Here is a 68,503-nt window from a genome sequence, read left to right on the forward strand (position 1 = left end):
ATACAGGTTTTGGCCACAAAACAATCAGTGCAAAAAATACTGGATCCAGATTAAATCATTATATTCTGCATAAAAAACAACGTCTGTTCAAATAAAACACGACGTTATGGTTAACCATTTATTCAGCATATTTACCGACGTCTTAAAGCAACGTAACAATGAAGAACCACGACGCTATTGTGAAGCAATTATCCAGGATATCACGTCGGGGAAGGATTAAGAACAGCCATGTAATCCAAAATAACACGACTCCAATCCCATAATACCGACGTCTAAAAATGAGATTAAATATCTGAACATTAATTTAGAACCGGCGTGGTTTATTAAATGCGTCGTAAATATTGACGTTGTTTAGAAGTTCAACGTCGTCTACATTAATAAGTACGTCGTGAGTACTGAATACATATAAATACAACGTCGACTATATAAATGCCACCGACGTTGTTTCGCATTTCAACGTCAACAACATAAATACATACGTCGTAAATAATGACACAGACAGCTATATCTACGTCATCTTTTTTAGACCAATCGAAGTGGAAAACTTATTTCACGACGGTCGTTTGTAAATAAGAGACGTAGTAGTTTTCAATAACGTCGTCTTCTCATGTATTTAAAGACGTAGTAGTTTTCAATAAGAGACAGAGTAGTTTTCAATAACGTCGTGAAAATTATATTTAACGGCGTAATGTTTTAAATATCGTCGTTGTATGCCTATCTTGCGGCCTTTTTCTTCTAATATGTCATATTTTTCCTTTTTAACGACGGTGATTTGTTTGTGTTGGTCGTCTATTCTCATCCTCGACTATTTTTTAAAACTTATGCAGACTAAACACGTCTGTTTTTATTTTTTTTCGACGTTGTTTTATTTAACAACGTCTAATTTATCGTCGTTGTTGTTTCTGAAAATAGGACGTATAAATTTTGTAATACGACTCTCATATATTCGTAACCGACGTTGTTTGTTTTTTTCAACGTCTAATATATAAATACATACGTCGTAAACAATGACACTGACAACTATTTCCACGTCATGTTTTATAGAAAAATCGAAGTGGAAAATGTATTATACGACGGCTGTTTTTATATATTCGACGTAGTAGGAATCAATAACGTCGTCTTCTAATTTTCTTAAAGACGTCATATTTTTTGTTGTCGTGAAAATTATATTTAACGGCGTATTATTTTAATTTTCGTCGTTGTATGTCTATTTTGCGGCCTTGTTCTGTTAATATGTGTCATATTTTTCCTTTCTAACGACGGTTTTTTTCGAGAGTTTGTCGTCTATTCTCATCCCCGACTGCTTTTTTCGTTCTTTTTGTAGAATAAAGACGTCGTTTTTTATTTGTTGATGACGTTTTATATTTTAACAACGACGGTGATTTAGCGTCGTGGTTTATGAGGGAAAAGATGACGGTGGATTCCACGACCATTGAAAAACTCAATACACGACGGTGATTTACCGTCGTCTTTTTGCTTATTTGTAGTAGTGTTCCTTTAAGTGCATTTGTTATTTTTATTTTGTTTTAGAAAGCACGTCCAGCCTTCTTCCTCTAATTCAATGAGTTAGGGTACGTATATTATGCTATTAGGGATTTTAAATTAGGAGAAATCTTTGGTTAAAATCAAAATTGTGAGGTATAAGGAAAATCGAAAAACCAAACAAAATTAAAATGAAAAAGCAACTCACTAATATATCTCAAAATTTTAAAAAAAAATTTTAAAAAAAAAAACCTACCAAAATATTTTGGTGCTTTATATAACCTTAATTACATCTCTTTGCCATCCGAAGTCACAATGCGGTTCTCACTCAATCGATTCAAGCTTCAATATAGCATCAAATATGTGACCTTGTAACTCACAATTTCTATTTCAACCCAATATTTCCCCCAATTTGTTAAACGCTAATAGCACAATATACCATAACTTGTTGAGTTAGAGGAAGATGACTGAATGTGTTTCCTAAACAAAATAAATAAAAATTGCACTAAATCGAAGTTAACGGAAGATAATGGAATGTTTATAATTTTTAAACTTGGGGAAACACAATGACCAATTTGGCTATAATAATAAAAAATTCTGAGTTACCAAATTGAATTTTTTTTGTAAAATCCAGTGACCGAAAAGGCATTTAACCCAAAATAATAATAATAATATATCTACATCAGAAAATACAAAAAAGGAATGTGTAATCGTATTTGACAGAAAAGTCAAAGGACTTATATCAACGGCAACAAAATGCAAGGATTAAACCCAATTTATGTTCTCAATTTTGGACTTATCCCAAATTTTCTATATATTTTTTCATAATTACTATATCAAATGATAAATTAATTTTTAATAAATGTTGCAATTTAATTGTTTAACATTAACAACGGGGAAAGAAGAACAAAACTCAAAACCCAATTTTCTGAAAGATCCAATTTTATTTCCATGTACAAAGTAGCGACATTCTATAATGAAGTTGTCATATATAGACCACTCATCATGTGAACCTTCATATTAGCCATAGGATCATTTCATTAAACTTAAGTGAAGTTACTATTCAGATAAATCATGTGGCTAATATGGAGGTTCACATCTATAGTCCATATGTACACCCTCACCATAGAACGACTCGTACAAAGTAACCTTACGGCCTATGAGCCTGGGACCCAAAGGCTTCGAAGTAGGCTGGTTAAGTTGGACAGCAAGCTGAGCACGGGACTGTTTAACAGAGTAAGAGACGAATAAGCACATGTCGCTTTTGAATGGGCTTGAAGAAAGAGCTTTTATGAATGTCCTTTGTTTTCTTAACCTTTTTTTGCTTTTAATACATGGGATAATCTATTTTAATCTAATCTAAATTACGGGGAGCGGCTTCTTTGGGATCTTAGTTGGGATGCCTAGGCTAGAGTGTCTTCGATTGTGAGCGATAATTTTCTTTAATCTAATTTAAACTACGGAGAGAGGCTTTTTTGGAATCTTAGTTGGGATGCCTATGCCATAGTTTCTTTGATCGTGTGTGAGACTGCTCTATTATTGTAATGGCGTAATAAATAGACGGGATTCGAACTCGATCGTAAAGTGGGGAGTACATCTGCTCTAACCAACTTAATTAAGCCCATATCAGCTTGTTTTCTTAACTTTAAATCTCTTGAATTGTGGTGATAAATAGACGAAATTCAATTGAGGATCGTTGGTGTTTGATGTCAAATAAAATAGTATTTATTTTCCTTATTTATTCCAAATATTAAGCAAGATTCTCGTTATGGGTGGTCTTCAATTTTGAAAGCAAAAGAACCGACAGTGCTTGATGATTCTCTACGAGGTTACGAATAATGTTGAAAATATTCAAAGTCTTCAATAATTTGCCTGATCAAAGTCCTTTCATTGAAGGAAGGTTGGATATTAAATTTTTTGGTGAACAACCTACATCTTTGTGAGTGGCTGAAAATAAGTAAAATACGTTGCCCAAACCACTAAGCATAATATTTAAATGGTTCCCAGATAAAATGATCATATATCATGCTTATCTTGGACTATTGCCTCGTATTATATAATGTATTTGCTTCGAAAAAGTTTGTCAATTGTAGAGTTGTTAAGCATGATATATGTGATTAGAGAAGGAATCAACAAGCCTAGGGAAAAGAGAAAAAAAAGAAGAGGGGGGAGGGGAGGGAGAGGGGGGAGAGAGAGAAAGAGGCGAGAGGGACAAAAGTAATAGGGAGTCACGTGATTAAATATAAATGGTATTGGACTCTATAATTATTTATATAATATATTTGTTTCGTAAAAGTTTGTCAGTTGTATTGTTAAGCATATAATATGGGGTCCTATACTATAATATGTATCAAACCAAAATCTAGAATTAGGGTTGTATGTTAGGTAGGAGCACGATTTGATATACTTAATTTGGAATAAACTCTGAATGACAAGAACAGAATGATTCGTATATCCAATCCAAAGGTTCACATCCAATCATCCAAATGAGTCTTTGGTTTAAGTCATTTTAGGTTGAGTGTGCTTCCGTAAAGTTCCAACATGCATTTGATAATGTCTTTTTTTTTTTTTTTTTGGAAATCTGAGTTTGATAATGTCAAGTAGTCAATTACATGCGTATTGATATTGTTTTTGTTTTTGTCTTTTTATATACAAAGAAAGGGAAATAATTAAAATACAAAAAGATAAAAATCTTAGAAAACTTGACACACCAAGAGATATTTTCCAGGCTATTGACACCCCACACACAACACTCCAAGAGCAGGTGGGGACTTTCGACAGATAGCATGGAAGTGTTACCGTCAATCTTTTTGAGGGAAAACAATAAACATTTTAATCACTTTTCGTTGTCCTGTTTTTATTTTTATTTTTCGGTTCTTTGATGGATAGCACACTATTGGCTAGCTAGCACCACCAATCGTGATTCTTCCAAGAAATATATATCTACTTCATTTTTTGTAAGAAAATGGTTGCAAATAATTTGTTAGACTTTACAATTGGATATCAGTTTCTTTTTTTCCTTTTCTATGGAAAATCAAATGGAATTGTTGATGATATGAGATGAATTGAGGTTATTTAGCACACTAGCTAGTAAACAGCATCATGTCCTCTTCTTCAACACTAGTTATTTTTATATTCTTGTAAAACATAATTCAGGTTTTTTTTTCTTTTTCTTTTTTTTAAGACATTTTGTATTGAGAGGGGCAATAATAATGTACTACACACACTACATAGATGTCAGAATTCAAACCCAAAATCTTACCTAAAGAAACAATTACTTCAAACCACTTCATTAGTAGGTGCTCTAAACCACTTCATTAGTCTCAGATTTTTACTTTAAATGCAAGTTTATGGTAGTGGAGACAGATATGGCCAAAAATATTTGGTCACTGCTTGCCTGTTTGGCATTCACTTGCACGCAAACAAATTTTCAAATGGTAGAAATAATGTTCTTGCATGCATGCCCACTTGCCTCTTCATATAATATTATAACAAGAAAAAATTATCACTGATGTCAATAGCTCCTGGATTGTGGATGAGTATTAAGACTGAAACAATTATGTCAATAGCAATAATAACTGCAAATTTCCAGCTTGCAATGTTGGAGTTTAGAGTGTGTTGATATGATACCGTTATTGGCCCGTAGATGATAATGATAAAGAGCGGCATTTGAGATCAACTTTAAATATCAACTTGTGTACCATCTATCTAATAGAGTGTGGGACTCATTGTATTGGTGGGTTCCACCTCTATTATAGAGATGATACACAAGTTGGTATCTAAAGTTGATCTCCTTAGCATGACCCATAAAACAATAGGGCAATAGTTAATAGTTGAAACAAAGTGATTTTATTAAAAATGAAGGGAAATAGTACATGGATTTGTGTACATAGATTTATAGGATTCTAGGCTATTGGCGGCGCTTCGCTCATGAATCTACGCTATTAGCCCTTGGCGCAGCTGTGTAACTTTGCTGCTTGGCACTTTAGTTGATGAACTAGAACTAGGCTATTGGCCTTAGCTTTAGCTCTTGGCTCCAAGCTTGTTGCTTAGAGCGGGTAGCTCTCTTTGTAGCTGCACCTTTCATTATCTTTTGTACAGTTCTAGCTAGATTGCTCTTGTAATCTTCATTCATTTGTGTGGCTATTGTTGGCCCGTAGAAGATAATGATAAGGGGCGTCGTGTCTGGTTCGTAGGTGAAGGGGTTTAGTATAGAACAATAGGACAATAGTTAATAGTTGAAACAAAGTGATTTTATTAAAATGAAGGAAAATATTACATGGATTTGTGTACATAGATTTATAGGATTCTAGGCTATTGCGCTTCACTCATGACTTTACGCTATTGGCCGTTGGCTGCGTATCTATTGGTGGCTTGACAGTGACACTTTAATTGATGAACTAGAACTAGGCTTTGGCCTTAACTTGAGCTCTTGGCGCCATATCTTTGTAGCTCCACCTTTCATTATTGTTACTTGCATGCCTATTTATAGTGGAGATTGCCGACTCTCTCTGTTCCTCCGCCATGGAACATCACTAAGCCACATGTCCTTGTTCTAGAATATTCATCATTCTTCACTTTGATTTGCCGACATAGTCCATTGTTTCCAGCCATTATCTTTTGTACAGTCTTCTAGCTAGATTGCTCTTGTAATCTTCATTCATTTGTGTGGCTATGCATGCGCCTTCTTCCAAGTTGCTTACAGATATTTGAACAATGGAGATTTTAATATACAAGGAACTCATAATATATGACAGTAAAATCAGTTCGGTACAAACCCAATTAATCAAAGGAAGAACCATGAATTCAATGACATGGTTCCCCCTCTGATAAATCAAATTCCCCAAAACCAATGATCCTATATGACAAAAATATTATAGTAAGATTATAAGATATCAGCAGGAAGAGCAAAGCTTTAGAAGGCTTTCTGATATGACCCATGAATCTTTTTCCATGACTCTTCCCTCTGCATCTTCAACTGCTTGTAGAAGTTCCCAATTAAGGTCTCAGCTTTGGCAAAAAGCTCTGGTCCACTAAGCTCCACTATTTCTTCTTCTTCCTCCACTTCATGGTTATAATCAGTTACCTCATCAAGATCTCCTTGATCAGCCTCACCATCCCCTATGAAGAAAAGGCTAGGCATGGAAGGACACTTTTTCCCACTCTCCATTTTCACACTGCCAACAATCTTCTCAGACAGGGACTTCTCAAGCTCAACCACCTTAGGTTTCTTTTGAGCACATTTTGAAGCAACCCTTTGATCTTCATCATTATGCTCAAGAAACCATTTATCTGAGGAGTAGGCTAATTCTGGGGCAATCACAGGTTTGTGAGCAGCAGAAATCGTGCTTTCCTTTTTGTCATGATCTGAAGGCTTGGAAGAGGCTGAGAGAAGGCCAGCTTGTGCTCCGAGGGCAACAATGACGAGGTTAGTGATGATATAGAGATAAGGAGTCCTTAGTGATGAGGACAATAAAGGTGCAATGGTGAGAAGAATTGCTAGCAGAGAAAACAACAGAATCTGAGATTTTTCAAATGTGTTCATGGCTGTGGGGCAGTGAGGAATAAGAAGGAATAAGAGGAATGGGATTTTTTGTTGTAAAAACCAAGTAGCCTGTGGACATATTTATAGGCAGAGAGAGAGAGAGAGAGAGAGCTATTGGTGTATTAATTGAGGATGGTGGCTGCAAAATACTATATATAATAGTCAATAGAAGTACAGAAGAAATTCATATAGGAAATGAAAGCCTTCATAATAACAGCATAATTCTTAATCATCTTTTTCTGAGAAAATCGATTTCATTAACACATCAAGAATACATTAAAAGATGTGACGGCTTCTCGCGTGTCATTTTCATGATCAATTAATTTAAGAATTTGTTACATTAGTAATAATATTGTCTTATTCATTTTCGAAGTTGAATCCATTGCTTATATGTTTTTTGTTTTTTTGCCAAAAGAAAGCTTATATATATGTTTATACGAATAAATTTTGTTGTTTAATCAACAGGTCTTCAGCTGATGTGGTTTTAACCATAATTAATTCAGGAGTGGCGGCTCTTAGCAAGTCCAAGGTGTGCACTTGCACAAGGCCCTACCTTTAAGAAGGCCCCATCAGCCACATGATATATTAATATAATAACATTGGTTTTTTCTTATGTAATATGGAGTGGGGCAAAAAATTCAACACCGATCCTTTAAAGTTAACTATCGATTTACTCTCTAAATTTATAAGTTACTTTTAATTTGCATCCTCAACTTTTATTTTTAGAAAATTAAGTATACAAACTAATTTTTATTGTCAATTACCCATAACCGTCTAAATCTCAACAATTCATCTAATGTATTGTGAAATATGAGGATAATTTAGTCATTTTATATGTTAAAATAATTAAATATTATAAAATGAAATAATCTAAAACTTAAAATAAATAAATAAAACCCTTTTAATAAACAGAGGGGCCACCCACTCCACCTATGCCTTCCCTTTTGTTGTAATTGAAAAAACAAAAGGGAGAGAGAGAGAGAGAGAGAGAGAGAGAGAGAGAGAGAGAGAGAGATGTCATAAGGGAGAAGAAAATAGAGGAGGGGTAGGGTGAATGATCTGGGGGTGAACAAAAACAGAAGGAGGAGTGGTCTGTGGGGTGGGGGATTGGTTTGGGGTGGAGGGTGGCTTGCGGTGGGTGGTGGTCATGGGGAATGGGAGGAGAAGAAAACACAGTAAAAAGGTAGGGGGCCTGGATTCGATCTGTGCTCTGTGAGTCCCTAGGATTTTTATTTTTTTTTGGTTTTGTTTTTTTCTCTTTTTGTTTTGTTTATTTTATTGATTTAACAGAAAATTAGATGAAATGTTGAGATTTAGACAGTAAGGAGAATTGGTAATAAAAATTAGTTCGTGTACTTAATTTTTCAAAAAATAAAATGAGGGTGCAAATTGAAGTAGCATACAAGTTTATGGGGTAAATCGACAGTTAACCCTATTATTTTTGGATTAACTAGGTTTTACACCTGGCAAGTTAGATTCATTATCGAAATGGGCCTCGAGGTTTCAATGTCATCAATATGAAACCCAAGGTTTTTAAATATGGCCAAATTACGCACTCCGTCAACTTCACCGTTTCATTTTATCTTTAATTGTTGTCAAATTACACACGCCATTGCCAATTTCTTTATTATTTTCTTTTACACATAATCATGAAAAGCAACTATCCTACTTGACACATCACCAATTTAACAGAAAATCAAACGATGAAGTTGATGAAGTGCTGGTCATATTTAAAAATGTTGGATTTTATATTGATGAAATTGAAACCTTGAGGCCTATTTCAATAATGACCCTAAACCTGAAGGGAGTAAAATGTATTATCTATTTTATTTTATTTTTATAGATGTTTCTTATATGTTACTGTCTTTTTTATTGCTTAATGATACTTAGTAATTTAATGATCGCTAAGATTTGGTTTTATGTTCCCATTGAATTATTTGTTTAATAATCCTTTATAGTATTTAAAAAAGATATATGGTGATGAGTTTTACTTATAAATATGCTATCATTATATGGTACAATTCTTTTTACAATATTTTCGTTGAACTGTTTTTTAAGAGGTTCTATCGTTGTTTTGATACGGAACCCCTAAAATCCTAGAGTCGCCCCTAAGCACAATATTAGTATTGAAAAGTAGAAGAGCATCCACCAATTCAAATCTGTTTGTACCATATCTCGACACCACCCCCCCCCCCCCTCCTCCCCCAACTCATATCATGACATGTGGAAAGTGAACGAGCCTAAGACCGATTCATACATGTTCGTCAAATCGACAAGTGCTCCCGATTGACTCCCTTAGATAGATCTTCGGCACCTAATGCTGAACGACCAGTCAGAACACACGGCCGATTCTACAAGATAACCTCGGAACTCCCGTCAAGGCCTGTCAGGGCACGTGTCGACCATCGAAGACTCTCCCACGAGTCCCACATCGAAAATAAGTGCTAAGTGATCACTCAACACCCTCTATAAATAAAGCCCCTTGGCCCAGCCAAAAGGTAGGACTGTTTACTTGACTTGTGCTTTCACATTGTCAATGAAATTGCTCTTAAGTCACTAACTTTGGCATCGGAGGGTCTTCGGCCGACACCACACCGGTGCTTTAGACCTCACCTGCCGTTCCTTTCCTCAGGCCGAATCCAGCATCGTGCCTCGAGAAAGGACGCCATGGACTAAAGGCTCCTCGAGTCCAAACCCTCCACACCACCTGAAAGTTAGCCTTATCTCTATCTGTTTAGTTTTAGCGCGAACAAAATCCATAGCCATTTGGCATGTATATCTTACCTTTACAAGTTTCCTGTACAAAATGAATTACATTTTACAAGTCCTTCAAACTTTGATACCATTTTCAAGAAAATCAATTGGATGCTATCATAATATTTATTGAGGCTAAAAAATTCTCAAGGAAGGTCCAGGTATATTTCAGGCCTAATGCATTATCGTGCTATAAAAGAAGCCTATATAGGATACGCGGAGGCCCATCAAGTACGGCTACGAAGCGAGACTACAATTTGGCACATGAGGAAGTTATGGTACATGTTTACCAATTTGGAATGCAAACCTGTAAGGTTTAACAATTTCACATGCCCGAGCTCACTTAGCCCACTGCATTGTCAAGCATTATCTAACACAGCCCTAATCCCCTGCAATACAACGTAGCCTGAGCATAAACAAGCAATAATATACCACGCCAAGCGACTCCCTTTAGTGCCAAACCACCTGAAAAGTTTAAGTGGGCCCAAGCCACATACATGCCTAAGGCTCGTTGAGCGGGTGATGATGTGGATGGGTACGAGGATCTGTAAGGCCCATTGAGGGTTCAAAATGTGGAGGTTTTGGGCTGCTTAAGAGCACCAAAACCCAAGCCCACTTTCTTGAGCCCAACACATGGGTAAGTAAGAGAGAAATTCCAACACCTTTTCCCTTGAGATCAAACCAGCCTTGCCCAATTCAAACTGAAACTCTTAAAATCCAGTTTACATAAATATCTAGACTGATGAAATAGATAAGCCTCAACCTTTCTGTTTGACCATCACATTTACCCATATTTACCCCTATGAGCTCATGCATGAAAAAAGAAAGGAAAGTCAAGCTGGAGTGTTGCCTAGAAAGGAAGCGTCTGCAAGGTCCAGCTATAGGAAGATCTTGGGGCACCAAAATGTTTTGTCTCAACAACCATGAATTCAACTGATTTTAGGGAGATTTCACTTATTAATGCCATAATGAAGAAAGTTAAGGGAAAGAAAGGAGAAGACTTGGCTAATTGAGAAGAAACCATCTAGTGTTTTTGGGGTAAAGAGGAGTTCCAACACCTATAAAAAGATACCATGGGCTACCGAGCAAGGGGGACTCAACTCAACCAAAGCAATCGAATGAGCTTATTCTCTAACTGCTGGAAACATCAAGCCCAAACACCTTCCCTTCCATCTCCTTCTCTATCCTAAAAACCAACGCAAGCAGGAGCAAGCATATTCTCCCATTGCTGGAAGCACCAGATTCAAGCTCTGGTTCTTCCACCTTCTCATTCCCACTCAAAAAAAGGCCTATTCTAGATCTAAAACACCACAAGCCTCTCAAGACAAGCTTAATCTTGATTCACAAAAGCTCTTATACCAAGCTCACATAGTCATTGCACAACATCACGCATCATCTTCAAATCTCTCAAAGCTGTCGAACTCCGGAACACTTTCCAGTACCTATTCTAACACCCGTCTAAACAAGCCGAAACACTTCCAGCACTTGTTCCACTTTAAGTAAACCCTCCAGACTCCAATACTTGTCGTACATCAAAACTTGCAAAGAACCAAGGAGCCATTGAAGATAACCAAAGCACTCCCTGAGGCTTAAGCTCTTTCGAAGTGATTTAAGACCTGGTTCTTGAACTCAGGCACAGGAGCAACATCATTCACTTGCTCTTTATAGCAGCCCATGTCCATTTGGAGCTGAAGGAATAAAAAGACCCCAACAATAATAATACATACATATTGGGCTTTACTTTGTACATTTTAAGAGGTATAGGAATCGAACTTAGGACTTCAAGTGCATGGTTAAATGCTAATTTTCAATAGACTTTAACATAAGACAAATACATATTAAATGCAACCAAACAACACATACTATGAAAATAAAAAATACGCTCAACAACAAAATTGAAAGTGCACCTATTTTAATGTTTATTCATTGATGCCCATCAACTAAATTTATAAAGAATTGGATTTTTTTTTTTTTTAATAGAGAAGAATTGGACATTTTCAGACTCTTACATGTTGGACTATATTTAAAACCAGTCAAATATATGATTTGCTTTTTCTTTTATCCCCAAAAACCAACTTGGACTACAGTCCATTGTAACCCTTAAAGTGGTTCCGCCCAAAGCATAATATTTTATTGGTTCCCAAAAAAAATGACCATAGATCATATCATGCTTATCTTGGACTATTCCCTGGAATTACAATATGTATCTGCTTCTTTGGCCTTATATTATATATGCTTCATACCAAGTTCGTAACTTGCACAACTTTTAAGCACATATAAGATGTCAAACCAGAACCTAGGATGAGGATATTATCTGTTAGGTAGGAGCATGATGTAATGTTTTGGTAAACTCTCAAGCACAAGAAAAGTATCATCTATGATTCGTGCATGTATCCAATCCGAAGGTTCATATATATGACCAAATCCATACGATACGAGACGAGTCTTGGTTTAGTCATTTTTAGGTTGAGTGTGCATTTACACATTTGATTTTTCCATACCTCCCAAAGTAAAGTTCCAAATATTTTACCTAAATTTCCAAATGCATATTAGAAATGGTTTTGGGCTTGAGTTTGATAATGCCAAATGGTCGCATGTAAAATGGTCCATTACATGCGTAAAAAGAGAGATCTCTTTAGGACCATGTCATTAATCGCATATTCAAAGGACGAATATTGTCACTTACCACCACACAGACATAGATAGAAAGAGAAAAAGGGGTTCAACTTTTTATGTAACCCAGAAAGGGAAATAAGATACAACAAGATAAAATCTTTAGAAAACTTGGGCACCAAGCTCATTCCAATTTCCAGGCTATTTACAACCGACACACAACAGTCCAAGAGCAGGTGGAGACAGTACCTTCTTTTTGAGAGATAGCATGGAAATGATCAATCTTTTTTTAGGAAAACAGTATTATTATACATTTTAATTACTTTTGGTTGCCTCTTTTTAATTCTTCGTTGGCTAGAATGTACTATTGCCTGTCAAAACCCATGATTCTTCCAAGAAATATGCGTTTGATATTTTTTTTTTCCATTTTATACGAGCGATATTGGGGGTTTTCTCACGAGCAATAAAAGTGTCTTGCGGATTCAAACATGAAATTACTAGTCTGCAAGTTAATTTTTCACTGGGCCAGATTGTTGGCATTTTTTTTCTTCTTAAAATTGCCTATGTGCGCCAGGCTAAGTATTATTAAGTAATAGCCACAACAACAAAATGACCTCTGATCACACACTAGTTATGTTTTGATCCCTTCTTCTAAAACGAATTCAGGTTTTCTCTCTTTTGAATGCAAGTTTAAGGTAGAATAGATAGATATGGGCAAATCTTTGCTCATTGGTATTTAGATTTTCAGATGGTGGAATAATGTTCGATTATGGCAAAAGATGCCACTGAGGCAACAGTACCTGCAAACTTCTAGCTTGCAAGAAGAAAAATTACCAGTTTATAATTAATTTTCAGTATAAATGTAGCAAAATAAATAAAAGAAAGTTCATCAACCATAAACTAAAATATTTTTATAGATTTGCTGAATGAGGGAGATTTAGTACAAGGAATTGTTTTTAAGTATCTAATATCTTAATTTGTCTGCAATGCCTGACTAGACTAACCCCCACCCCTGTTGTAAAAACAGGGATACTGTGTATATATGGTTCTGTACAAACCCAAATTAATGGAAGGAAGAACCATGAGTTGAATTACATGGTTTCCCTTTGACCAATCATAATCCCCCAAAACCAATGATCTAGGCGATTAAATATGATATAAACAATTATAAGATATAAAGCAGAGAGAGACACAGAGAGAGAGACAGAGACAGAGAGCAAAGTTTATTAAAAGGCTTTGTGATAAAAGTCATGAATCTTCTTCCATGAGTCTTCCCTTTGCATCTTCAACTGCTTGTAGAAGTTCCCAATAAAGGTCTCAGCTTTGGTAAAAAGCTCTTGCCCACTAATTTCCCCCACTTCTTCTTCTTCCTCCATTTCATGTTTTTCCTCAATTACCTCATGATCTCCTTGATCAGCCTCACTACCCCCTATGAAGAAAAGGCTAGGCATAGAAGGACATTTCTTGACACTGTCTATTTTCACAGTGCCAGCAATCTTCTCTGATCTAGATTTTTCAACAACCTTCGCCTTCTTTTCAGAAGATTTTTCAGAAGATTTTTCGGAAGATTTTTCGGAAGATTTGGAACCTACCCTTTTATCTTCATCACTATCGGCAACAACCCTTTTATCAGAGGAGGCAAATTCTGAAGCCATAACCAGAGGTTTGTCTTTGTCATAATCTGAAGGGTTGGAAAAGGCAGAGAGAAGGCCGGCTTGTGCTCCGAGGGCAATAATGAGGAGGTTAGTGATGATGTAGAGATAAGGAGTTCTGAGTGATGAGGATAATAGAGGTGCAATGATGAGAAGAATGGCAAGAAGAGAAAGAACTAGAATCTGAGGTTTTTCAACTTTGTTCATGGCTTCTGTTGAAGGACTGAAAAGGTGGTGAGGAGGAATAGGAATGAATGAGAGGGAATGCGAGGAATGAGAGGAATGGGTTTGTAGTGGTAGAAACCAAGTAAAGCCTGTGGACATATTTATAGAAGGGAAGAGATAAGTAACTTGTCGTGCTAACAGGATCATGGCTGGAGAATAATATATAATAGTCAAAAAGTACAAAAGAATTTCATAGGAAACCAGTGCCGGAATCACAGTACAATTTTATCTCTTCATGCATGTCGTCATTTCATCATCCTTTAATTTAAGCTGTCACTCAAATTATACAGTTGCATAATTTGAATTCACTGTGCATCAATTAGGAAGAGGTTCGAAAGAGGCTTGTAGTTAGTGTTTAATTTAAAAGCATTCAACTTTGCATTCAACTTTGCACTCTAGGTCATGCGTTTGATTACCCCAGTCCTAATGTTGCTTGTTTTTATTAATAATAATAATAATAATAATAATAAAAACTATCAACATATTTCATAGGAGCATTTTGTGTTATCTTAATAAGATTTGGGTTATCACCAACGAGGTCGAGCCCAGTAAAATAGGGTCCCGACTTACAGACCAATCATCTTGAGTTCGAACCCCATAACATCATAATAGTATGTGTGTAAAGAACCCTCTAGTTTAGACTATTGCTTGATAAATCTATACTAACCACTGCCTGAAAATCAACTCAATATTATCATGAAAATTGAGTTGTGGCAAGCAAACACAACAGAAGATGCAAGAGGGAGAGAAATCTGAACACAATTGGACAATGGTCGATAAGGTCGGTGAAAGCATATTCTTTAATTGCTTTCATTTGCTCTTTTTGTTTCTAAAGGTTTACCAGGCTCTTGCCACCCTTTCTACAGCTTCAGCCTTTTTTGGACACTGATTTTTCTCTCCCCTCCTGATTTTGGACCTATTGAGAATCCACCAGTCCCACTTGTAGTACTAGTGCGCTTGTAGTGAGTGGTCCCCTCCACTTTTAAGGCCCACTAGCCTCTCGCAATCAAAATAAAATGACCTCACTTTTACACCCCATGCACCTAAGGGTGCTCAAACTTTTTCTTTTTTTTATTTTCTTTTTTCTTTTTTCTTTTTTTAATTTGTTATTGTTTATTTCTAGTTGTCAAAGCATATTAGTAATTACTTTCTTTCTAAATATATATCTATCACATTTATTTATTACATTATATTGTTGATAATGTCTTTAATTAAAGTGAAATCTGCTTGTGTAAATGAGTTTCATTTCAGTAAAAAGTGTGACCTGATCACGATAAATAAATATCTAGTAAAGCAATACCTTTCAACTAATACTGAAATTGATTTCAAAATTATGACCGTCTCATCCTAGGATTCACCTCTCTCCCCCACCCACTCTCTAATGTCCTCAAATTCCTAGCTTCCTCTACCTTGAAAGAGAATTCATAAATTAAAGGCTTCAAAAGAAAGTGGATAAGGAAAAGAATGCATGCACATAATTTTACTGTTCAAACTTTTCTGTTTGGCACCCGTCGCCAAGAGCAAAGATATAGCAACCCTTTGTCATATTCAGGCTAAGTTTATCCACAATTTGTCAAAAGTGTTTTGTCACCTTTTGAATTATCTGTAATCTTAATGGTTTAATGGTTCAGAAATGACTTATCCAAATCAATTATACTCTGTAGAGAGACAAGTAGGGGACCCACATCAGATAGCCTACATAATGGAGACAAACATCCCCCAGAAATAACCAAACGAAAAGTCTCCCCGACGTTCCTTCTTTTAGTCTCTTTTGCCTAGTTTAGTTATCTAATCTTGTATCTTTCCTTCTCACTTTCTAGGCTATAAGATTCACTTTCCCTAGGAATAGATCTGAGGCTTGAAATAGAAATCTCAAAAACAACAAACAAAAAAGCAACGCTCAACGTGCGTTGCACCAACAAATTAGATACTCCCTTATCCTTTTGATCCAACTAGGGGCCAGATATTTGACAGTTTCTTTCTTCTATGAATCTTTTTTTCCCAAGAATTATGGTAACTTGTGCTGGGGGGGAAATTGCTTTTGAGCTCAGGGCAGTGAAAAATAGCTACAATGCATATAATTGGTGCCATGAAACTACAATCCCATCTTACCTTGTATACCTTCTCAAATTCAAATAATTGACAAAATGGTTTGCAGTTTGTTAAACTAGAAGCGAATGTACGTCGGGAACTTGTATTTCATATCATAATTCACAAAAGACACAACGAACAACATATAGAGACGCTGAAATAAGCTTAAGGCAATGTTGGGGGCATGCTCAAAATCAACACACCATCATGCGACAAAAGATGAGAATCAAGGCAACTGAAATAGACTTACATTTCTTTGAGCAATGCTTGCCCTAGCGACTTGCATGTGGTGAAGGCATGCTAGCTTGAAATATCCACATATCAAATGTACACTACATCTTTGACTACGATGAAGGCTGTTCCACCCCATCCGAGTTTGAACGAGACGGAAGATGAATGCTCAAGTCGTCTAAACTTGGGCAGTCATGTATGCTTAACCCATACTCATTAGCCAAATGCAAAAGGCAGATGAAACACAAATGGGGCGAAATATCCTCAGGCGCCGCAGCTCGGCAGTTGACGGGAAAGGTGACCAGTATATGCTTGAAGGATATGGTGTCTTTCAATTCCTTTTGTAGGTAAAATGGTATTCAGAATGAATGGAAAACATCTATAGTAGATAAAATATGAAAACATATACTGAGCGCTAGCAAAGAGATACTAAAGTTATCATATTGGTGGAAGGATCAGGCAACCAACTTCCTATGAACTTAGATCTCTTGAATTAGTAGATTGATTGACCATTAGAACAGTTTTTCATAAGAATGTCAAAAACAAAAAATGAATCCCACACATACAAACAGAATATGCTTACTGCTGAAGGAACTTCCGCAGATTCTTGCATATGACCCCACAGAGTTTCCCTCAATGCATGAACATCAACTCGTTTTGAAGTTCTATCGTACTGCACTTCAATTTTGCTTACCTGAAATGTCAAAAGTCACAACTCAAGACGAGCATCACTAGCACAGCTTCATGAAGTAATTTGTCTGGTGACAGTCTTTAACCAACAATTCCTATTACAGATCCACAACTCAAGACGAGCATCGTTAAAAATTCATGTGGACTATGTCTTTTAAAAAACTATGTAATGAAGAAATATACCCCCCTGTTAAAGAATGAGGACATATTATTTTCAGGTAACAAAGCAAATGTATACCCAGGAAAAGCAACAAAGAATGAACAAAACATAACATACGAAGTAGACGTACCCCAAATTTTCCAACCCAATTTCAATGGAAAACTTTCAACCCTGTAACTCCTTTTAAAAGAAAATCTCTTCAGTTTTTCTTATTAATAATTGCAGCTTAGCATCCTAAAGTCTACATTTCACCCAATCAATTCGGACATGTGCCCAAATTAGAACCAGGATAGATTTATTATGTTCACGAAATAAAAAAGAAAAAAGGAAACCTGACGAGGTTGAGAGACAAGTGTGTCCGTGTCTTCCACATTGCTATGAACACATCCATCACCATATTGGCCACTACACACGCTCTCGTTATCCCATGAAGGAAATGCTTCATCAAAATTATTACTTTGTTCCCACGAGTTATCATCTGAAGAATAAAAACAAGAGAGCCATCCTTGCATTCTATTAATATCTTCTTCCCATATTTTCCCTCAAGGTACTTTCCAAGATATCATAGAAGAGGGGAAGAGGGGACAGATATTAAACTTTTTGTCCAAAATTTAAATAAGATTGCTATCATAAGCCAAAAAAAACAAGGACCATAAAAAATAAAAATAAAAGTGCCACATGATGCACGATAAAATAGACTTAAGAAACAGGATGGAAGTTTAGACTGAGACAGAGAAAGACTCAATACATATGTATGGATTTATTTAAGATAGATCGTAAATTTTATTTCGTACGGAAAGCGAGTATACAAAAAAAAAAATGTTTTAAAAGGAAAAGAAAATTATAGCTGATCGATATAAAATTAGGTGAGAACATATGCCAAGGAAGAAGCTGTTACCTGTATGATGCCGTCTTCTCTTCCCAAAGAACTACAATCAAAATTGAAATTTTACCATTAGCCAGAACAAACAACATAAAGGTTCAGAAATTTCTAAAAATGTAGGCAGGAACATGAGAAGACTTGTCCAAAGCCAAATATTAAGTCTGCAACTTGGACAGACTAACCATTTGCATCTTTTCGACTGGACAAGACCATAGTCTGATTTCAGGACAAATAAAAGATCAGGCTAACCTAGGCTCAGCTCATACCAAAGCCAGCCCTTACCACTAAATGAAATTAAGCATGTACACAACCAGAATACAGTAAGTGGAGTTGTGCAAGTACAACAATATTCAATGCAGTAGCATGTTAAGCTACACTCTACCATTCGTTTTTATTTCAACTAATAAACTTCATTTTGCGGATGGTGAAGATGTTTCCATCACAAACTCTGACAATAGCTTATCTTTTTTGTACGTGTGCTGAACTTAAACCCCAAATTGGGATCCTATACTTGAAGCGAGATCATGATCATGCAAGAACCTCATCTTACCATGCAAAACTTTATCACGAGTAAGTATATTTTCTTTTCTAGGACACAGAGAATTCTATATTACCAGAACATCCGGAAGGAGAAACAACTTGGCAAGATCCTCAGGTTGATAATGGCAATCTTCTGGAAGCCTGTTACTACAAGGTACTGTATTTGCAGGTAGGAGTAAAGACTTGAAATTTTTTGGGGGAGCAAAGATGTCTGGAAATTCTTTGTATAGAGATGTTGTGAAATCAAGGTCGACCTCCTTATGGTCCTTTTTCTTTGTTCTCTTAGTAGTTGGTTTGCTTTGAGTCGCAGGAGCTTCCTCTGAACCTACAGAATAGATACCAAAGAAATCAAAATCAAGGTTTAGCCACAACAGAGCAAACTGATAAAGTAATTTCCTTGGTAATACCAACCCTTAGGCCTCCAATATTTCCAGTGATCAGGACCAGCCCATGCATTTTTCTTTGAATTCAATCCCAAACCTTGAAACAAAAACGCAGAAACTCTCTCAAATCTGTCACCTACATCAGCTTCATATGATGTACCAGAGTTATTAACCTGCACAAATTTAGAAAACTTATTCCATATATCTTTTTCATTCAGCATGGATACATAAAGAAAACTAGCGATTGTTGAACGAGACGTGTTATGTGACAAGCAATTTATCAAGGTCTAAATTACTTCAGCATGTAGCCATGACAAGTACCTCATGATGACTTTGAAATGTAGGATCTCCAAAACTTCTATTCTCATGATCAACACCTATATCATCATCATGATCAATGGCCCATGTGTCACAGTTCCCAGATGAAATGTCCCACTCAACTTCTTTATCATCAAAGCCATCCATTTTGAGATCTGAATTTTGGCCTATATTAAAATCTTGTGATGACCGCTGATTATTTTCTTCAAATTGGCAAAGTATCTCCTTGAGAGTAGGAGAAATTTCATTCTTTGCAAGCATGTTCACCACCATCTCCTGAATAGATTCTACATAGAAACCAAAAAACATGGCTAAAAGAGAAGAGCACTGAAAAGCGGGAAGGGGGCTTGAGGGGGGGGCTTGAGGTAAATCCAACAAGAGAGATTCTAATCTCGCACACCTTTGGCAAAAGAGAGATCAATCAAATCTGAGGAATTACTATGCAATGAACATGATCTGCACATCCCTGGAACTTCGTAAGAATCAAAAATCACCTGGCATCCTCCATATACTCCAAGGTTATTTAATAGCAGACCCTTGGCTCCACCTTCATCACACTGTGCAGATGATTGGTGATAAAGAGGATCGACCGTGAATGCAACTAAAAATGACAAAATGGATCAAATTAGAAACTTAAAAAGCTGAAGATGATAATGACCAAAGTGGGTAGCCTATGTTGTAAAGTTACCATCAAGCTTCTTTACGTTCAGAGCTTCAAAGGAGGATTCCAATGTCGATAGTGGCGATATCTGTTCAAACCACATCCAATACTTTGCCCTTGCCGTCAAATTTTCTAATACAGTATAATTAAAAAATAAAAATCCATACCTTCCTCTCCAACTCTTTCTTAGACTGACCCCTACCCTGCTCGTTGTTGACATTGTCATCCCTCCTAGTAGTTTCTGTCAGTCACCAAAGCCCTTGATTAGGAAACTGACCAAAATCAAAGAAGCACTGAACCTCCAAGCTATGAAATCCCAAAACTGCCAGAACTAAAGAGAAATATACCAAACCCATCACTCAAAAACAATTACAGGCCTAAGCCAATGTCTAAAGGCACCAACCTTGTTCATCTTCCAGACTGGCTCGATTCATCCCACTTAGGACCTTATATGCCTCAGCATGCACTGAATCCACCCTCACCGCATAAATTTTCACCCCTGCTTCCAGTGTGCAACTTGCCTAGTCACTCAAAATTAATAATAATAATATCCCCATAAGTACATAAACCCCAACAATATCTCCAACACCAACCATTTCAGAATAAGTGCTCCGCACCTTCTGGAAATTAGTCTCTGTGTCATTTTCGGCTTCAACTTTAATAATCTCGCTAAGATGATCTATAAGCTTAAGCTCCCACGTGTTCTTCTGGTTTATTTTCTAGAATACACAAAGGAAAAAACACAAAACAAATCACAATATACTCACATAAATAAGAAAGAGCAACTCCGCATGGGAGTATAAAATTTTTCAGGAAGCTAAGAAAACTTTGGACAACAAAAGAAAGTGAATGAACCTCATGTGCTGTTCTTTTTTTCTTTAGCAAAGAAAAAACTGAGAAAGATATCCAATTAAGCATAACTTTTAAAGTATACGTTTATTATGCCATGTCCTAAATAAGACACTTCAACATTCAAAAAGGAAAGAAAGAACTAACTCTCGTTCACTTTCCTTTCCAGCATTTTCTCCGCAACCAAACACAGCCTAATAAATTAAGTACTAAATAATAGCAATAATAAATTACAGATAGTGCATTATAGAAAGCACTGTTGAAGAAACTACAAAGCATATTACTCAAAATAAACAGCAACACATATTTATATATATATGCACAGATAAACAGAAAGAGAGTGTGTGTGGTACGGACATTTTCGCTGGCGAGTTTGACGCAGTTCTGGAAGAGGTCGATAATCTGTTCTCTACTGAGACAAGGATCGCTAGGCGGAGAAAAAGGAGCGGAAACTGTAGCCGCTTTGCGACGATTGGCGGCGGCGCGTGCGGCGCGTGCCTGGGCGCGTTCGAGCTGGTCGTCGTTGGAGCCCAGAACGAATAGCGGACTGGTCGGTGACTGGGAACGGTTCGCCATGGAAGCTCTATTCCTTAACGCTGTAGACGGTTTTGTACTCAATGTCTCAGCCATTGATGAGTATCGACATGAGAGAGAGAGAGAGAGAGAGAGAGAGCAGAAGGAGAGAGGAGAATTTGAAAAGAGGGAAAATGGTGGTTACGTTTTGGGTTTGTAATAGAAAACGGTGGCGTTTTGCTCCGTAGTTCTGATCTCAAGAATAATGACGACGTACCGTTTTCTCAGTTCCCGCCACCGTGGACAAGTGAATTGATATACGACATGTCGTTTCATCCTGGAATTCCAACCCCTTCTTCACGCAAATGCCATTCCGCATTTCTCGCTTTTATTATTGTGGGCTTTATAGGCATAAACCCTAAACCCTTTCCCGTACATCTCATTTTATTGACGACTATCTTCATCTTCCTTCCGTATTTTTCTGGTTTTCCAGGTTTCGATCTCTACTCATTCTTCATTTATACATTTTTGTTTTATTTTGTGTTCGTCTGGCAAGAAATTTATTTAAGCAAACAAAAGAAAAAAGAAATTTTGGTGAAAAATCGACAATTTGGATCTTAGTTTTTCTTGCTTACACGTTCTGTGTTTACTGTCTAGGGCACAAAATTTGTGATTTGCAAGTTGGGTTCATATTCTATTCCGATGTTTCTCCAATTTTCTTGTTTATAAATTACTATGTTATGTTTGGCGGCTGTGAAAATTTTAGGAAAAGGAAGAAATAAGAATGCCTTCCTTTTCCTTATTCCTTTTTGTTCATTTTAGTTTAGTTTGGTGAAACCCATATAGGAGATTCACAATGTGGGGCTCATTTTTTGCTGTATTTGGACGTTTTCACTTTTCTGCGTTGTGCCCCTTTCTGGTTGCTCAGAAAGTTTTGGAAAGGGAACCAATTTCTTTATCAAGCTTACTTGAGTGCCAGTTCTCCATCTGTGGAAGTGGAAACAACTCTGATTGCCAATTTCTTTTTTTTTTTTTGTTCTCATTTTTCTCAGAAATCAAGAGGAAATAGAACCGATGAGAATATGCTTGTGTTTCTTTTCTAGTCGTGTTTATGTATTGTTTCTTTCATAATATACCTTGCACCATGCTTTCTCCTTTTGATCTCCGTATTTCTGTTCATCAATGAACATCTAGCTTACTCCTGCAATTTCTGCCTCTCGTTTGTAGCAAGAGGAAGAATTGAATGATTTAATTTGATTTTCTAACATTGGCATTTAACTTGTACACACTCAGCATTCACAAATATGAATATGAAAAATATGAAAGTTCCCAAAGTGCCTGGTCGTGGGATTGCTACTTTGCTTACAGTGGGAGTTGTTGGTGCTCTTGGTATATATGGAATTAACAATAGTCTCTACAATGTCGATGGAGGGCATCGGGCCATTGTGTTCAATCGTCTTGTTGGTATCAAAGACAAGGTTAATACTTTCCTCATACTCTTGTACTTAGGAAATATGTACTTTTGTTGGTAATTCTTTTCCTTAAGAATAGCATATCTGTAGTCAGACATGACTTAGGGTCCTCATATATTTCCCATTTTCTATTGTTGACACATGAAAGAATTAAAGTTTTGTCATCAAGACCATTTGGCATCAGTTGAGCTTAGAAATAGGAAGAACTACTTAATTAGCCTATAACTTGCCTGAGAATGGAGTTATTTGTTTTAAGTTTAGATGATTCGCAACATATAGGTAGTTTTAAAAGTGGTTGATGAACACGTTTGTCATGACCTAAGGAAGCGTATATTTTAAAAGGGCTAGTCAATAATGAGATTCCTTATAACCCCTTATATAGCTCACGTTGAGACAACCTATGTGGGATTCAGCACACCATTGCACAACACATAGAAGCCAAAGTGGAATATCACAATACTATAGATTTAACAATTTTGTTCTATATTTGTGTGCCTTCCATAATTATTCCTGTAGTATGTATTTTCCTTTTTTTTCTTTTCTAAATTCTGTATCTACTGTGTCTATACTATACAATATACTTACCTCTTAAAATTGCAGGTTTATCCTGAAGGGACACACCTGATAATCCCATGGTTTGAGAGGCCAGTCATCTATGATGTCCGTGCACGACCACATCTAGTGGAGAGTACTTCTGGAAGCCGTGACCTCCAGATGGTATGTAGATTTCTTATTTCTTTTCCATAAAAATTGTGGTTAATGCCTGAAATGATGTTTATTTGACTAATCTCTTTGTCAAAACCAATGGGCACTTACCTTGGACTCCTCTTGTGTGTTTTGCATTATATGGTGTTTATTATTCTCCCCATCAGATCTCAACAGTTTCAGAATTCTTATGAAATCTTGATGTTCTTAACTCCCACTCCCACCTATATGTTCGGCACCCATTTTTCCTCTCGCTATAGATAAACCTATAGGTGAACCTGTTCTACCCATGTAGATTTCCAGTGAAGTGTCTATAATGTTGATTACAATGCATAGGTTAAAGGGGGACAGTTATAGTTAATTTTGTGTAAAATGAAATTTTTCTGATTTTTTTTGTACATTAATATGTTTTTTGGTGTTTCTTTTCAGGTGAAAATAGCACTTCGAGTTCTGACCCGCCCTGTGCCAGACCAGTTACCTACAGTGTATCGAACTCTTGGGGAGAATTATAATGAGAGGGTCCTGCCTTCAATTATCCATGAAACTTTGAAAGCTGTTGTTGCACAGTATAATGCCAGTCAACTCATTACTCAGAGAGAGGTAAGCAGAAGGCTTATATTTATCCTTTAGCTATAATTAGAATTGTGTTTTGTTTTGTTTGATTTTTCTTGTCGTTGGTCATTATTTCAATTTGTTTTCTTGCTTCCCTTCTCACCTCTCTCGCCCACAACTCTGTATTGGGTTTTCTTGTTTACATTTTAGGTAATGAAATGCGGTTTGCTTACAATTATGCGTTTTTCAGCAGGTTGTAAATATATGAAATTTTAACTCAAGAAAACAAGCTTAACAGCTCAATTTACCAGGGGAATTAATGAATTATTACTGCTAACATAACGAATTGTTTAAAACCAGAAAGGAAAAAAATGAAATACTTGATTAGTTTGGTAATCAGCAGCAAGCTATTCTTAAAAGTGAAATTTTGCTTCGCAAACCAGTACCCTTTTTTTCCAAATCAACATATTTATAAGTGAAATCCATGTATAGTAATAATTACAAGTGCTTTCGACTTAATGTGCAAGTTTTGAGCTCTTGGTTTCATCCTTCTCAGCTAAAGTTAAAAGTTCAGTAGCTAGAGGGAAGTTTTTCTTGGATTATTGTGCTTTGTAAGTGATTCATTATTTCTGATTTGACTAAAATGGTTGATTTCCACAATTCAAATCCTTTGAAGGGTCTTGTATTATCTGAGGCATAAGTTGAAGATATTACTTCACTCCTTTCTGACAAAGTTTGTACACTTTAGTTGTGTATATTATCTAAGGGATAAGTTGAAGATGGTATTCCAGGTGACACTGACTGACTGAATTCTTTTTATTTTGTAGGCTGTTAGTAGGGAAATAAGGAAAATTTTGACAGAGAGGGCAGCATATTTCAATATCGCGATGGATGATGTGTCGATTACTAGCCTGACTTTTGGAAAGGAGTTTATGATTGCAATTGAAGCCAAGCAGGTGGCTGCACAAGAAGCTGAGAGGGCTAAGTTTGTTGTGGATAAAGCTGAACAAGACAAGAAAAGTGCTGTTATCAGAGCAGAGGTAATTCCTCCAATTTGATCATTATTTTTATTTAGAGCTTTCAGAAAGTCTTTATTTCTCCTTAATTTTGGTTGAGCAGTTCTCCTCCTTTGAATTAAATGTCTGACTCTTTTTGTTGCCCTGCTCTCCAGGGTGAAGCCACAAGTGCCAAGCTCATTGGTGAAGCCATTGCCAACAATCCGGCATTTATCACTCTCAGGAAGATTGAGGCTGCAAGAGAAATTGCGCAAGTTATCTCCAATTCATCAAACAAGGTTTTCTTGAACTCCGAAGATCTTTTGTTAAACCTTCAGGAGATGAATCTGTAGTTAAGTGAGGAAAGGAGATTACAAACTCAGCGGTGAACATGGTAGGCTTGAACTTATAATAATCCCTACTTCGCTTTGTTTATAAAATTGTTTGACTGAGGAGATATATCACAAACTCAGCGGTGAACAAATTAGACGGTTGTTTTGTGATGTAATGGTTTTGTGAAACAAAGGAATTCCAAATATTTCAGCTTTTTCGACCAAAAAATAGAAATATTTCAGCTGTTTATTACTTTTTTCAATTAAGATGCTCGAGTTTCATGTGAATACTGGTTTTTACTTTCTTGACAAAAGCAGCGATCGATGTTGTGCTGTGTATGCTCTCTTTTCTATTTGATGTTCAATGTTTCCATCGGAAGTAAATTGTCCATATCCCTAATGCCAATGTGGGGCATGGTCTTCCTTTGGGACTTCATCACTATGAGTTTGTTCCTGACTGTCGTGCTAGCATTTTGTTGGATGATGAGTTGGGGAGGGCCCATGATAGGGCTGTGCCTGTTTAATCTTTTCTCTTCCTTGGCTTTGGCCTCCCAGTAACCAAAAAACAAAATTGTCCATGGCCCTGTTTGTGGGGTAAAAATACTACGAGGGAGGGAGGGTGAATTAAAGTGACGTCAATGTTGAGGTGGCTACTAAGTAGAGTATTAATCTCTGCATTTGATGCATTTGAGGTCTTAAGTTCCAACTCTACCATCCCCAATATCACTTGTATTCATTTAGAATTTAAAATATTTAAAATTTTGTTAGACGGGTGTTGCTTGGTGGAATTTGGAATGGAAGTAACATAGAAAATCAAATAATTCAAGCCATGATGATCTTTGGAGATTGGAGGTTGCACTGACATTTGACATAAATTAAAAAGTAAAAAAATTTAAAAGAAGAGGATGACTTGACTCAATTGGTAAAGATCATATCCTGACTGCCAAAAATAATTTAAAAAAACACAATCATCTTTATGTACTTGGGATGAACAATCATATAGCCAAGTGTTCAAAGGCATTAGAACACACTTTTTTACGTTTTTACAGTTGAATTCTGATTACAAACTTGCCATACTTTTTTTTCGGTCAATCCTTTTCACTGTTGACGGGGGGAAAATTGTTGAGAAATCTTCTGTGGAAATGCTTGCAATGACCTTTAGAGCCCGTGATTCACTCTTTAAGTCAGAGAATAATCTAATTAACCATCTGCTAGCTAACTGGAACTTCTCATGAGGGAAGCTACTATACATCCCAACATTGCACCTGCAAGAACCTGCAGCCACATCAATGGAAACAAAACAGAGATGCAAGTTATGATCATATATTCTCAAGTTTCTGACCATTAATGTCCTCATCATTTTGTAACCATTGCATGAATGAAAATGAACAAGTAAAATGCGACAAACCTGCAATGGAGTATGACCAAGTGAATCGCGTAGAGGTCTAACACTAGAAACTGGGTGTTCTGGAGGTAGCTCACATACTATTTGATTTAATAACTGCAATAAGCATCATAATGCGTCGCATTATAAATTATAATTATAATAAAACAAGCATAAGCACAAAGCATACAGCTACAATTACACAAGTTACCTAAAAAAAGTAAACAGTTAATAACCACCACAACAAAATTACTATTTAAAAGAAGGAAATAAAACCAAGGTATATGAATAAAAAATGAAGATTCATAACTTCAATGATATGACATACTTATTGAAAACCACTAGTCCTCCCCTGTCTAGAATTTCAGATAAAGTTTACACTTTGGACACATAGCAACACACAACCAAGACATAATGGATGCATCATTATATGGCTGTTTTTCCCCCTCTAACATAAAAGTGCCTATGCAATACATGTGTACATATATGGATAAACAAAATAAGTCAAAAATAACTTCGAAAACTTTAGGGCAAGAAGAAAAAATATCACATTTTCTGCACGTGTTCATGTGTGCAGCATGTTTGCGTTCCCTAGCACTGCCTTGTCCACGTGTCAGTACCATGTCCATCAAGAATTTTGTCACAAGAGTCATATCCAGGAGAAAGCATATTTAAAAATGAGTATGATGGGATGTGAATGGCTGTATCGCTATTTAGGCATATACTGCAATCCTAAATAGATGAAAAAAAAACCTCTCCTTCCTAGTTGCACGTATTTTATCACACATATAAGCACCCTAAAATAAGTCGGTATTCCCTTATAATTGATAGATCATTAGACTGACATAAACTCTAATGGCAACATTGCCTGTAATCTTTGGCCATCATAATAATACATGTCTATATTTCACCCTTAGGTTCAGGCAGCAGTTGTGTATCAGTCTTACAGCTGGGGATGTTTCTTAGGCCCCAAATACACTGTAATATTGATAAAAGTGTTGCCAAAACTCCAACTTGACAAGCCTTAAAAAGATAAGAAAATGTTACAGGAAACAATCCTTGAGTAATAATAAATTCTTGAGAATTTCGCCCTTAGATTCAGGAGGTATGTATGCCCAGTCATACAGCTTGTATTGTAATATTGACAAAGATGTTGTCAACAGTCTAGCTTGACACATTACAAAGAGCAGTAACTTCAGAGAAAATGTTGCAGAAAAACAATACACAATTAGCAATTACTAGCACTCAAATAGAAATGAATATTTTAAAAGATTTATAGAGAACAATTATCACATAGCATCTACGAAAAAGAAAATATAAGCTTCCTGCAAAAAAGGAAGCATATATTCACTCAGTATGATCCCCTTATCCCCAAGCTTATTTGACAAACTTCACAAAACAACCCCCATACATTAGATAGTACAATTGTATGTGCGCTGTCAAGTGTCAACAGGGGATATTGATGACTAGGGAAAAAAAAATTCTTACTTCAGCTTGACGACCAGCATGGAGTCTTACACCAGTAGCATCATACATGACCTGCAAGAAACAGTCATTTTAAATACAGGCAACCCAACTCCATGAGAAATCATGGATGGTTTGTAAAACTATGGACAGTGACGGAAACCAAACTGAGAATGATGTAATACAAATTTAAAAAATGATCATTTCTCATCTTTTTATCAAGTATAAGTAACACAAAAAGTTGAAAGCTGAGGATATAGTCATGATCTTCTTAAATTATAATTAGCTGAGATTGTGGTTTCCATGTTTCATCTTTGTTTGAGGTCACTTACCTTAACAATTTCACCTAGAGTAATTTATGTACCAAGGGTTTCAAGGCTACAAATATAACTGTTCAAACATCATCTTATGAAGGGAAAGACTCATATTTTCTCAGGGGAAAGAAACTACTGAGCGCATTTAGATTTTGAAGTAGACATAGTTAAATTATAAGCGATAAGAAAATACCAGTAAAAGGCTTCATTATATTTTTACATTTATATTATTCATTTGATGGTGCACAAATGTGTCAAAGGTCAACCTTTTTGGGATGTATTTTTTCCTCTCTTCAACTAAATAAGCTTTTTTTGTCCAAGTGCAGTTGATTAAGTTGTACAGAACTAAGATAAATGATTCTAAATAATTGATAGACACTACAATCACAAACAGAAAGTTGATGATGAACGAACAAGGCTTAATCCCCTTACAGAAGTATGATGAATGACTGTGTGCAGTCATAAACGGACAACTGAAGTTTCAGAGTATGACATTACATAGAAGAACTCCGGATATCTAATCAATCGAGAGTGTAACAAGCTTAAAACAAGCAAGTAAAGGGAATTTTGACATTATGTTGAGATTTCACATCCCAACAGAAAGCCTTTAAACATGAGCATGCATGCCTACACAAAAAGAATGAACAAGACCTGGTTAAGAGTTACATACAACACATGCCAAAACCACTGCAATGGCAAAGGCCGATCCTCCAGTTCCTTCCTGGAAACCAATAGCAACTGCCAGAGCTGTCACAGTAGCTGAATGCGACGAGGGCATTCCTCCTGACCCAAGCATCCTTCTAGAGTCCCATCTTTTCTCTTTGTACCTGCACGTCTACGAGTAAATATTTGAAAAACTGAGCAAACAACAAAATTTATAAACATAGCCAAAATAGTGAAAAGAAAATGGCATAACAAAGAGACAAATAAATTAACAAATACCAAATGGTGAATGTAATGTGAAGCAAAAACATTTTTTGGCTACTGCCAAAATGGTGCATGTAAATTAACGTCATCATCCAATTCAGTCAAACCATCACATAATTTCACAAAACGAAAAGGACCCATTATCACCCATCAAGAAATTGCCTAAAAATGCCAAATAACAAATCAATGAACTTTGCCTTACACGTTTAGAAGCCGAAAAAATAGCAGAAAAAAAATAAAGATGTCATAAATCTACAAACTTAAACTTGACCCAGATACAGCCAGACATAGAATTACAAGTTACACAGAGAGAGAGAGAGAGAGAGAGAGAGAGAGAATATTACCAGGTGGTGAAGAGCTTGAGAAACTGAGCGAGAGCGAAGGAGAGGAAGGCAGAGAGGAGAGGGAGATTAGAAGGAATGATGGAGGTCTGTGATGATGTAGATCCATTCGATGAGGCATCAGCGGCCGTGATCACCTCGTCCATGGAAGCACCAATTACCTGAGTCAGGTGGGAAGAAGAGAAGAGGAGATAGATGCAAAAATAAAAATAAAAAAGGAAAAGAAATGAAACCGCGTGGTTGAGTTCCGTAGCCAAACTTTGTTTTTTCTTGTTTTTAATTGTTTCCGGCTCTATCCATAATTCTGCTTTGCACCCTTTCACCTACAAATATTATATAAATTCAGAATTTGTAATCTTTCTCGAAACCCAACCCATAGACGGTACACCCCAACTATTTGATGTGTTTATATTTGATTCAATGTTGGGTGCTACAAGTTTGTTCAGAAATTCTGTGTATGCACAAGTTGCATTTGAAATAAAGGATAAATTGTCGAAATGCCCTTTGAAGTTGTACTTAATTATTAATTTATTTTCTGATTATTTTTATAAAAAATTAAGGATTCGAACTAAATTTTTTTCTCAACTTTCCCTCTATTGACTAAATTCTTAACATTTCATCCAATTTGCCTTTAAATATGAGGACAAATTGGTCATTTCATATGTTAAAAATAATTAAATACTGTAAAATAAAATAGTACGACGTATAAAATAAAAAAAATCATTTTAATAAATAGAGGGGTGGGACCCACCCACCCTTTCTTCTCTCTCTCTACGACCAAACCCCTTCTTCCCTCTCTCTACGACTCCCTCTCTATGCCATTCTACCCATCTCTCTCTCTCTCTCTCTCTCTCTCTCTATGCGACCAAACCCATCAGCCCCCACCCTCCAAACAGCCCCGTTTTATTCATATCTTGAATCCATTGATGAGTTGTGCGATTTGGAGTCGAGATTTTGGGTGAAGGGGCAATGAACTTGTGAGGTGAAGAGGTCTAGACCTTTAAGGCTATGGGGGAAAAATCATAGGGGAAATGGCGCGAATGGGTTTGGGTTTGTGGGTAGGGATAGGGTTTTCTTTTATGTTTTTTGGATGTTGGGTGGGTTGAGGGTGAGGAAGAGGCTGGTTCACTGGCTGCTATGATTTCAATTGAGGATTGGAGTGGCTGAGCTGGGGGATGAGGAGGAGTTGTTCTGGGTTGGTGAGATGAGGGGCTGGCTGTGGTGATGAGGAGAGGTGTGATGGAGATGGTGGGGAAGAAAGGTGATGGCTGTGGGGAGGGTTTTTTTTTCGTTCTCTTTTCTTTAATTATTTTCCAAAAAAATATTTTATTTTTAATTATTTAACTGAAAATTGGATGAAATGTTGAGAATTTGGTTGGCAGGGGGAATTTGAGAATAACATTTAGTTCGAGTCCTTAATTTTGTATTTAAAAAAGGTCATGGGATAAATTGATAATTAGGTACATGTTTTTTGGATGTAGGGTGGGTTGCCGGTGAGGAAAAGGCTGGTTCACTGGCTGCTGTGATTTCAATCGAGGATTGGAGTAGCATTGTGGGGATAGGGAGGAGTTGTTTTGGGTTGGTGAGATGAGGGGCTGGCTGTGGTCATGAGGAAAGGTGTGATGGCGATGCTGGAGAAGAAAGGCAATGGTTGTGGGGAGGGTTTTTTTTTCCTTTCTCTTTGCTTTAATTTTTTCCCAAAAAAAAAAATTTATTTTTAATCATTTAACTGAAAGTTGGATGAAATGTTGAGAATTTGGATGACATGGGGGAAATTGAGAATAAAATTTAGTTCGAGTCCTTAATTTTGTATTTTTAAAAAATGTCATGGGATAAATTAATAATTAGGTACAAGTTCATGAGGCATTTCAGCAGTTTACCCTTAAAATAAAAGGCCACAGTTGAATGCTTTGAAGAGGGTTATGTTGACAATAATATTGGTCCAAATTGGAAAGATAAGATGCAATCAAGAGAAATAAGTGAAGAGACAAATTTTTTTGATATCCTTCAAGCTTAGACAGAGGTGGGGTGGTACATTAATACCAAATGAAAAGTTCGGATGTCAAATTATTAATGAGTGTTGTTAAACGAACCTTAAAATTAATTGAGTACACCTTATTTCATTCAAAATGTAAAATTAACCAAGTACACTCTATTTAACTACCAAAAATATATCTGGTACACTCTAATACACTCTATCACACAACACTAAATTTAAAAGAATCAAAGAACCTGAAGCTTATTTAAACAAAATAAATTTCAAATTATTTCAGAATGCAAAGAAATAAGGAAATGGAATAGAAGTTATGCTTGAAGATGACTTAGGTGGTGATAGTGATCTTCATTCCATTGAATTAGACATGGACAATACCAACATGATCTACAAGTGGAGTTATGCTTGTGGAGATGATATTGAATATGATTAGAAAAGGTCTTTAGTTGATAAACAATTTAAAGGAAGAAGATCTCTCTCTAGAAAAAATAATAATAATAATAATAATAAATTTATTGGGAAAGCATATGCTTAACAAAATTTCCAATGAAGTAGATAGGGAGTTTGGCGTAAAAAGTCAAGGACATTCAAATGGGAATCATATGGAAAAATCCGAGCTTGTCTCTCAAACTCAAGCACAATAATATAAAGATGAAACCAAGAAAAATGGATCAACTAAGGGTAAATTAGTGTTGAATATGGTGAGTAGGGTGTACTAGTTAAAATTACATTTGTTTCACAATTCAATATATCCTTTTTCGTCATTTTATATTAAGGTAAATTAGTAATTTAATAAATAGTTTGGTAATATGGTGTGCTTAGTTAATTTTAGGATTCGTTTAATAGCACCCTGTTGAGGCCCTAAAAATCCAAGGCTTGGCCCAAATATACTTTCGGCCCAGTACAACACTTAACTAGAGAAGAACCCCGACTTGGGTACACAAGAGTTCGTCGTGTGTGCTTACACGAGTTGTGGTCCACATGCCATGCCAAGCAAATATGTAACCCGCCACGCAGAAAGGTTGTGACAAGCCTGTAAAATGTACTAGCTCTATGGACCCGTGCTTATTATCCCATCAAGTGTTATTTGGCCCGACCACAACCCTTTACAATATGGCAAAACTCAAGCACAAGCACGCCAAATAACACGCAACACTAAGTGAAAAACCTTTATTTTGGCACCAAACCATGCTACAAGCTTAATTGGGCCTAAGCCACGTGATTGCCTGGGGTTTGCTGAACGAGTTGTGGTATGGATGGTTATGAGTATTCACGAGGCCCATTGATAGTCTAAGAAGTAGAAGTTTTGGGCTGCTTGGGAGCACCAAAACTTTAGCCCATTTCTTGAGCCCAAACATATGGGTAAGCATGAGAAAGAAAAAGTGGTCCATCACCTTAGGAAGTGGCCCAGCATCTTGAAAATATCCCAAGAAACCTCCAACACATGACTAGAGCCAAATCCAAGACAAACCATCGTTAAAACCGAAGAAAATTCACGTGTGTAGGCTACTGGGAGTAAAACACCCTTTAGACCAGCACATTTACCTATTTCTTTCATCTACCAACTTGGGCCAGAAAATAAGAAATGAAAGGAGGAGAAAGCATTGCCAGAGATGGAAAGTACCATAGAGACCAGTTGCAGGAAGACTCTAGAGCTCCAAAAAAATCTTGTCTCAGTATGTTTGGATTAAGAAAATTTCATAAAAATGGGTTGAATAAAAGGAAGTGAAAGGAAATGGAGGAGAAGACTTGGCAAAATTGGGGAGAATTAGCTAGAGCTTCTTGGGAAGAATGAGCTTCCAATGCTTATAAAAGGGGGCATCTCCTACCCAGCAGAACAACACATCCAGAGCGTGCAAGCATCCTCACTCACTATTGGAACCTTCAATTTCAAGCCCTGTTATCCCATCTTTTCCTTTCCTCTTCTGGCAAACTATCCAAGAGCGCGACGAAGCTTTAGTCAAGAGACTGGAAATTTACTCAAGCCACCCATCCTTTATTTCCATTTCCTCCCTCTCTTCCCTCAACAAATCTTCCCAAATTTCCCCTCTCACCTTGCTTTGAACCTCTGTTTCTCATGAGAAATCCAAGCTTTCAATGCTAAACTCATGAAGGCTCATGTCATGACCCGATTCGAAAATAAGGAATATTTTCGAATCATGATGTGAGTCATACTATAGTCATAAGATAAAATCCTACTACCATGATATGATGAGAAATAATAGCTCGTAGTTAAATACACACTAAGATTTTTATCAAACGGTTGACTACTTACAATTATTAATTACATAAATCAACAACAAAAACCCAGCAGCTTAGTTGAAACCCGCCTCCTCAATCTTGTTCTTGAATCCTGCACAATCTATTAAGGTATGCGCATTCTAATGCCCAATAGAGTACCGTCAAACTCCTCAAGGTCAACTATCACAGTTAATCAAAGTGTCATGCATCAAACAACACAAGATACGAAAATTATGCAACCGTACCAGATAAATAAATTTGCATATGCAGTGATGCCATGAACTCACTCCCTTCTTATCCCTACTAATTCATACCTTAAGGCAACAAGCTTGCATGTCCCATACCATGCGTTTTACCACTGTGGCTCCAAATACCCTAAAATATAAACTAGTGCCCATCCGTCTCTTAACCCATTTTTCTTTTGTTTACGAATTTCTCTTCTTTCACTTTTCATTAGAGGCCCTGCTCCTATCACCTCAATATATTCAAGCCATGCTTCCACCACTTGAATATATTTCACATTGTTTTTACTCAAATATATCTAAAGCCTTCTCCCACCCCTTAGATATACTTTAAACTACACACAGACCCAACACAATTGTATTTATGATGCATATGTAATGAAGTGCAAACATCATTTATCTGTGCGGAATAATAATATAAATGATAACAATAATATTTCAGGCTTAGTCACATGAATAATAATATTCACCCAACGTCAAATACTATCCACGGATAAACATCAATAATAATATTCACATAACATCAAATAATATTCACCAAGCAAAGCAACAATAATGTTCATATTTATAGTATTATATAAGTACCAAGATTAAAAGTGACATAGCCCTATCATCGGGAAATTAGGAAACCCTATCTCATGTCCAGCTAGCTTAACCTTGTGTTGGTTCGTCCTCTAAAGTACGCAGAGTAGAGCACCTAATTAAGATAATTTACAGATTAAAATTCACTGGAAATAAGGAAACATGTTTGAGTGTCCTACTGGCGCATGTAGACCTAAAGCCCCATAATACGCTTGACAAGTTGTTCGACCCAATCATTACTCCCTTAACCTCACGTCCAAGCAAGCATAGAACCAAGTGTCAAGGAAAAACCAATCTATTCCCCTCCTATAATAGTTCTACTCTTTGAGATGTTTAAAATCAGGTGGTTCGGCTCTAGACTCATAAAGAAAATTTAAAACATCAATTTAAAACAAAAACTTCAGTTTTGCTAAACATTTAGGTTGGAATACATTAACTTTGAAAGTTCACTAAATATTGAGTTTAAATAAAAAATAATGTAAAAAAAAATTCATATCACAACTAGACATAGAAAATTAAAAATGTCAAAATTTGATGGAAATTAGGGCTAAGGAAGCATGTCAAAATAGAAACCAAAACAGACTAGGCTGCAGAATGTTCTTTTTTCTTTTTTTTCTTTTTTTTTCTTTTTTTTTTTTCAGGTTTGTACACTTTATTTTGAAAACTCACCAAAATTTCAATTTACATCCAAACTGGATAAACTTTCCATATTTGAAGAAAATACGTGAAAGTAAAACATACTAAAATTTCATGAAAATCCAAGTTCAGGAAGTTTTCAAATATGTATTCAAAACAGGGCATGCGGTAGAATTAGAACAATTTCAACAACATAGTCTCTACTTTGAAATTTCACCCCAAAAAAAATCAATTTAAATTCAAATGGCACAAAACCAAATTTGAAATAACCCTTGAGATATCAATTTTGATGTAACAAGATCCCATAATGAAATTGGTACAAAATCACATCGAAATAATCTAGAACTTCACAGAAACACACTTTGAAAGAGATATATATCATTGATGCATTCTAACCAACACTTGATTTACAACTAGTACTCAAAGAGACAATATGAACATGAGCTTTATACCTTTAAAGAATCATTTACTTGAGATGATAGTGGCTAATTTGACCAATGGAATGACAAGTAACAAGCCATTTGAGAGAAAGTACACATTTATAACAAGAAATTCAATATAAACAATGAACAAGTTTTGTTCATATCAATTTTCAGAGAGTTATAATGGTTGCGTTTTGCTGACCTTGGGATATGTTATAAAGAGGAGAATTTTGAGTAACTATCATGAAGAAACTATAGTGTTTTGAGCTTTCGAAATGAGTGTTCTAGACTGAAACCGAGGGAAGGAACTAGGGTCGAAGACTATAAACAAGTTCCACTCTAAACGTTCCCAAGGTGGCTATAGAAGTCTGATCAACCTAAAATTTTGCTATATTATAGTATACAACATTTTAAATAATTTTGATGCAGGAACCAAAGTCATTTAAGTACAGGAAATCATAGAAACATATTGAAATCGATCATACTACTGTGAAATCAGGAAATGGTAAACTTACTGCGATCATACCAACTTTTTGGAGTCTATACTAGTCGGATTGAGGTGAAATTGGAGCATTTTATAGGAATCACGTAAATGAACAATTTTTATGAAGGAAGTTTTCTCATTTGAGCTTTCGATATTTGAGTTCTTGGCTGCTCCAAGGAAGTGACGCATTTTGGAGTTTGAAGAGGAATAAAAGGAGAATGAGGATGAAAATATTATGAATGAGGAAGAAAGTGATGATATAATGAATGATGAGGAAGAGAATAAATTCATAATTGAAGAGTCTTAGGCTAGGTGAGTTATCAATTTAGAAGAGAGTGATGATACAATGAATAAGGAGGAAGAGAATAAATTCATGATTGAAGAATCTTAGGCTAGGTGAGTCATCAATTTAGAATATGTGACTCATCCGTTCATAAATGGTGGATTTGAAAGCTTTAGCAAGGGGGGAAGAATGGGAGGAGGGTGGGCCAATGCCCTCCACTTTTCAAATTCTTTTTTTATTTTTTTATTTTTTGGGCCTACAAGGATATTTTGGTAATTTTCACACATAGGGGTATTTTGGTCATTTTGGCCCAAAATTCAGAAATGATTTCCTACGTGTTCGTTGAGTCGACTACTATTGTCTCACATCAATGTCTTAAATGTCCTTTTGAAAATAAAATCAGAAAATGTTACGTAAGGGCATTTTTGTCAAACTTGAAATTAAACACACTTAATCCAATAATATTACTCCAAAATCACTTGATAAAATACCCATATATATTCTTCACCATAATATTATTATTTTTTCACTAAAATATGAAAGTCCACTTTTATTTTTTTCCGGGGTATTACAGCTCAGCTCCCATGCCACAAGCTTCTCAGGGCAAGCCATAATATTAATCTGTAAGCAGTTGTCTGTTTTGTTGGTGAAAGATAGGTGCTTCCTAAGGCTCCACAAACCTTTTGAAGCATTCTTGGGGCTTGATTCTTGAACTCAGGCACATGAGCAACTTCATCCATTTGCTCTTTACAGCAGCTCAGGCCCATTTGTAGTTGATGGAACAAAAAAACCCGTACACACCCTTATTAATTTTTTTCATTTGGTGGCAAGTAGACACACATGCTTAATAATTTAGATAGCATTTATGCAATTTTCTCAAAATTAAGAACTATTCTTCTTCTTTTGGAAAAAACCTATTAGTGTAGTGGTTTAGAGCAATTGCTCTCTCAAGAAAAATTCTAGGTTCGAGTCCTAGTATTCGTGTAGTGTATGTGAGTTTAATATATTATCGCATCTCTTAATAGAAAATATCCTTTTAAAAAAAAATTATAATAAAAAAACCTATTCTTCTACTCCCTTTATCACCGAGGCTAGTAGGGGTGGGCATCGGGACCGGAAAACCGGAACACCGAACCGAATCGGTGAAAAAAAAACCGGAAAAAAACCGGTTGACCAAAAAAGTCAACAAACCGGACCGGAACCGGACCGAACCGGTTCCAACCGGTTCCGGTTCCGATTTTACATCTTTCGGCACCGGACCGGACCGAACCGGACCGGTCATATATTTTATATTTTATATTTTATATTTTTACAAATTTTTAAAACCTAATGCCATATTTTAACTTTTATAATCACTAATTTTCCAAGTTCAACTTCAAAAAATTTCTAAATGTATGAATTGGATTATTTGTTCATTTTTAAGCTAAAAAAATAAGTTATTTATTATAATTTTTATAAAAAAAAATTAAAAAAATAATTTTTTTTTTCAAAAAAAATTAAATTAATAAAAAATTAATAATCCGGTTCAAAACCGGAACCGGTCAGAACCAGACCGGAACCGGTCAGAACCGAACCGGCCGGTTTTTGAAATTTTTTTTGCCTAAATCGAACCGAACCGGACCGGTTAAATAGTACCAGTTTCGGTTCCGGTTTGAGGTGTGAACCGGACCGAACCGGACCGCGCCCACCCCTAGAGGCTAGTATCAAAGGTTAGTTAGGAGAGAAAACTACCTCAAATGAGAATGGGTTTTACAAGGTTGTCAAGTCCAAGATAAAATTGGGCCTAAACCTTATGCCTTGGATTGGATATAACCTGTTTCAAACAATAAAAATGCTTGGTTCTCTCAGGAATAAGAAATTATAAAATACTACAGTAGTATGTTTGTACACGTATTATAATATAGATAGATAACATGGTTTATTTTCTCCATTTTTAAAGAATAGTGTCAATAAACATCAACTTATATTAATTACAGTTTGCAGAATGATTTAAAATCAAACCAAACCGATCATTATAGTTAATTTAGTCAATTCAGTGTGATTAATGTCCACCCTAGATACATAGATAAAAAAGAAGAGACTACTAAATTTGTAACAACGCTTTGCGGTATATCACACCTAAAAATTTCAGAGTGAACTAGAACTCGGATGAGAGGCCCCACGCAGTTATATTTTATGGCCCTCGCTCATGTGAGCAGTATAATGGATAAGATAGCGTCCCTTGGAGAGACTGGGCCATGTCCTTCAATTTGGGGGCCTCCGATTTGGTTGTTACTTTCTTTGAAGGAAGACAGCAATGTGGCACGGTACATGTCACATGAGGTGCTGTTTGGTTTACTCTTTAGGCACGTGTGCGAGCAACAAGCAGAGTAGCACATGATCCGAAAAGGTTAAAAACTGCATTTTCCTCATGATAAACAAATAAGATATTTAGTTGAGGATTTTTAATAAATTTTTTTTATCACCACAGTTCATTTTTTACTATCAAAATTAAAGAAGACGAAGAAAATTTTCTCACACACAACGACGATTGTATAAATTTTCTCACACACAATCGCGACCCTATAAGATACTTGGTTAAAATTGTTCTTGGTCCTGCTGTACTTGAAATGCCGACCCTATAACATTGGATAATATTTCACACAGTTGTAAGTCTAGTACCATCCAAATTTGAACCAGTTGGTCCCATATTCCAATTCCAAATTCAATGCATATAATAACATGTTTTCTTCGTTATAAAATTTTTAGAATTTTATTTATAATTCAGTAAAAAAAAAAATCACTATCCACAAAAAACTATTACAATAATAAAACGGTCTAACATCAAAATTAAAACAATTTAGTAAGGTTGATCCTATATCCAATTCTTCTTTTTTTATTATTTCCAAATTCTCTAATTTACCACTTATGTCGTTACAAATAAGTGGACATGTAATAAATTACAAACATATCAAAATCAAATCATGAATCATGAATCTCAAATATGTGATAAAAAAAAGAAGTGACTAATCCATGATGTAGCCACAAAAAGCAAAAACAGCAAAAAGCAAAAAATCTAGTAGCAGGATTTTGAGGTAGGTTGGGATCCTAAATGCCTGAAAGGAACCCTATAAATCCATGATGGACATCAAATTACAAGTCTTTCTCACTAGCGTATAGGTGGACCGTAGACAAAGCCCATGTGCATCATACACTCCAGAATGATTCCCTCCGTAGATTCGGAATCGTTTAACCTTTTTCATTTAAACCTCGTCTTCTTCTTGCTTTCTCGCTTGGTGGACCCCACCCTACTTCTTCTAATGTTCACACTTGATCCAATTTTTTAATGCCTAGTAAAATCACTGTCGTCCAATTATGAACAGACAAGGCTACGTGTCACAAGTTACAGCCCACGTGTTTGTTTGGTTGCAAGACTAGAATATTCATGATTTACTATTTAGCGGATAAGTGGGTCCCTAAGTAGGATTAATTATATTATAATTATTTTTTATGATTCAGATTCACGACAGATGTAGGTGCCCTAGGAAGTTTCGGGGTTGCAGTGCAGTGAGAATTTTCGTTCAAGGGGTGGGGATGGTGAGAGAGTTGGCAAACATTTTCTTGTCCTTGCGGTTTGGGAAATTTCCTAAGCTGGATTTTTGCGTTATGGGTTTGACAAAGGTGGGTTATTTAGGTCCATTTGAAATTTTTTTGCATACAAATTAAGTTACATTCAAAGCTAAAATTAAGGTGCATACAAGCTACAAATTAAAATAGTAAAATGATAAAATAAAATAGTAAACAAAGAGAAAAAATAAAATTTACATGTCAAAATTTTCACTAAACATGCAACTAGTTGAGTATAAATTTGGGATGGAAAAAAAATTACCTTTTATTATATAAAAAAACCCATCAATAGTTCATTTAGGAATAGAAAATGACACATAAATAGCTTTGGCACAAAATTTCTATTTTCTCAAAAGTTATATACGATTGGAACAATTGAAAAACAAAACGACCATTACAGAAAAAATACAACAATGCATAGATTTTTTATTTTTTATTTTTAAAAAGTATAAGTGATAGTCTAAAGTATAGGGGAGGAGAGTTTCTCACCCACACGCACACAATTAAATTGTTATGTGAATTCGAACATGAGACCTCTGGTTTGCCAGTCAACGTCCTTTTTTCATCGCGTTAGCAACACATAGAAATTCTGAGGTAAAAAAGGAAAAAGGAAAATGTATATACAACTGTTATATACAATTTTTCTGGTGTGATACACTTTTGGAAAATCGATTTTAAGCAAGAAAGTTTTATTTAGGAAATGAACTTCCCAATTAATTGGAGGGCGGTTTAAGTATTTTAATCCCCTCTTTATTTTTGCGTATAAAGGCGGGGCTTTTTCGATCCGTCCGTACGCCTACCCCACAATCTCTCTCGTAATATTTTCTTTTCGTTCTCAATTATTGTCCAAATTACGAAACACCAAACAAAACCAGGGCCACGAAACCCACACCCCAGCCCCACGGCACATCCTCAACCACAACCATCTTCTTCTTCCCCAAACCCCTTCTCATCATCTATATAACCAGCCCTCATCTCCTCACCACACCCTCACAACCACAAACCACACCCACTTGTCCCCTCCCAAGAACTTCTTCTTCAAGTTTTCATCTGGGTTTTTCGATTGAACCCAACAACCAGGCCATCTTGTTGCAGAAATAGGAAGGCCAGGAAGGCTAAGAAGGTGTTTGATAAGTTTTTCTCTTCGGGGGTAAAACCCAGGTTCGACGAGTTGTAGACATCACGGCTATACACGGAGTTCCTCCGCCGCTCATTCATGTCCGGGCTGTCCGACGAAAGGGTTGTGTAGTTGAAAGCAACCCTTCGCCGCACGGCGGGCGTGGTGCTTTGCCTTCCGAAGGCGGTAGCCCCTCCGACCTTCTCTTTCTCGCTGGTGGTGGTTCTGCTTCCTCTCTTTTTTCCTTCTGCGTTTATTAGCTCTAGTTTCTGTTTAGATTTTTAGAGATTTTTAGAGATTTTTTCCTCTTCTTCTTCTATAAAGCACGAGTAGATCGTATTGTTGTTGTTGTGGGGGGTTTAAGGTTGGTGGTGTTTGATTTTTACTGAGAAACAAAGAACAAAACGAAAAAGGAAAAAAAAGAGAGAGAGGATGATGTTAAGGATCAAGAGGGTTCCTACTGTAGTTTCGAATTACCAGAAAGATGAGGCGGAAGAGGGTGCTCGCCGCGTTGGGGGTTGTGGCCGCAACTGTCTTAATCAATGTTGCATTCCAGGTATTTGTTGAAACACCCTCTATTTATACTTTGAATTTGAATTTGTTTTGTATGTCTTTGCAACGCTCCTTATATATATTGTCAAGAAAATGGGTCAAATTTTGAATTTTTTTTTTTGGTGGGTTTTTTAATTGGTTTTTGGCATTATTCTTATCTGGGATTTTGTTTATCTATTTGGGGTTGGAGTAGGAAGGAGCAAAGGTCCTGTTATATTATAGGCTTTCGAGAAAATGTTGTTTAAGTTAGATTCTCACGACTTTTTGGTATGGGCTCTAGTTGTGACTGCGTTTTGTACCAATTTGGGTTTGTGTAGGGGCAAAGCTTCCGTTGTATGCTTTCAAGAAGCTGAACAAGATTGATGGTGACAAGGAGTTGCCCGGATGTGAGAAAAGAGAGCCTCCCGTTGACTTTCTTGACTCACTGCTTCTTGGGGAGGTAAAATTATTGTTGGGAGATTAAGAAAGAATGTCCAGCTTTGTCTGTTCCCTCTTGTATCTAACCATTATTATGAATTAAAATTGTTTGCTACGTCTTGGCAGTGGGAAGATCGCATGCAGAGAGGGCTGTTTCGTTATGACGTCACTGCCTGTGAAACAAAGGTATTCTGGGTTCCTCTACCATTTCCTCATATTTGTTGTTTGTAAATTGGGATTCAAGCTGCAGACAATTTGCATATGCTTATTTGAGATATGGATTGATATTCCGGTGTAGGTGATCCCGGGGCAGTTTGGTTTCATAGCCCAGCTGAATGAGGGTCGCCACTTGAAGAAGAGACCAACTGAGTTCCGAGTTGATAAGGTCCTCCAGCCCTTTGATGGCAACAAGTTTAACTTCACCAAAGTTGGGCAAGAGGAGGTCCTCTTCCAGTTCGAAGCAAGCGAAGATGGTGAAGTTCAGTTTATCCCTAGTGCGCCCATTGAGCCTGAAAATTCGCCCAGTGTTGTTGCCATCAATGTACGCTCTTTGTTCTTGTGCATTAGTTGTTCTTAACAGGTTATTTGAACAAAAAAGTTATATCATTTACCATCCACCATTCAACAGGTCAGTCCAATTGAATATGGACATGTGCTGTTGATTCCTCGTATTCTGGAGCACTTGCCACAAAGGATTGACCGTGAAAGCTTCTTGCTTGCACTTCACATGGCCGCAGAAGCAGGGAATCCCTACTTTCGATTGGGTTACAACAGCTTGGGTGCATTTGCTACCATCAATCACCTTCACTTCCAGGTTTCTAGCCGCATGCCTTTCTAGCGAGCTGGCCCTAAATATTAGATTCAGCTTCTGATATGGTTCACTGCTGTTTGTAGTTATCATTCAACAATTAATACCTGTTTGATGATTTTTTCTTTTTTGTATAGGCTTACTACTTGGCTGTAACCTTTCCCATTGAGAAGGCTCCTAGCAAGAAAATCACTGTTTCAGGTGCTGGGGTGAAGGTCTCTGAGCTTCTGAACTATCCCGTCAGAGGTCTTGTCTTCGAGGGTGGAAATACTCTGCAAGATTTGTCAAACACTGTCTCTGATGCATGCATATGCCTTCAAGAGAACAATATACCTTACAATGTCCTTATCTCCGACTGTGGAAAGCGGATCTTTCTCCTGCCACAGGTATATATGGTTACGAAAACTCTAATGTTTTGTTAGCCATTTTTTCGCCTTGTTGTCATTACATAGGCTGGCTCACTCAACCTCATACACATGGTCTTATCAAACGCAGTGTTATGCTGAGAAACAAGCTCTTGGGGAAGTGAGAGCAGAGCTCCTGGATACTCAGGTGAATCCAGCTGTGTGGGAAATTAGTGGGCATATGGTGTTAAAGAGGAAAAAGGACTATGAAGAGGCGTCTGATGAAAATGCCTGGAAGCTCCTTGCAGAGGTCTCCCTTTCAGAAGAGAGGTTCCAAGAAGTGAATGCTCTTATTTTTGAGGCCATTGCTTCTGATGATAATGGGAATGCAAATTTACTCGAGGATCCGGAAGTTAAGCCTCATTCTCGTGAAGAAGTCGACACCATTAACACAAGCTCCCATGCTGCTATGGTGACTGGGACACAACAATGCCTTGTTCTGCAGTAATGAGCAGATTCATGGTGTTTTCCATGTGAATCTAGTATTGCAGTTTGCCATTTGGGTTTATGTCTGTACCTTATTGGATGCTATTCGATGCCTAAATAAGCAAAACTGGTTTTGCATTGTCAGCTTTATTGTTGCAGTTTTGTGTATGCTGCAGAACAACTTTGATCTATTTGTGTAGGGTGCTTTATGGGTGATGTAAAATACTATGTAGTGATTATTGTTGTGGATGAATAAATGTTATGTTTTGTAAAATACCTTGTTGCTTGTATTTTATATTTTTTGTTTTTCCCTTTTGTCATAAGACCAGGCATTTCTTTGGGGTGATACAACTGTTATATACATGAGATGACCATAGCACTTGCAAATCCCATATCATTTTTCATAACACTGTTCCCTGGTTCGTTAAAGAGTAACTATATTTGAGAGGTGTAAATGAGCGGAGCCAAGCTGCGTTACCAAGTGCTCAAGTTTGCTCATTGCCCCAAAAATAAGGTATTCAAGCTAGCCCATCGGACTTTGGGCTATTTTTACAAGCCTAATGTCGGATTTGGGCTATTTTTAAAAGCCTAATCTCGGATATTGGCTATTTTACAAGCCTAATCTTGGAGTCATCTCGTTTTAGAACGAGCTCAAGCTTGTCTCAACTTTGTCTTAAAATAAAACTATTTGAACAATAATAAAATAAAAGGTCATTCCTTCGTTTCCGGGTTTTTAAATACTCAAATGGTCCTCAAACTTATACTCGATTTACATTTTGGTCCATCAATTAAATTATTCATTCAAATAGTCCATCAACTATGTATTAATTGCTCCATTGGTCTTACCGTTACATTCTGTCAATATTTCTATTAAATATGAGGGCAAATTGGTCATTATTTACCCTAAAATTAGGTTAAGCTAACAGAAAATTAGACGGTAGGACCACTGGAGTGAATAATATAGAGTTAATGGACCATTTGAACGAATATTTTAATTGAGGGACCAAAATGTAAATCAGGTATAAATTTGAGGACCATTTGAGTAATTTATCAGCAAAGTTTTAATGAGGCCACACTTGTTGCATCACTGAAGTTCAGTTTTTATTTTTTTGTATTCTGACATTGTTGTTTCAATGAAGTTATCTTTCTTTGATAAAAAAAAAATAAAAAATAAAAGGTCAAATTAGAAGACAGAAATTGTTATTTTCCCTTTTTATTTTTATTTATATGGGACGAGAACTGGTCAAAGACCCAGAAAACGACCATACACAAACAGGCCTCTGACCAGAGATTCTGGCAACATGAACAGATGGGTTAATTGAGGCCCAAACTTAAGTGCAGGCCCATATTTGTAAGGTGGGTCGGGGAAAATTTGCGCTCTGAAGCTGCAAAATCCAAGTTCTGATGCTTGAGACTTTGAGAAGAAGGGTGGCTAGAATCAGACAAGAAGATCCATTTGGAAGCTCTCATTGTTTCATCGGCTTTGCTTCAATCCCTTGTAAGTGTCTCCCCTCCACTCTACCTGCTCTTAGCTTTCTCATTGTTTTTATGTTTACGTTTATGCTCCAACCCTATATATAAATATTCAAAGGGAACCCAAGTAATAAAATTTGGGGCTTGAAGTGAAAATGAATACCAGGTGTTCGATGAAATGCTTACATGAAGTGACGGCTATTACTCTGACAAATGTTTTGTGTTTTCAAGTTTTAGTTGTTAAGGAGAGCGGTTCCTCCACAATTGCATTTGATTTTTGGATACTATTGGGCTGTGAATTTGTAAAAGGTGATCTTTGGATAACTGAGAAGTGATGCTTTCAAATTGCAGATTATCTGAGGAGATGAAGAAAGGGTTGCACCCTCAGATGCAATGGATATCTTATGTGACCCAGAGTGGCAGATTGATGCACGTTATGATGACCAAAATCCACCATGTTGGTAAGGTCTACCACTTGAAGGCGAAACGGCAAATGACAGAGAACCTCGGGCAGGTTGCCAAGTTCAGGCAACGTTACGAGAAGACTGCTGCCCCGAAAGAGGAACCTTGATTGTCACTTTGGTGTGGATTTCAGATTTCAAAGTGTTTGAATTCTTAGGTACCTTTGTTTTAGAATAAATATGAACTTGTTTTGTGAACTTTTAAGCACTTGTTGCTGCTCTAGGTTTTGTTTAACTTTCTGTTCTGATCATGGTTCTTATGCTAACCACAGTTGATATTTTTCTTGGGAGTATTATTGATCTGGTTCTGGAGTTAGATTTCTTGCCACTCTTTGTTACTTTGCTTCTACAATTCCACAAAACTCATTATTGTGATGCCACTTAGAAGTGGTCGAAGCCAACATTAACTAAAGAGAACTAAGAAGCCTACCAAGGATCTCACAAATGCTTCGATTGAGATTCTTTAGTTTTAATCTCTACACCTTTGAAATTTGGATGTAGAATTCCATTTGCGTTTTGTAGAATTCTTGATGTTTGGAGGGATTTTTCCTTACAAAAGAAGTAGCATTTACACTATTATCTAACTAAACACGCTACTTAGTGTAGTTTACATGGCAATTAACGGTGTATTCATGTAAATCAAGAGAACTTGTGTGGGTCTGTCTTACATTCTTTGCGTGGGGGGTCGTACCACGCCAGTATGATTCCGTGGTATGACTGTCCTTCAGAAAAATTTCTCAAAAATTTAATTACAGCCGAAGTGAGACCCAAAATATAACTTCTAGACCCGCCAGGATTGCTTCATCTCTGAAAAATAATCTTCAGATTCTCCTCCTATTGTCCACCCGCGGTTTCTTGGATGCATGTCCATCTTGCAGGTACTCACTACTTGATTGAATCTGGTAGAGAAGAGAAAAAATGTATAAGAGACCCTGGAAGCTCTATGAAAAAAATACGTGCTATTGAGAGGTTATCACCTTATTGAGCTTCTCCCTCACCATCTGGACGGTCTGATTCATTGATTGGGAAGCAAAATACTCCTTGAAGATTCAATTAAGCACAAGAGGATCAAATGTTAGTAGGCAATTAACAAGCAACTTCACAAAAATTAATGTGGACCAATCGACCATACAGCATCCAAAACCCCCCTTAATCTAGAAATGAAAAACCAATTAATAAACACATGCTTTGGACTTAAATTAGCCTTAATTTTGACCAGACCAACCCAGGTCCCCAAATGGCAAATGCCAATAGAAAATACAGGCTACGTTATTATATATTATAATATATAAAAAAGCGACTAGTCACAATTGTGGCAGAAGACAAACCCATTACGAAAATAGCATAAGAGGTATTAACATTTGAAAACAATAACAAACCTTGTCAGAGGAAATCCTTGAAAGAGGAGGATTGTTAACATGCGAAGTAAGTTGTGATTCTCCGGAGTCCCTAAACAGAAAGGAAATGGAATCCAGCATACCAAGTTTCAAATGTTCAAATAAAAAAAAGAAATTTAGAGAATACTAGGAGTTGGTGAATTTAAAGAGCGAAGTACCTCCGACTAGAGTTTACAAGTTGGGGAATGCAGTTAGGATGAGAAGGAATTGCACCAAAAGAAGAGTCAGTCAACGCAGGTGATTTATTAGCTGTAGACCCCTTAGATCTTCCAGCTGATATCATAAATAAGTAAATAAATCATATTTCTGAGAGATTTAGTAAGTTTAAACCAATGGATCGCATCACTATACAAATGAACTTACGGTTCAATCGCCCTAGAACTTCTCTTGTCCTGCCTTCCAGCTTGTCCTTTGTTTCGGCAAGGCTCTCAAATTCAGGAGCATATGAAACCTTAAGTCGATTCCCTAGGAAAACATACTCATCCAATTTCCTCTTTGCAAACCTAAAATGTCAAAACCAATATGGTCTGGTACTTAGCTCTATGCTTTATTATTTATTAACCAGTTAAGCATATGATATAATCACCTGGCATTGCTGACCAGACGAAACTTTATCCAATAAACATCAGTGAATGGCTCACAATCTTCTTCATCCATTGGTTTACAACTGAATATGGTAAACAACCATAGTTACAATGATTTTAGGATAACAGTTTGCAGTTGGATTATTGAAAAATAAAATCTAGACCAACAAAGGAAAGTAAAGTACTCTTCTACTTCTCCGTAGGACGCAAACAATTTTAACAGCTCAGCACTGCATCCCAAAGCTGGAACATTCCTCACAATCAAATACCTGCCACAAAATAAATATAAATAAAGCATAAAATGTTGAAAACAAAACAGAAATAAGCACCGATAAAGAGACCTTGATTCGTCGCAGACTGTGTAAACGCGAATTGCAGTAGGTTCATCCTTGTATCGAGGCATTGTGTTCCAACAAAACCCGAAGAGAGTAACTACCAAATACTCGTGTCTATGAATTGAAGGAACAGAGGCTGCGATTACGGTGCCTCTGTGTATTATTGTTGATTCTGCTCCTCAAACATTTTTCTGGTCCGCAAACAAAACAAAACAAAAATTATTGTATTACTTTCACAAACATAAAGACGCACATACACACAACTCACCCAAACAAGCTGTTGCCAATATGCCAAACGGACAAGTATACTTGTAAACTTGGAGATGGCTAGCCCACTTAAGTTTTAATTCAACCTTTGAAACCTAAGATTTTCAATTAGGTAGTCAAGAAACCATTTGCTTTGCTCTCTCTGAAATCAAAGACTGGTTTTTCTTGCACAGAGCAACAACTCTCCCAGTATAGATGCCTAGTTAAGCAATTTAGAAATGGTCCATTTGATATTCTTTAGGAAGTGATAAGAGAGCACTTGCAGCAGCTCATGTGGATAGAAAACTAAGCATATAAAATTTCTCCCAGTGCCCGCAGTGATATGGTTTGTAACAGATGATATACCATTTATTCGTCCCATGATTCCAACTTGATCAAATATGTTGAGGTAAAATCCTAACGTTTCTGTATTTTTTCAAGAAACCCTAATGCCAATTAAAGCTTAGAACAACTGTTCTCACCTATCAAAATACAGCAAGAATTTCAGAAAAAAAACTCCAATACATCCAGGTCACAAACTCATTGTTCTGCTGGAAAATGCAAGTTTCCTTTTCACACACTGGTTTAACTTCAAAAAATCACTAAAATGCATTTCAAAATGTTTTTGAGTAAAAGCAGTTCCAATTTCCAAAACAATACTGAAGACTCCAGTTCACCATAGTTAGAAAATGACCATGAGGGGTAGATTGACTAAATAATCAAAAGAAACCCCCAGTCATCAAACATTCCAACAGAAATTTCATTTTTTATTTTGCGAACCACAACTTTCAAAGCAAAACACAACATGACTACACTACTATAACCACAAAAAAATTGTAAGGAGAGAATTAATCAACAGATAATTTGTAAAACCAGAAAACAAGTTTCCAGGCACGAAATTTTCATATCTCAAATTGAAGGCGGTGTCTTGTGATTGGAAAAGCAAAGGTGGTGTCCAGTTATCCAAAACTTGATTCTTGATAAATTGTGCTTGCTTGTTTGATCTTAAAAATCAGAACGAGGCATATTCAGCTGTCATGTCAAGTTTAACACACATGTATATGCATACAAAAATACCCCACATTCAGATTTCATGTGTAGCTCACTCCTCTCTTCAGACTTTTTGATATCCTTAGTTTCTAACTCTAAGAGGAATTTTCACAAACATCTAATTGGCAAGCTCCAACTGCTTTTAAAACGCAGGATGTCTATTTAACAGAATAATTCATGATTTTTATCTGGCAATGGAGAAACTCACATGCAAAACTTATAAAACCAAATTAACGTAAATTTAACAAACCATGCGCTTGTAATTATCAATCCGAATTCACTTGAAACCAAATTAAATTCCTTTGTTTCTTGCATATGGACTGGAAATTAAGAAGAGAAACTCACCTATTTAGCTCTCTGTGTTGAATTTGCATAATTGCATAAAGACCAGGCTTAGTGCCCCTTAAGCATTAAGCTTCGTACCCTTCGGTTCGGTTTGCATCTAAAGAACGACAGCGTTTCGTTGCAGAAGTTTTCGGTTTGGTGTGAAGAACAGAGAGCGAGAGATGAAGGCTACGTCAACACTACGGTTTTGACCCAAGGAAATGACAAAACTACCCCTCGTTAGTGAAGCATCGACAAAACACCAGATCCTCGCGCGCTGCCGCGATCGTTTCTTCAGTTAGGGTTTCTCTAAACCTCAAGCTCAATTGACCAAAAAAAAAAAAAAAAAAACCTCAAGCTCAGCTCAGGTCAGCTCACTCTCTGCAAATCCATGGATCCCGACTGTGGAGAAGCTTCTAGGATTCTTCTCCAACTCGAAACCTTGAAGTCCACTAAGACCGAAATAGAGCGCCAAATCTCAGCCCTCGAAGCTCAGCTCCAAGAGATTAACCTGCAGCATCCAAACGCCACCGTTCCAAATGGTTCTTGTCCTCCTGTAATCCCGTCAGTTGATTCGGGTTACGGTCACGATTTGTCACCTCAGATGATTTACCGCTACAGTCGCCACCTCTTGCTCCCTGCCTTCGGAGTCCAAGGTATAATTATAGAAGTCTGTGTTTGTATGTATATTATGTATGCATGCATATGTATGTACGTATGCTTGTATAGTACAAAGTTTAACCCTTTTATATATATATAAAATTGGGGTCTAGAATCGTTGACAATAGCTCACTTCTAATAGAAATTAATGAATGATATCTTTTTAGTCTTTAGTAATAAAAAAAAGACTTATTTTCTTGTGCAGTAAATAAAATTGGAGTTATTGGAATGCAAGAATTATGATTGAGCGTTGTAATTCATATAACATACATTTGAAATATAAACTGGTTTTGTTTCTTTTGTAATTGCTGGTATTTTATGTCATTTATAATTGAAATTTCATGTTTTTGTTGGATTAGGGCAATCAAAGTTGTTAAAGTCGTCGGTTTTGGTGGTCGGAGCCGGAGGGTTGGGCTCGCCTGCTCTGCTATATCTTGCAGCTTGTGGTGTTGGTAATGTTTCCACCTAATTGGGATTTTGATAATGCCTATTATAAGAATATGGTATTTATAATAATTTGATACCATGGAACTGAGATTTTGGGAACTCAATATTTGTATGGGATTGCATCTTTAGGCCGCTTGGGGATTGTTGATCATGATGTGGTTGAGCTCAATAATATGCACAGGCAGGTACAAGTTAGAAAATGTGCTCCTACTATTATTCTCATATTGTTTGACTTTTACTGTTGTTATGTACACAATTCATGGTTTTCATAGCAATGCTGATTGGTAAGACTAAGTTAAAATTACTATTACAATGCACAGATCACAGTGTGTTTTGTTGTGGTGTGCTTGTGTGTGTGAAAGTATGTGGATATCTGTTAACTTTGAATTAACTAACTTTTTCTATTGCCTATTGAATTTAGATTATCCACACTGAAGGTTTTATTGGTCAGCCAAAAGTGAGATCTGCTGCTACTGCTTGTCGTTCGTACGTTTCTCTTTTCGTATTATTTCTCTGTGTTTAAAAATAGGAATTATATTGGAGTTGTATTGCATATGATATACTGACCTTTGATATCTGTGAGAATTTTCTGTTTTAGTGTATTTATTTTGGTTCTTTCTAATATGTGGATTTGTCTCCCAGGATTAACTCCACTATTCAGGTTGTGGAATACCAAGAACCTTTACGTACATCCAATGCTTTAGAAATCTTGAGCAAGTATCCTTGAAATTTTGCAATTATTTAATTATATTTCCCTTTATCGTAATCTGAAGATATAGTTTCAATTTTTTTTTTTTTGGGGTCCAAAATTGTTGAAACATTGTGTCATTCTTAACTGTTGACATCTCTAAGATATGATATAATAGTAGATGCAACAGACAATGCTCCTAGCCGTTACATGATTAGCGATTGTTGTGTGGTGTTAGGGAAGGTAAATTGGCTCCTCGTGATGATCATACAAATGTTCTATGTGTTATCTTTTTCTTTACCTATTTGGTTTGGGTAAATGAATTAATCCATTTTCTACTTTAGATGACATCCATTGCACATGGGAAGGATGCATGTTTAAGATTCCTGAAGTGGAAGAACTCACATTTATGTTCCCCTTGCTCCCATAAAAGTTTAATGAGGGGAAAAAAGACAGGAAAGGAAAAATAGAATTGACTGAGTTGCAGCTGTAATAGCTCTTAGTCATTATGACTATAATGACAAATCCACATTACATTCAAGTGAAATAATAATAAGTGTATTGTATTGTGTTTGAGTTTGTGACTTCAATATGTGGTTCCCAGGGTGGTCTTGGGCATTTAAAATGTTACCATATCATAGTTTTGATATATGTAGTATATATGTTTGTATAAATTTATAGGCTGTTCTTGTATTGTTATAACATGAAAGAAAACATTTCTTGAGTTCGTGACTTCAATATATGATGCCCAAGGGTGCCTTGGGTATTTATGATTGTTACCATATCATAGCTTTGTATAAATGTATTTGCATGTATAAGTATTGTTTTTTTTAATGAATACTGTTATTGTGTTGTTATTACTTGAAACAAAATATTTTCCTTCCATTTTACTCATTTTCTCCACTTAAGTACTAATTGGTCCTATGTGTATTCTTGCAGCCTCTTGTATCTGGTGCTGCCGTGGGATTGGAAGGGCAGGTACATTGTGTAGAAACTTTTTGGGTCCTTAGATCTTGAATCATATGATTTTCCATATATGACGTGGTAGAAATTATCCTTTTCAGCATTTTATCATGTTAAAGATTCCAAGTATTTACTCCAAATATATTTGTGTAGCTCACAGTTTTCAATTACAATGACGGCCCATGCTATCGTTGCCTATTTCCAACTCCACCGCCTGCAACAGCATGTCAAAGATGTTCTGACAGTGGCGTCCTAGGCGTAGGTAAGTCAATACTTGTTTTCATTCAAAGGTTATGGAATATAACTGCTGCAAAACTACCTATTAATATTCCCAGTCTGCTGCAGCCCAAAATGAAAAATTTTACAGAGACATAATAGCTTGATGACTTGCATAGTAGTTTAGGAGGAAAATTATGTAATTAGAAGTTTCACCATTTATTTCTTGTTTGATTTTAGAATATGTCCCTTAGTTTTAATTCCTTGCGTGGGAAATCACTCCATGTTTCTTACTTCTACTTAATTATTTTCAGTTCCCGGTGTTATCGGCTGTCTCCAAGCCCTAGAAGCTATTAAGATTGCAAGTGAAATTGGTGAAGCACTCTCAGAAAGGATGCTTTTATTTGATGCATTGTCAGGACGGATAAGAATTGTATGCTTCATCTTGATACCATTGAAATCCAGTAGCTGACATTACTTCCAGCTGTGATTCTTAGACTGAAGTTTGCTTTGATATTATGAATTCTTAGAATAAGAATTATTGAAACCAGACCGGCTTTGCACAGACATGAAGTTCACTTTCTTCCTCCTCTAAGTGGCCTCAGTATGTTCTTTATTTAGGCTTTTGGTCCAGTGGCCCACCTACACAACCAGGATCCTCCCCTTGCCCTAAACACCACTCCATTCTTTAGAGATTTGATTGCCCTTTCCCTTACAAGTTGAATCTCCCTCAAAATAAGGAGTTAGGCATCATCCCACTACCCTGGACCTCTTATTTCTTTCAGAACTGAGAATGAATAATTAATGTTAGAGCAACATTTCACGTTTATTAGATTCAGCATTGTTCTGTTGGTGTGCAGTTTAAAAAATTTGTTCTTTCATTGCAGGTTAAGATTCGGGGAAGGTCATTGCAATGCGTAGCTTGTGGTGAAAATGCACCATTCTCTAAGCAGCAGTTTCAGGAATTTGATTATGAGAAGTTCACTCAGTCTCCACTGACTCCGGTATATATCTTGTGTCTCATAATTTTTGCTTTAATAGGATTTCATAGTATCTGATTGTTACATGTATAATTGGACACTTTATTAAATTTTTTTTTTTTTTTCAACAAGTAAATAGGACGAGTATTTGCTTTCCTGGTAACAATCTGGCTTTCCAATCAATGCAGTTACCTTTGAAGTTAAAGCTACTTCAGGCAGACTCCAGAATAAATACTAAAGAGTACAAGGAGAAACTTGTGAGCGGGGAAGCACATGTGTTGATCGATGTTCGTCCGGAACATCACTTCAAAATTGTTTCTCTGCCCAATTCCTTAAACATCCCGCTCCCGAGTTTGGAGTCTCGGTTGCCTGAAATCTCTTCAGCCCTAAAGGAAAAGGAAGAGCATCAAGGTACTGACTCTGGTTCAGGTGGGCGATTATATGTAATATGCAGAAGGGGTAATGATTCTCAGAGGGCTGTTCAGTTTCTCCACAAGATGGGTTTCACGTCGGCCAGAGACATCATTGGGGGACTGGAAGGTTGGGCCCATGATGTGGATCCAAACGTCCCTACATATTAGCAGGAGCTAGTTTTGACACTGGTGCGTACTGTATACCTTTCTGTCTGAGTGAACTGTATACGTCGTAAGTTACAATCTATTTATTACGGGCATTAGTATTGCGTTTTCATGTACGTATACAAAAAAGAGGTAATTCTATTGAAGATGTTATTCCTTTTAAGAAAGGCCGTTTTATCATCAGTCGACAGTTTGTGCTGCTCTCGTTCCATACAAACATGCATGCTTTACATTCTGGTAATCAATAATTCCACTGCCTTTGATGGAATCTGTTTAAATTTTTGTGTTTACAATCACGACCTAATGGAAGCTTAAAATGAACTATCGAAAAGTTAATCAAAAGAAACCAAACTTCGTTGTTAAGCCGCTTGTCTTTGAACTCTTGTTCGAAATAACGAAGGAAGAAAAGTGCGTGCCAAAACTTGAAGATATTTTTCCTATTCAGTTGAATCAAAACTTGAAGACTAAAAAGCTAAAGGCATCCCTCACCATCCTACAAGTAGGAGTTTCAAGAGGGCCATCCTAATATAGAGGCCATTCTTTGCTTGTCTGAAATAGGCAGCTCTCGGGTCCCCATCAACATCAACAGTAATCTGCATTACATTCAGAGAAGAGAAGTTAACAAACAATTGAATCAATAAACATGAGATCTGTTAAGGGGAGCAAAATCATTTCATAATCACATGCTTACCTCGTCAAGTCTAGGCAGCGGATGCATGACCACAGCATGCTTCTGCATCACCTCTAACACATGACTATCCACAATGTACTTCCCTCGAGCTTCTTCATAGAGGTCAATTCTCTCTCCAAATCGTTCACGTTGAATGCGAGTTTGATAGACAACATCACACTTAGAAGCAACTTCCATTAAGTCACTACTTTCTTCCCATTCAATTTTCCTTGACGTCAAATAATCTTTTATATCATCCTGGAAAAGGAAATATATGAAAGATGAGACTCCAATCTCCTAGATCCCTCGACACACTTCCACAATTACCATAATTACGTGAAATCAGCAAAACCGAAAAATGTGATCAAAGCATTTTCCCAACTAGTTCTTATAAAGAACACAAGGAAAAGAGGCAAAATAATGTAAAACCTTGTTTGAAATTTACCTTCATTTTCACCACATCAGGAGAGACAAAGTAAATCTTCACATCCTTATACCTGGCGAGCAAGTATGCAAGTGAGCGCACTGTCCTTCCATTAGCAAGATCTCCAACAAGTGCAACTTTAATGCCATCCAATTTTCCTATCTCTCTTTCAATGGTATAGACATCTAAAAGAGCCTGTGGACGCAAGCAAAGCTTAAATTCAACAGGTTAAAGAATTTATTACAACCAAATAAAAATACTGAAAATAACAAGACCCATGCTAGCAGCATGCCTTAGATCTGAGATGTGATGTGATGCGATACGATCATAATGCTACCAACCACATCTGTAATTGACATGGTAATCACTACTACTTACCATATCGTAGAATGGGGATTCCTTTCGTACCAACACATTTTCTTATACCAAAATTGTCCCTCTTATACACCGCAAATCTTTATTTTATTAGGATATTCCACCTTCTAACACAATTTCGATAAATTAAACTACCTATTCCCCTATAGATTATCCCAAGTGGTGAGGGTGGGTGGGGATGTTCCATCCCTTCCATTGTAACCAAAAAAGGAAAATGAAAACAATGCTGCAAGTTCTCTTGTACGGGATAATGCTCATGTGACAAACATCTAGAACTGCACAATTATAAATGAAGGGTTGTAATTTTTGGTTCTTTGCTTTTATTTTTGTAAAAAACTTGATCTTTCTTTTCAATTCTCATCAAGTTCATGGCTTTAAAAAGGGATTTCTACATGACATGCAACATTAAAGTTCACTCTTCCTCAGTTAATTTGTGATGCATTAAAATTTCTCCATACCTGAGTTGGATGTTGTCCAGGACCATCTCCTGCATTGATTACAGGAATGCCAGCAGTTGCTGCCGCCCTTTTGGCTGCACCACTCTCAAAGTGCCGCATCACAATAATATCAGAGTAACCCTCAACAGTTCTTATAGTATCTGGAAATCAAGTGCCCATATTATATTACAACCAAATTGTAGCAGAACCATCTCTAGAAACCTGATAGATAAATAAATAAATGAAAGAGCCTACCTTCAAGTGTTTCTCCTTTAGCTGCTGACGAGAACTCCCTTGCATTTTCAGTTGTTAAGACTTCCCCACCTAACCGTCTCATTGCAGATTCAAAGGAAAGCCTAGTTCTTGTGGAGGGTTCATAGAAGAGAGTAGCCATAAGATAACCCTTAAGAATTTGGCTTCCTGGTGAATTCTTTTCAATCTTCTCCATATCTCGTGCAACCTCAAATATAGCACTGAGAAGATCTCTATCAAATTGTTGAGATTCAATCACATCAGTAAGTTGAAATTTGTTCCCCACTGAAAAGGAAGGTAAATTTTCAATCTTCAATGTCCGGCACAAAAACCCATTCTTTTGTGAGAATTTATCATTTTGTCCAAATTCTGATGATCTCTCATTGGGAAACAACGGTGAATGTGTCAGGTACTTTGAGTTGGAGTGACTGGATTGTTTACGGATAAAGTTTGAATATCTGCAATTGAACTCTTTGTAGCACAAATTTGTATTTTGAAACGACATGACCCCTTGGAATGAAGTTGAAAATAGTGATGATGAAGCTGCCATCTCAGCAATTTCAAGCCTCTGATGAACAGGATAAAAACAAGAAAATTAATTGCATGATAAAATAACATAAAATAAAATCGAAATTAAGAATTCGCAGATAATCTAATGAGCAGAAAAGAAAAAAAGAAATCCAATTATTCACATGAGAAGAAATTTGAATAGGAAAAACACAACCCAAACCCATAAAGATCTTCTTTGTCCATTAAGCTGGTATGTTCTGCTTGTGGCCAGTTACAGGATAAAGGCAAAGATAATAAACAAGCTCAAGTTTTTATTTCAGAATTCCCGTCGAATTCGTAAATGACATTTCAGTTTCACACATAGTTCTATCAGAAACCGAACCCAGAAAATGCATTAGGATTAAAAGGTTAGGCCGTGGAGAATTGCTTCAAAGAATCAACCTAACATCAGCATTTGACATTAAGCAAGAGACATTAAAAAAAACATTTAAACTGTAAAAACAGCAGCCACAAGGATCTTTAAATCTTGGATATCCTTAAATCTTCTACAAAAACAAGGTCAACACAAATCATAAACCACATTCAGTATTTCATTATCCTCAAAAAAAACAGAGAGCATATTGCCTATCTTTTCTAAGAGCACCACCTACCAATACAACAAATTCGCAAAAAAACCAATATAAACTAGCGTTCTGTGTAACCATGCAGCTAGCACAGAGCAGACAAATGGTCTGCCAGAATCAACATTATGCTTTCAAAATCAATGGAAGAACGCCAAAAGGGCAGCAGCATAAACACAAACAAACAACTAGCAAAGATTTAAAACAAAAAAACTTGCTTTCCATGAAAAAGTTGAAGCCTTCACATGCGCACAATAAATCAGAGGATGTACCTGATTTGAAGGGGAGAGAGAGAGAGAGAGAGTTTGTGCTTTGATGGAAAAGAAGAAAGATGGGGATTTTATAAGAGCTTGACTAAAAAACAGCACAACTGAGTGCGTCGTCCAAGGCGGGACTATCCTCTCACTCTCAGCATAGGGAAAGGTGATGCTTTTATGTTTTTAGGGTTATTGATCAGTAAGGTCCCTTGACTATTACTCCAGTATCATTTTAACTATTACTCCAGTATCATTTTAGTCCACGAACCAAATTTTTCATTTGAACAGTATTTCAATTTTTTTTTAAATATCAAAATAATCCTACCATTAAAGTCTATCAAATATTCGTTAAATTCAGTGGCACAAACTCCCACCAAACCCAGCCACAACATCAGCCCCCCATCTCCACCACCTACACAGCCTCCTCCATATCCATGGAATTACTTACTCCGCCTGTAACACCCCACACCCATCTCATCTAATTCTCTCAGCCCACCCATATTCTCATATCCCCAACTCCCACTTTGCATGCGCCTCCTGTTGATGATTTTGCTCAACTTCAAGATCCCAAAAGCCTATCTGGACAAAATCAAAAGAACCCAGATCCCCAATTCAAGATAACTTCACCATTGACAACCCAATGAGGGGAATTTCTCCACACTATCAGTTCAAATTAAGCAAATCCCAATGCCAAATTCACAAAGCTCAATAACCCAGATCTCAAATAAAAAAGATAGGTCAATTCAAATCAACCAAAACATGAAATTTTCCAAAACGCTTATTCAGTGGAAACAAGAATTAACCAAACCTGGACAATTTGAATTCGATATCAGCCAATGCAAAACGGAATCAAATTGCCCAAACGGAACAACATGTGTGTACTGAAACTCTCTCCCTTTCTCTCACTTTAATTCCTAAGGATCTGGTGTTTCTTCCACTTTAAATCTCACCCTTTTCCAATCACATAAAAAGGGATTGAAACAAATATTTATAAAATAAAAAGCTCTTGGAGCTTTGAATTATGAATCTATTGTTCTGTGATCTGTAAATGTGTATAGATGAGTATGGAAATCGCGGTGGATGCGGCGTCGTTTGATGCCGAGTTGTTACAACTTACGGAGGTGTCCCTTTGGCCCTCAAATCGAATCCAAGCGATGTCGAGTCGCTCTTCAAGTAGTGGCTTTCGCTTGCCGGAGGAGGAGAAGAGGCGGGAGCGTGCGGCTGTGTTGCGTACACGGAGAGGGGCTGGATTTTATTTGTTATTTTATCTTTTAATTTGTTATTTTTAAAATTTTAAACTTTTAAATTTGTTATTTGTTATTTTTTCTTTTTAAAATAAAATTACGAATTTACCCATAATTCTAACGGGATTTTGGATGGAAATCCAAAAATTTGACGCCAAGTATCAAATTGGCCATTTTTATATAGTTAAAGTCCTTAATTTATGCAAAGGACCCACTAGTGTAATGATTTGGAGTATTTATTTCCTCAGACAAGGTTCTGGGTTCGAATCCTAGCATCCGTATTGTGTGTGTGAATTTAATATGCTATCGCCCCTTTCAATAGGAAATGTATTAAAAAAAAAAAAAGTCCTTAATTTATCAAAAAAGAGTGAAAGGGTAAACTTACAATTACCAAATATAACAAAACACTTATGAAGTTGGTACTTGGTACCCATGCCAATGCCACAGACACACACCTACCTTTTAAACAGGTAGAGCGGGTGAACTTGACTTGCAATTAGCAAAGACTACATTTCCTCTACAATACTACTCTATAATTTCTCCAAATTGAGCATTCATCATCCACACAAACAAGGTGATTAATTAGTCTAAAAATAATTAATTCTCTCTGCTCTCGAACCCTAGCCCCGTTCTCCCCCCCCCCCCGGTCCCCGGCGCATGGGCTCTGTAGCTTTATGGTCTCTGTTGACCAATTTATGGATCACTTGAGTATGACGCATATTGGTGGCTTGCTTCCGCATATTGGTGGCTTGCTTCCCTACTTCCATTCTCTGCAGATCCCTCTTCATGGTTCCTCTCTCCTTTGGTTTCTTGATGGCAGCAGTGACGGTGGCGATGACTACGAGTTGATCTGGTTAGGGGGTTACCTTGTCCACCCCATCACCACCGGTTGGTTGGGTATTCTTCTACACGTGTTTCCTCTAGTCTTTGTATTTGTTCTTTGTTTTTCTAGTTGCGGTTATCCTTTAGCTTTGGACTCTGGCTTTGTAACTTTGGCTTTTTGCCCTGGTAATGTTATTCCAGTTTGACCTAAAAAAATTAGTCTAAAAATAATACATCGATGGATAGATTAAAGACAAAATTGATGATCAATATAACATGAATAATCAGGGCTACATAAGCAAATAAACTTGCATGGATGACATAGCAGCATCATTACAAAAACATGATCGAGCCCTTTCATTCACTTTTCTGTTTCTTTTTCTTTTCTCTTTTGGTTTTCCATGCATGGAACCTGAAAATATGAACCATATTTCATGGCACACAATACTACCAAACCATATATCATGGCACATAAGACTCTAGAAAGAAAGAGGTAACCATATATAACAGTACAATTACGTACGACAAAAGTTAACAACTCTACTACTCTATAATTGGGGGTGGCTGAGGTCGTGGAGGCCATGGTCGCTTAGGAGGAAAGGGGAATGGAGGGCGAGGCCATGGAGGCAAGGTCGGCTGAGCATAGCCACACAGGCCATACAAGCAAAGCACACCAAATGGGCACCTATTTCCACACCTCCCACAATTAAAATGGCTAATATTGGTGTTCACGCAAAAACCACGACAACATTGCCAACTAAATGGACATCTAATTCGACACAGCCCACAATTGTTAACATCGGAGCTGATGTTGACGCAACGGTCCTTACAGCACCGCCACCTGGTCGGAGGGTTTCCTAGCTGACGACATATCCAAGGCTGGCGCCGGCACCCTCCCGGCCGCGGTGGTCGTGGCCAGTTCGTTGCTACTTTGTTTAGCCATGGAGAAGTGGTATTTGAATGCCCTAGGCCTTCAACTATGATCACAAGAAGGTATAGCAATAGTACAAGTACAAAGAAAAAGTGAAGTTCGGCAAGTAGCATCGTTTTAATTAATTATAGTGCTTAGAAGAAGAGGGAGGAGGGGGCCTTATATATATAGGCGTTTATTGTGCGTTTTAGTTTAGTTAATTTCTTGTTGTAGAATTAATTAGTTAATTAAGGAGGGTCTTGATTCTTCAGGTAAAGTTCATGCTTTTCTTACTTGCATATGGTTTTGTTTTTGAAGTTTTGAGTTGTGGAGGGTGGAAGGTGGTGTGGAGAGAAACAAACAATTACGTGATATATGAACGAGTTTTGCTTTAGTTTTGGGGAAGTCACTTTAAGCCTCCACTTTAGGATCAAATTTCCAAGTGATTTAGAGTAGAGTGGGTCAAATGGCGTGAGCATTGAGCAAACTGGTAGTAACTTCATTTTGCTTTGCCCGCTGGCGTACGTTGTCCTCATGACGGTCTCTCAATACGCCATGGACCCTTCAACGCACACACTTTTGCACAATTTTTGGTCTAAAGAAATAAGAGGGGTAGATAGGTTATAGATCACATACATAGAAATAAAAACAAGGGTTACTGACCGAAATAGTCTCCTAACTTTTGCTCTAGTTTCATTTTGGTCCATCGACTAAAATTTGCAATTCAATAGTCCTTCAACTCTCTATTGAGTATCAAAATAGTCATACCGTCAAAGTCTATCAATTTTGCCATTAAATTTAGGGGAAAAACCATCCACATGTTAGAGGCTCCCCCAAATTAGAACCCTAGCTCCATATGTGGAGAGGTGGGCTTCATGAGTGTCGGGGCTAGGTCTAAGGTTGCGGGAAGAGAGAGAGGCAGTGGGTGTCTTGATAAGCTTTTGATGGGTGAGGAGGTGATGGTCGCAATGTGTGTGTGTGTGTGTGTGTGTGTGTGTGTGTGAGAGAGAGAGAGAGAGAGAGAGAGAGAGAGAGAGAGAGAGAGAATGTGTATTTTCATCTATCCGATCCAAACACCCATGAGAAGAAAAATATATATTCTTCTTCTATCAAAACCACAGACAGAGAGAGAGAGAGAGAGAGAGAGAGAGAGAGAGAGAGAGAGAGAATGTGTATTTTCATCTATCCGATCCAAACACCCTTGAGAAGAAAAATATATATTCTTATTCTATCAAAAGTTCAAAACCAACCCACTCTCGTGAAATATTAATAAGACAAATATTTTTTTATCCCAAATTTTTTTAGAGATATTTAGTGATATACCCATTTCTAGCACTAATATTATAAATAAACCCTACACAATTGAATTCCTATAAACAAATCCAAAAAAAAACCAAAAAATGATAGCTAGCCTTATTGAATTTAATATTGATTATTAAATTACTTTGATGCCCTATTGAGTGCTTTGGGTATTTTTATGAGATTTTGGGTTGGGCTTGTTTTAAGAAATTGATGGCAGTTTTGTAATTTATAAGAAGTTAAAAGCTTTTTTGTTATGTTGTAAATGGGCTTTGGGTGTGTTTCTAAAGTTCATTTTATATAGGGTATTTTTATAATTTGGGCCCCCATATTGGGTATAATAGTGAATCTCCCATTTTTTTACAACACACACACATATATATATATATATATATATATATATATATATATATTTGGCGATGGAAGTGTGGTGGGGTTTTGGGTCTAGGATCAAAGGAGGAGGAGAGGGAGAGAGGTGGTCATACAGCACGGTGGGGTTTAGGATTGGAGAGGGATGATGATGATTTGGGTAGGGGTTGGCCGAGATTATTTTTTTGGGGTGGGGTACAGTATAGCCGTGCGGCTATACTTTTTTAAAAAGGGAAAACAGCGTATAGCCGTACGGCTTTACTATTTTTTAAATATAAAAACAGATGACCCCCAATCGATTAGGCACCAGGTGTCAATACAAGAATTTTAAATAAAACAAATTAAAAAAAGGAGAATGGCCGTGCGGCTGTACTATTTTTTTAAAAAGAAGACCCTCTATCGATTGTCAATAACTAGTATCGCCCCCCAGCTATACTATTTAAATACATTATATTTAAAAGGTATAGAAGCACGATTATGCCATTTAATAAAAAAAGGACCCTCCTAGTTGTATTAGTTTGTACCCTATAAATATTAATTTGCTAGTTTCAACATATCCAAAGTAGATATTAATCTTCCACTATATGATATTTTAATATAATTTTTATAACATATGTTATTCTTATTCAATAATATGTGAGAATTATTTGTATAATACGTTAATTTTGTGTCTTACTAAAAATTTTGTAAAAAATACATGTATAAAACATTAGAAATACGTACGTACATGTACAATATGACTATTGTATATTTGCTTTTTAAAAAAATGTGAGACGTGTATAGAACACGAATGTATATATATGTATATATAAAACTATAGCCGCTCATCCATACTATTTATTAAAGACAATTTATAAATATAAAAAACCAGTACAGCCGCCCGGCTATACTACTTTATACAAAAATTAGGAAACCAGCGAGTATAGCCGCACGGCTATACTACTTACTATTTAAAAAAAAATAGAGCAGCTGCACAGCAAGTAGGCGCCCACGTGTAAAATAGTATAGCCATGCGGCAATACGTTTTTAAAAATGAAAGACTGAGAATAGCCATTCGGCCGTACTATTTTTTAGGCGCAAGTATCAATACAAGTCTATTTTTAAAAAATTAAAAACACGGAGTATAGCCGTGCGGCCGTACTATTTTTTAAAAGAACACCCTCTATTTTTTAACCCAACATACTAGTATTTAACTTTATCAAATGAAAACATTAAAAAATTTATGCATTTGATTTGTGATTGTTATTATATGCTAATTGATGATGAATTTTAATTATAAAAAAAATGGTTTATGACATTAAGCCATAGAATTTTTTATTTTTTTTTATAATAGTATTTTCATATTAGATTATATGAGAGCTCTAGTTTAAATTTTACATAAGGCGCTCAAAATCTCGTAACCGGCCCTATTTGTAACATATTGAACCTTAATGCACCAAAAAGCCTTAAACTACACATTCAGATACCAAAGAGTTGATTCTTCCTTTTAAAAAATTGGGAATGTCGTTTTCCCTCTTGCAATGGTTTAATGTGAAATACTTTATTTTTATTTACACTTCGTTTTACAGATATATATTCCAAACAACTTATTCTAAGAAACTTGTAACGTTTGATTTCTTCAAAAACAAATAGGAAAGCTTTTGCAGCTTGACAGAAAAAATAAAAAATAAAAACAGGAAAGCTTTTGCAGTAACAGAGCATATAAATAGAGAAGCTTTTCCGATCGGTAGGGTACGGAAAGGAAATTCCTAGAAACTTTTCTTCTTCAGCTACATTACTTCGGCTCTGCTTATCAGGACCAAAATTTGTAAGTTCCTAAACTTTCTCTTTCCTTCTTCTGGGAATTTTTTTAGAGCTTTTTTGTCAGCTAAAAATTATGGGTTTGGCTTTAGTATTTTTTTCCCTGATGGGTTTTGATTTTTTTTTTTTTGTGTGGTTTGATATGAATGATATGACGTTTAGGGTTCTTTTTGCTCTGTTTTTTTTTTTTTTTTTTCAGTACTCTGCTTTAAGAACAGCTCCCCTGTTTTTTTGTTTTTGTTTTTCTCAATTATTGTTGGGTTTTGTATCTATTTCTTTTCGCAGGTAGTATAACTATTTGAATTTGCAAGACATGGATAACATACAAGATATCACACAGGCGATACACGAATTGAAATTTGAAGCGATGGCACACTCTTTTCCTGAGGAAATCATACAAAATATCCTAATTAGGCTATCCGTTAAATCTCTGATCAAATGCACTTCAGTCTGCAAGGCATGGAGGTCCATGATCATAAACCAAAGCTTTATTCACGCACACCTCAACCCAACTGTGGACTTCGATAACCAGAATGACATTGACCTCCTCCTACTCCACAGAATTTCTGGTAGCAATAGCCTCAACTACTACCAAAACACGGTCATTAACAAGGTAAAAGACGAGGTTCACTCTGTGCATCATGATAACCGGGCGTTTGATGTGTACTCGAAGATCGAATTTCCAATTTCCGCAAAGAAAAACTATGGCAATTCACATCTTCGTGTGGTTGGCACTTGTGATGGGCTAATTTGCCTTGCGGATGATGTCCCGTCTTATGCTTACAACTTCATTATATGGAACCCAGCCATTAAAAAGTCAGTGACCCTTCCCAGGCCAGGTATTACCTATCAGACTCATGGTGGGTACGATGCTTCTATTGGGTTCGGTTTTGATGCTTCAACCAATGACTATAAGGTTGTGCGAGTTGTGACTTTAATGGATGACGATGATGAGACGCCAACTCTAGCTGAGGTTTATTCCCTAGCCACCGGCACATGGACGAGTCTTGGTTGTGTTTCTCCTGCATGTCTAATAGATAAAGCTGCATCCAGTGCTTTTGTTAATGGGGTTCTTCATTGGCCTGTAGTCTGTCAAACAGATGTTGATTTTTACTATATTATATTGACATTTGATCTGGGCAAGGAGGTGTTCAGTCAGATACCTATGCCGAAGATTATTCAATTGGATGTCAATTTGGGATTGCAATTGTCTGTTTCAGATGACAAAAAATCTATTGCTTTGTTCATGAGGCCCAACAATCGTGAAGATTTCTATGTGGATTATGGGCGTGAAGATTCTGTTCTTGATATATGGGTGATGAAAGAGTATGGCAGAGAGGAATCATGGACCAAATTGATTACTCTCAATCCACAAGGTCCAGAAACAATTTTCCTCAGCGCCTTATGTTTTAGGAAGAGTGGGGAACTACTGTTACTGCTCAAAGAAAAAGAGAGGCAGGAACTAGTATCACTAGACCTTGTGAGCGAACAGTTTAAACTTCTTGGGATTTCTGGATATAAATATTGTACTGGTCATTTTTATAAAGAGAGCCTCCTCTTACTCGACAAGAGCCATGCAGAGTCTTACTAAGAGAAAGAACAGGTAAGGTGATTATTGTGCTGAGAGCAGAACATTTCAATTCTTTCTTTGCCGGGTTTTTATGTTCATTAAAAGCATGATTGGTGACTAAATTGCTGTGGGATATTTCTTATGTCAGACTTGTTGTGGGTTCTTTCTTTTAGCTGATTGTCTTTCTCGCTTCTGTTGCTAGAACACAACTTGTGACTAAAGTCAACACAGCTCTCATGGAGACTCAATTTGGATATCAAAAAATTAAAAACAGTGTAATTATAATTTATAATAATATCGACTCAGCTCTCATGTAAACACGATTAGACTGGTCTTTTATGTACTCTTAGTCTTAGTCAACTTGGTATGACTTTAGACATTGGACTGATTGTTGCTACTGTAGTGAAGTCTGTGTATTCAATTTGCATGGTTTTGTTTGCTGCTTTAATCCCTTTTCCAATGTTTTCATTTGTATATTAGTTTCTTTTCCAATTTAGCTTTCATTTGTGTAAGCATGAAGAGGAAGTTTGATTTGCACTCCTGAAGAAGTACTGGGAAAAGTTTTCATGACAAGTGATGTCAACTCTAATGCTTAACAATTGATTAACGCAGCACTTTTCTTGTTTTCTTTTGTTGCAGATTTGTAGTGCAGTAACGTTGTTTGCCGAAGGTGCCTGACGTGCCTGATGCCTGATGTGCGTCAACGTCCGTTTCTTGTTATCTATCTTGCTGATGTATTTTCGTTTTCTTGTTCATTTTTTTGCCGATTTGTAGGGCAGTAGCGTCCTATGCCTGATGTTTCTGTGTATTTACTTGGCATGGAACTTGTTATCTAGTAGTTCTTGCACTATTTATTCTTCAGCTTTTGGGAAGCTTTAATGGAAGTATCTAGTTACAAATTTCATTTGCCTTTGCAGTTCTCTGCACCAGTTTCCATGAAATATGCTTTTGCAATTTTCTTTTCCATTTTTATTGCATATTTTTCCCTGAGCTGAACAATTTACAGCAGAATTCACTTTTAATTAAGTAATGAAGGTGATTTGAAATTGTACCCAGTTTTAATTAACTGCATGCCTGCAACATATGATGGTTGTCTATTTTTGCAATTGCATTCGTTTGAAGACCATTTTTGCAACATTAAACTCAACCCCCATTCAACATTCGACTCAATAATAATGATTTTTAAATTTCATTAAAATTACATTGAAAGGCAATTTGTAACATTTTTTTTTTCCTTTCTGATGGATTTGGATTGGATTTTAGTACTTTTAATTTTCCGACTAAAAATTGTATATGAATGTTAGTCTGCTGTAAGAACAGCTCCCTTGATATTTTATTAATTTTCTCAATTATAGCTGAGTTTTGTCTCCATTGCTTTTCTCAGTTGGTATAACTATTTGAATGTGCAAGACATTGATAACATAAAAAATGTCAGACAAGGGATCAAATTGAAAATTGAAGCGATCGCAGGCTCTTTTCCTCAGGAAATCATACAAGAGATCCTAATTAGGCTACCCGTTAAATCTCTGATCAAATGTACTTCAGTCTGCAAGACATGGAGGTCCATGATCATAAACCGAAGCTTTATTCACGCCCACCTCAGCCCAACAGTGGACTTTGCTAACCAGAATGACATTCACCTCCTCCTACTCCACAGAATTTCTGGTAGCTGTAGCCTCACCTACTACCAGAATTTCTGTTGCTGGAACACAACTTGTGACTAAAGTCAACTCGGCTCTCATGGAAACTCAATTTGGATATCAAAAAGTTAAAAACAACATAATTATAATAATATCAACTCAGCTTTCATGTAAACACGGTTAGACTGGTCTTTTATGAGTGCTTTTAGTTTTTGACTCATATAATATCAAGTTGGCATGACTTTTGAGGGTGGACTGATTACTGCTACTGTAGGGAAGTTTGTGTATTCAATTTATTGTTTGCTGCTGTAAGAGATTGTGCTATAGTTCAGGCTTTAATCCCTTTTCCAATGGTTTTCATTTGTATAATAGTTTCGTTTCCAATTTAGTTTTCATTTAGGGAGAGGAATTTTCATTTGCACTCCCGAAGAAGTACTGGGAAAAGTTTTCATCATGACAACTGATGTCAACTATAATGCTTAACAATAATTGATTAGCGTAGCACTTTTCTTGTTTTCTGTTGCTGCAGATTTGTAGTGCTGTAACGTCGTTTGCCTGAAGTGCCTGATGCCTGATGTGCAGTCACTCCCAGTTCTTGTTATCTAACATGTTG

At 36.6% G+C, this 68,503-nt stretch overlaps 10 protein-coding genes across 15 annotated transcripts in view; 5 read left to right on the plus strand and 5 right to left on the minus strand.

Annotated features, from left to right (window-relative positions):
• Positions 1-13,285: 13,285 nt before the first annotated feature.
• Positions 13,286-21,739, minus strand: LOC117626566 (condensin complex subunit 2-like). Of its 2 annotated transcripts, XR_004585595.1 has the most exons (14): positions 21,435-21,739; positions 20,846-20,947; positions 20,632-20,749; positions 20,396-20,469; positions 20,256-20,316; positions 19,968-20,168; positions 19,571-19,854; positions 19,278-19,422; positions 18,941-19,191; positions 18,342-18,372; positions 17,776-17,921; positions 17,177-17,287; positions 16,613-16,931; positions 13,286-14,360 (listed from the first exon to the last, which is right to left on the minus strand). XR_004585595.1 is itself a non-coding variant. In XM_034358303.1 (13 exons), exons 1-13 carry the CDS (start codon positions 21,705-21,707, stop codon positions 16,707-16,709), a joined length of 2,022 nt encoding a protein of 673 aa, XP_034214194.1. In that variant the 5' UTR covers positions 21,708-21,739; the 3' UTR covers positions 16,411-16,706. The 2 variants fall into 2 exon arrangements, 1 of the variants encoding a protein (XP_034214194.1); XM_034358303.1 differs by lacking the exon at positions 13,286-14,360 and having other exon boundaries at positions 16,411-16,931.
• Positions 13,291-14,374, minus strand: LOC117626567. Its single transcript, XM_034358304.1, has one exon. The coding sequence runs from the start codon at positions 14,368-14,370 to the stop codon at positions 13,621-13,623; it is 750 nt and encodes a 249-aa protein (XP_034214195.1). The 5' UTR covers positions 14,371-14,374; the 3' UTR covers positions 13,291-13,620.
• A 241-nt stretch (positions 21,740-21,980) lies between the features above and the next one.
• Positions 21,981-25,909, plus strand: LOC117626770 (prohibitin-1, mitochondrial-like). Its single transcript, XM_034358608.1, has 6 exons — positions 21,981-22,083; positions 22,884-23,068; positions 23,663-23,779; positions 24,197-24,367; positions 25,147-25,359; positions 25,491-25,909. Exons 2-6 carry the CDS (start codon positions 22,895-22,897, stop codon positions 25,665-25,667), a joined length of 852 nt encoding a protein of 283 aa, XP_034214499.1. The 5' UTR covers positions 21,981-22,083; positions 22,884-22,894; the 3' UTR covers positions 25,668-25,909.
• A 656-nt stretch (positions 25,910-26,565) lies between these two features.
• Positions 26,566-30,457, minus strand: LOC117625784 (uncharacterized membrane protein YuiD-like). Its single transcript, XM_034357342.1, has 5 exons — positions 30,080-30,457; positions 29,479-29,635; positions 28,519-28,569; positions 27,055-27,147; positions 26,566-26,921 (listed from the first exon to the last, which is right to left on the minus strand). The coding sequence occupies exons 1-5, from the start codon at positions 30,220-30,222 to the stop codon at positions 26,862-26,864; spliced, it is 504 nt and encodes a 167-aa protein (XP_034213233.1). The 5' UTR covers positions 30,223-30,457; the 3' UTR covers positions 26,566-26,861.
• A 10,870-nt stretch (positions 30,458-41,327) lies between these two features.
• Positions 41,328-44,565, plus strand: LOC117624353 (GDP-L-galactose phosphorylase 2-like). Its single transcript, XM_034355544.1, has 7 exons — positions 41,328-42,238; positions 42,552-42,673; positions 42,778-42,837; positions 42,950-43,192; positions 43,280-43,465; positions 43,597-43,845; positions 43,955-44,565. The coding sequence occupies exons 1-7, from the start codon at positions 42,115-42,117 to the stop codon at positions 44,309-44,311; spliced, it is 1,341 nt and encodes a 446-aa protein (XP_034211435.1). The 5' UTR covers positions 41,328-42,114; the 3' UTR covers positions 44,312-44,565.
• A 1,097-nt stretch (positions 44,566-45,662) lies between these two features.
• LOC117626771 lies at positions 45,663-46,539 on the plus strand. Its single transcript, XM_034358609.1, has 2 exons — positions 45,663-45,787; positions 46,114-46,539. The coding sequence occupies exon 2, from the start codon at positions 46,127-46,129 to the stop codon at positions 46,331-46,333; it is 207 nt and encodes a 68-aa protein (XP_034214500.1). The 5' UTR covers positions 45,663-45,787; positions 46,114-46,126; the 3' UTR covers positions 46,334-46,539.
• A 281-nt stretch (positions 46,540-46,820) lies between these two features.
• LOC117626775 (RNA-binding protein 48) lies at positions 46,821-50,354 on the minus strand. The gene is made up of 9 exons (XM_034358615.1): positions 50,181-50,354; positions 48,546-48,730; positions 48,390-48,473; positions 48,207-48,287; positions 47,984-48,123; positions 47,779-47,893; positions 47,603-47,672; positions 47,201-47,263; positions 46,821-47,122 (listed from the first exon to the last, which is right to left on the minus strand). The coding sequence occupies exons 2-9, from the start codon at positions 48,605-48,607 to the stop codon at positions 47,045-47,047; spliced, it is 693 nt and encodes a 230-aa protein (XP_034214506.1). The 5' UTR covers positions 48,608-48,730; positions 50,181-50,354; the 3' UTR covers positions 46,821-47,044.
• A 91-nt stretch (positions 50,355-50,445) lies between these two features.
• Positions 50,446-54,871, plus strand: LOC117626772 (adenylyltransferase and sulfurtransferase MOCS3). The gene is made up of 11 exons (XM_034358610.1): positions 50,446-50,815; positions 51,179-51,271; positions 51,396-51,451; positions 51,688-51,752; positions 51,909-51,983; positions 52,119-52,197; positions 52,894-52,932; positions 53,071-53,179; positions 53,448-53,566; positions 54,021-54,137; positions 54,302-54,871. The coding sequence occupies exons 1-11, from the start codon at positions 50,551-50,553 to the stop codon at positions 54,692-54,694; spliced, it is 1,410 nt and encodes a 469-aa protein (XP_034214501.1). The 5' UTR covers positions 50,446-50,550; the 3' UTR covers positions 54,695-54,871.
• Positions 54,872-54,902: 31 nt separating this feature from the next.
• Positions 54,903-59,492, minus strand: LOC117626773 (aspartate carbamoyltransferase 1, chloroplastic). Of its 4 annotated transcripts, none has more exons than XM_034358614.1 (6): positions 59,354-59,492; positions 56,853-57,417; positions 56,619-56,758; positions 55,807-55,980; positions 55,383-55,619; positions 54,903-55,284 (listed from the first exon to the last, which is right to left on the minus strand). In XM_034358614.1, exons 2-6 carry the CDS (start codon positions 57,397-57,399, stop codon positions 55,177-55,179), a joined length of 1,206 nt encoding a protein of 401 aa, XP_034214505.1. In that variant the 5' UTR covers positions 57,400-57,417; positions 59,354-59,492; the 3' UTR covers positions 54,903-55,176. The 4 variants fall into 4 exon arrangements, with proteins under 4 accessions (XP_034214505.1, XP_034214504.1, XP_034214503.1 ...); XM_034358613.1 differs by having other exon boundaries at positions 59,045-59,492; XM_034358612.1 differs by lacking the exon at positions 59,354-59,492 and adding an exon at positions 58,252-58,670.
• Positions 59,493-64,519: 5,027 nt separating this feature from the next.
• Positions 64,520-68,503, plus strand: part of LOC117625857 (F-box/kelch-repeat protein At3g23880-like) — a 4,118-nt gene continuing 134 nt past the window's right edge. Inside the window, exons 1-3 of one of the 2 annotated variants that reach the window (XM_034357438.1) lie at positions 64,520-64,687; positions 64,966-66,283; positions 68,420-68,503. The exon at positions 68,420-68,503 is cut by the window's right edge and continues 134 nt beyond it. In XM_034357438.1, the coding sequence (XP_034213329.1) occupies positions 64,994-66,271 (1,278 nt within the window). In that variant the 5' untranslated portion in view covers positions 64,520-64,687; positions 64,966-64,993 and the 3' untranslated portion in view covers positions 66,272-66,283; positions 68,420-68,503. Of the gene's footprint in view, positions 64,688-64,965; positions 66,284-66,889; positions 67,155-68,419 lie in introns of those variants that run through there. The other variant, XM_034357437.1, reaches the window with a different exon arrangement.

Source organism: Prunus dulcis, chromosome 4, assembly GCF_902201215.1.
Source record: "Prunus dulcis chromosome 4, ALMONDv2, whole genome shotgun sequence".
Lineage (NCBI taxonomy): Eukaryota > Viridiplantae > Streptophyta > Magnoliopsida > Rosales > Rosaceae > Prunus > Prunus dulcis.

Coding starts and splice junctions, on each gene's coding strand:
- LOC117626567 (XM_034358304.1), bottom strand. CDS start 14,370: ATGTCCACAGGCTTTACTTGGTTTCTACCACTACAAACCCATTCCTCT.
- LOC117626566 (XM_034358303.1), bottom strand. CDS start 21,707: ATGGCTGAGACATTGAGTACAAAACCGTCTACAGCGTTAAGGAATAGA. Junction 20,948..21,434: donor TCAAACTCGCCAGCGAAAAT/GTCCGTACCACA, acceptor TGTGTATTCTAG/AAAATAAACCAGAAGAACAC. Junction 16,932..17,176: donor CTGCGGAAGTTCCTTCAGCA/GTAAGCATATTC, acceptor TACCTACAAAAG/GAATTGAAAGACACCATATC.
- LOC117626770 (XM_034358608.1), top strand. CDS start 22,895: ATGAATATGAAAAATATGAAAGTTCCCAAAGTGCCTGGTCGTGGGATT. Junction 23,069..23,662: donor TTGTTGGTATCAAAGACAAG/GTTAATACTTTC, acceptor TTAAAATTGCAG/GTTTATCCTGAAGGGACACA. Junction 25,360..25,490: donor GTGCTGTTATCAGAGCAGAG/GTAATTCCTCCA, acceptor CCTGCTCTCCAG/GGTGAAGCCACAAGTGCCAA.
- LOC117625784 (XM_034357342.1), bottom strand. CDS start 30,222: ATGGACGAGGTGATCACGGCCGCTGATGCCTCATCGAATGGATCTACA. Junction 28,570..29,478: donor CAGTGGTTTTGGCATGTGTT/GTATGTAACTCT, acceptor TGTTTCTTGCAG/GTCATGTATGATGCTACTGG. Junction 26,922..27,054: donor TTGGTCATACTCCATTGCAG/GTTTGTCGCATT, acceptor ATGTGGCTGCAG/GTTCTTGCAGGTGCAATGTT.
- LOC117624353 (XM_034355544.1), top strand. CDS start 42,115: ATGATGTTAAGGATCAAGAGGGTTCCTACTGTAGTTTCGAATTACCAG. Junction 42,674..42,777: donor ACTCACTGCTTCTTGGGGAG/GTAAAATTATTG, acceptor ACGTCTTGGCAG/TGGGAAGATCGCATGCAGAG. Junction 42,838..42,949: donor TCACTGCCTGTGAAACAAAG/GTATTCTGGGTT, acceptor ATTCCGGTGTAG/GTGATCCCGGGGCAGTTTGG.
- LOC117626771 (XM_034358609.1), top strand. CDS start 46,127: ATGAAGAAAGGGTTGCACCCTCAGATGCAATGGATATCTTATGTGACC.
- LOC117626775 (XM_034358615.1), bottom strand. CDS start 48,607: ATGCCTCGATACAAGGATGAACCTACTGCAATTCGCGTTTACACAGTC. Junction 48,124..48,206: donor CGTCTGGTCAGCAATGCCAG/GTGATTATATCA, acceptor TTGACATTTTAG/GTTTGCAAAGAGGAAATTGG. Junction 47,894..47,983: donor AGTTCTAGGGCGATTGAACC/GTAAGTTCATTT, acceptor TTATGATATCAG/CTGGAAGATCTAAGGGGTCT.
- LOC117626772 (XM_034358610.1), top strand. CDS start 50,551: ATGGATCCCGACTGTGGAGAAGCTTCTAGGATTCTTCTCCAACTCGAA. Junction 51,753..51,908: donor GCTGCTACTGCTTGTCGTTC/GTACGTTTCTCT, acceptor TTTGTCTCCCAG/GATTAACTCCACTATTCAGG. Junction 53,567..54,020: donor TGTCAGGACGGATAAGAATT/GTATGCTTCATC, acceptor CTTTCATTGCAG/GTTAAGATTCGGGGAAGGTC.
- LOC117626773 (XM_034358614.1), bottom strand. CDS start 57,399: ATGGCAGCTTCATCATCACTATTTTCAACTTCATTCCAAGGGGTCATG. Junction 55,981..56,618: donor CTGGACAACATCCAACTCAG/GTATGGAGAAAT, acceptor TTGCGTCCACAG/GCTCTTTTAGATGTCTATAC. Junction 55,620..55,806: donor CTGATGTGGTGAAAATGAAG/GTAAATTTCAAA, acceptor TTCCTTTTCCAG/GATGATATAAAAGATTATTT.